Source organism: Podarcis tiliguerta (genome assembly GCF_965153285.1).
Source record: "Podarcis tiliguerta genome assembly, chromosome: 8".
Taxonomy (NCBI): Eukaryota; Metazoa; Chordata; class Lepidosauria; order Squamata; family Lacertidae; genus Podarcis; species Podarcis tiliguerta.
In genome coordinates this window covers 64436903-64497850 of record NC_139541.1, presented here as the reverse complement: position 1 = coordinate 64497850, position 60948 = coordinate 64436903, and the positions used below count along the sequence as shown (strand labels likewise).

Below are 60948 nucleotides of genomic sequence, written 5' to 3'. Positions count from 1 at the left end.
GCCCTGTTTAGGAAGGTGTTTATTATTATTATTAAAAATAAAGTGATAAAACATCAAACATTAATCTGTTGGGAACCGCTCAGAGTGGCTGGGGAAACCCAGCCAGATGGGCAGGATATAAATAATATATTATTATTATTATAAAATATTATTACCACATGTTCCACCCTAGCCCCTACCCAGTCTTCTCTTCTTCAGGCTAAATATACCCAGTTTCTTTCTGGAAGCAGAGATGAGTGTGCTCAGTTCTCCAACACTGTTTGCATGGGACTCTGAAATATGCATGCATTGCTAGCTATTCGACTGGTGACTTTTTTTTTTTTAAAAAAAGAAGGTTTATTATTATCATCTTTAGCTGCAGCGCTGTAGGAAAACAGAGTTGGACCATTGGGTCTGTGTAGTTTGGTATAGTCCACACTGACTGGCAACAGCTTTCCAAGGTTTCAGGCAAGGGTCTCACCCAGCCCTTCCTGGGAAGTGAACTGCACGCATTCCCATTTGCATTAATATGACTCCTCCAAGTCAGATAAACAAGAAGTTTTTAAAAAAAGAGAAGAGAAGAAAACACTAATGAAAGAAGTGAACAGCAGAAATGGAAAAAAGAAGACCCACAACAACAAAAAGTGCTAATCGTAACAATAGGCTTTAAAAATAATTCTCATGGTATTTACAGTTGAAATTGGGAGGGAAGGAGCATCTCTATAGGGGGAATCTGGATGCTTGGGGCAGGGGGGCAGGTTTATGGGGAGAAAAGGAGGAGGGTCTGTCTTGCAAATCGTCCAAAATGATTGACACCAGTCTTCCAAATGTAGGTGATGGCGAATCCTCTGCCAAAAGACAGAATGCTCAACTCAATGATCTCTCGCCAGCCAGGTTATACAGCAGATGCCTATCAAATGACTTTTGTTGTTAAAAGACTTCCATAGCCTTCCCTTTGACTCGTTTCTGCTTGTGTTTGGTAGTGCTGGCTTCGTACCTTTGCTGAGAGCAGCCTGTGTTGTATCGAGCTAATATTTCCCAGCTGGTTTTTGCGTTCCGATCAGCTAATCTAAAAAAGGTTTGTTAACTCTGAAGCCGGAGGTGAGCAGTTGGGTCTGTGCTTATGTCAAAGAGCAACAGCCACCTACCCGACTTGAGTTCCAGTTCTTGGAAAGTTTGCACCTGGAGAACAAGGGGGGGGGGATGTTTTACTGTGCTGGCCAAACAGCAGCGAGGAGGAGAAAGGGATCATGGGAACCAAGGGGCTGCATACGGTATGATGGAAACTGCCTAAAGCCAGCGCGTTATTGGCAGTTGTTTGTTTGTGGAGCTGGATCAGAACTCCTTAGATAAGGATGCTACCTTTGGAACCGAGGATCTGGTTAGTGCAAAACCAAGTGTGCGAGCTCCACCCCACAAAGTGCCAGGTTCGTGCTGATGCACAACAGAGCACTGTTTTCCAACTGGTGGGTCCCTCTACCAAGTTGCGGCCCGATCTAAGGCAAGTTTCTCAATAGCTGTACTGTAGCCATACAAATACATGGTGGTAATAATAAAAAAGGAACAAGAACTGGACCCCCAAATGCACACTTGGTTCTAAGGCGAGTCCTGGGTCTGAGAAAGCTGGAGCCTCCTGCCATAGAGGACTGTGTAGTGCCTGGACTCACATGCCTTCCAGTCTACTGAGGGCACCCTCCTCCATCCCCTGATTCTCCCAACAGCGGAAGCAGCATCCCAGGTAAGAGCCAGGGCCATCTCTACCAGCCTGCATCATGGAGGTGGCATGGGGATGGGCTCTACTGCCTCTCGAGCTTGACGTGGTCCCCAATCATGCGCCGGTGGTAGGTGGCCAGGAAGATGTCGTTGTCCGCGGGGCAGTCGTGGTGGCAGGAGCAGGAGCGGATCACCATCATCTTGCGCACAAAGGAGTCTCCCTCCGGGCACTGGAACTCCACCTTGGCGGTGCTGGTGACATGCGGAGTGCAGCAGCGCCCGTCCGTGCAGCTGCCGCAGAACTTGGGCCGGTAGGAGCGGGTGCTGGTGCAGCCCGTGAACTCAAAGCGGATCGCCCGGCGGGGCTTGGGGTTCCGCACACACTTCTTTCCCTTCTGGAGAGAGGAGGAGGGTGGGGAAGAGACCACAACAATAAGTATCCTGGCTCAGTTCTGGACGTAGGACTATAAAAACCGGACTGGCAGTGGCTCTCCAGAGTTTGGGGCAGGGATCCTTCCCAACCCTAGCTGGAGAAGGCTTGGATTGTGTTTAGGATCTTGCACATGTGGAGGAAGGGCTCTGAGACCGAGGTATGGCCCTGCTAAAGCTTTGTCTAGGTTTCGCTACTCCAGATTCCAGGTGAGGTGGGCTCACGATGTTCATCCAAACAATCAACAAATCCCTGCACAGGGAAGCAAATACAGTCGTACCTTGGATCCCGAACGCCCTGGAATTTGGACGTTTTGGCTCCTGAACACTGCAAACCCAGAAGTGATTGTTCTGGTTTGCAAACATTCTTTTGGAACCCAAGCATCCGACAGGGCTTCCGCAGCTTCTGATTGGCTGCAGGAGCTTCCTACAGCCAATCAGGAGCCACGATTTGGTTTTCAAACGTTTTGAAAGTCAAACAGACTTCCAGAACGGATTCCGTTCAACTTCCAAGGTACGACTGTACTCCAGGGCAGGAGACAGTGTAGTGTAGTGGTTAGAACAGGAAAGAAACCAAATTTCCTGCCCAAGGAAAATCCTCTGGAGGTACAGGGTATGTGTGTGTGCATGCGCACTAAGAATGTTGGGCCAGGGGAACCTATGTTCAAATCCCCTATGAAGATCACTGAATGACCTCAGAACGGCCATTACATCTTAGCCTAACCTACCTCACAAGGTTGTTGTGGGGTTAACCTGAGCAGAGTATGGCGGGGGGGGGGGACTATGTACACTACCTTGCTCTCTTTGACAAAAAGGATGGGTGCAAATGTAATAAATGAAAAAGAAGCTTTCTCCATCCCAGCTTCTTGAGAACAGCTTCCTGAATGAGCTCACTGAAACCAACAATTTTAAAGAAAGATTTTGTCTCTGTCTAGCTGTCTCTCCTCCTCCTCCCTCCCCGTATTTACAGGGGTAAATTTTTGTATTTTTGTTCACTCTTTCTCTCTCTCACACACACATGTATTTCTCAGCTTGGTTTCCTTGCTGTGTACTGAGAAAGAGGACCCCTTTCCTATGAACGGAGAGAGGAAACCCACTGAGAGTTGTTCATGCAGGGAGATCTTTTCCTGCATTGCCAGCTCAGGGTAACAAGACAAGTGAGCGGGCAGGGAGCCTAGAGGGAAGGAGGTGAGGTTCAGAGAGAGCCAAGTAGGGCAGGCAAGAGGCACAGAGGACCAGATTGGGAACGCAGGCTGGAAGCAGCTCGCCATGCCTGGCATGGTCCGATCTCATGCATTTACACCTGCTCCAGTTAGCAGCCAGTTAGTTACCTTGATGCTCTTCTCTAAGGGGACGTTGCAGTACCGGATAAGGCAGAGCCTGCTCTCCTTCTCCAGCCGGCACTGGGGGTTGTCGTTGGTGACCCGGGTGGAGATGCCCATCCCACAGGTTTTGGAGCAGGCGCTCCACTCTGTGGTCTGCACCAAGCAGTTCTCCTGGAGGTGGTTCGTCTTGGGCTTGCGAACTGGGTTTTTCCTGTAAACTGAAATTGGAGGAAAGGGCTTTGGTGAGCAAAGATCAAAGCTGCATCCTTTGGTTGTCAGGCTGGACCTCTGGACAGGAGAGGGCAAAGGGAGCCAGGAGAAAACGCCTTAGTAGCCTTCTGTTAGGGAGACTGCTTGAGTGCTCTCAACAGATGGCCTCCTAGATGGCCAGGAAATAGCTTGTGCTTAAGGCCCTTTGGCATATATAGTGCTTCCTTTCTGTCCCACCTTCAAAGTATAGAACAAAGTAATTCAGAATTCTCTCAGTTTTCCATTTATCTTGGGCTATGTCCAACTGAGGACACATTCACACCCCACATTCAAAGCACTATGGTACCACTTTAAATAGTCATGGCTTCCCCCAAAGAATTATGGGAACTGTACAGTCATACCTTGGGCTAAAGTCACTTCAGGTTGAGCATTTTCAGGTTGCACTCCACGGTGACCCGGAAGTAAAGGATTGGGTTACTTCCGGGTTTCGCCGCTCGCACATGCGCAGACGCTCAAAATGATGTTACGCGCATGTGCAGAAGCAGCGAATCTGTCATGGATGCTTTGGCTGAGATTCTTGCAGTGCAGGGGGTTGGACTAGATGACCCTTGAGATCCCTTCCAACTCTACAATTCTATGGCTCTTACCTCGTACTCGACTTGAACTAAAAAGCCCCAAACGCTGCTCCATCCCCTTGATCATCGTGGTTGCCCTTTTCTGAACCTTTTCCTTGAGGTGAGGTGACCACAGCCAGCATCTTTTAGTCTTTCTGCTCCAACAGTCCTACCTGTCTCCTTGGCCACACACACCCCCACTTTCCCAACGAGTCCCCTTACCTGCCATGCCCTTTCCGTAGTGGCTCTTTGGGCTGCTTCCCCCTTCGCAGACCCACTCTTCGCAGCACTTGTTCTGCACCTTCACCCGCCGGGGGAAGGGGCAGTCGGGGGAAGGGAGGCGCATGCCGTCCGTGCAGAGGGGGATGCAGCCAATGGCGCCGTCCATGCAGATGCACCGCAGTTTGCAACTGGGCTGGAAGCTCTCTCCGTTAAGGTAGATCTTGCCCAGCAGGTCACAGGTCGCCCCTTCATGAGCTGGTGGGGAAACAGAAGAGAAGCATGTGAACGAAGGGATCCTGTCAACACATGCATCTATGTTGTGGTGCAAAGGCAGGTGAACAGCTGTCATCAAGAGCTGCTGCTGCTGGGAAGACTGTGGGCAGGTGCTCTTTGTGGCCAGCCAGTTAACTGTGGGTGGCACCTTCTCCACTTTGCCCTGGGGACTGACTCTGCCCACCCATTGGCTCCTTCAAGGCAGGCAGGGCTAAGAGAGGGCTTCCTGCCCTGACTAAATCTTGCCTGAGCAAAAAGGTCTACCTGAGCTCTGGAGTTTCCCCATATAATTGTCCTTTGGGTTTTGACTTCAGGCTTGCTCCCCAACCCAATTTGGCGAGGGGAGGAAATACTAACTGATGGGAGAGGATGACAACAACACACAGAGTGAATGCATCCCCCATCCTAAACTGCTCCTGTGTGGATGGGAAACAGGGCTTTTGGACATTCAGGGCCGACCTAAATGTTCAAGGTTTGTTTGGCCCCCTCCAGGCAGCACAGCAAGGGCTGCAACCTCCAAGTGGGCAAGAGTGCCTTTTGAAAAGGTTTTTAGAAAACAATTAAGTAGACTGTGCTTGCAAGCTTCAATCCAGCAGGAGCCAGCTGCAAATTATTACATAGATGCTGGGGTGTGTGTCTTCCCTCTTCCTCTCTCCCAATTAACCTCCGTCTCCAGGGTTCAGTGGCAGGAGGGAGCACAGAGGAAAAATCACCCTATGACATCACCAGGGTCTGCCCACCGTGACATCACCAGGGGGCCAAGTTTGAGCCCTGAAATCTCTCTTTTTTTTTATTAAATTCTTTTTATTAAGTTTTTCCACACCATTCACAGCTGACAAAAAATCCAAAAGAAAAACATAACATACACACCACATTCAATGAGAACAAAAAACGACGAAAAACAAAGAACAAACAACCAACAAGATAGTAAACCATCAATAGATAACTCAAGAGAGTACTTCCCTTCATCTCGGTCTGGGTTGTATAGCCATCCTTCCTTTCTGCGGTCTCTATGTTCTCTCTGTATCTTCACTTCACGGATTTTATATTTCGCCTACTGTAATTTTGATATTACCTAAATTTGTTTCTGTATATGCTATAAATTTGTTCCAAACGTTAATAAACTTTTTACTTTTTTGATGCCTGATTCTTTGTGTCAACTTGTCTAATTCTATGTATTCAAATAATTTAATCTGCCATTCATTAATTGTTGGGATAGTAGTAGTTTTCCAATTCTGCGCCAACAATATTCTAGCTGCTGCCGTTGCATACTGAAACATTATCTTATCCTCTTTTTTAATATCCTCCCCGACCATCCCTAACAGGAAAGCCTCCGGTTTCTTGGTGAGATTGTATTTCAAAATCTTTTTTAATTCCTCATGAATGAGTCCCCAAAACCTTTTCACCTCTACACATGTCCACCACATATGGTAGAAATCCCCCTCTTTTATTTTACACTTCCAGCACTTCTTATCTCCGGTCTTATACATTTTCTGCAACTTTACTGGAGTAATGTACCAGCGATACATAATTTTTTCCATATTCTCCCGAAGTCCCACACAGGCTGTAAATTTCATGAAATCTCAGGGTGTGGGATGCTCCTGACCTAGACCCCTAACAGAAAACACGGTGCTATCACACAATTGGAAAAGCACGCAGAAAAACTGGATCTGTGCCACCCACTTTATCTGTTAGCACAGCCATCCTTACACCCACGTGACCTAGTCTTGCCATTCGGGGGGGGGGGCGGGGTAGCACCAAACAAGCCTCTTTCACGGCAGAGAATCTGTGGAAGCAGCTCACCTAAGCAGATGCCGCTGTCTCTGTGGATCTTGGAGAAGTCGCAATAGAGCCCTTTGTGGTGATCGCAAGGCTTCTGGAGGGAGCACAACTCGCCCAGCTGCCTGGCACACACTTTGCAGCATCCGCAGCCATCCAGCAAAAGACTGGTGCCAGCAGGGCACCAGAGTGTCTGCACGGGGCACTGGCAAGGGTACGAGCATGCCTCAGATGCTGCCTAGAAGGAGGGAAAAGTCCATGAGCATGGGCGAGAACCTGGAGCCTTGGCTGCAAGTTGCTCTGAGTTGCCTTTGGTGAGAGAAAGCAACCAATAAATTGGAATCATCATCACCATCACAGGGCAGCCCCACATGGATTGCAATAATCCAGCCCCAAGGTTACCACAGCAGCAAACAGTCTAGCCATACAAAATCCCGAAGTTTCTCAACACCCACATGTATCTCCATTCTCTCATCAGACAAGCAAGAAGCAAGGATGGATTCCAGCCAGACAAAATAATAATAATAATTACTATATATTTATTTACACCCCCATCTCTTGCCCTGACAGGACTCAAAGCAGTTTACAGATAAAAATAAGAACAGCTGAAAACATAAGGAAAACAATAATCAAGAACAATTAAACAGTGCTACAATTAAAAGCTGTGGAATATATTCTACAAAAGCACTTGCGGGAGGTGCAGAGCACAGTCAATGAGGGATGCAGCCTGTAGAGAGTCCTGAATGCTATGGAGAGAGGCCGGGGGGGGGGGCCTATGAGAGCGAGTGTGGTGTAGGGGTTAGAGTGTTGGATTAGGACCTGGGAGACCAGGGCTCAAATCCCCTCTAGGCCTGGAAACGATGCCTTATGAGGAACGGCTAAGGGAGCTGGGCATGTTTAGCCTGGAGAAGAGGAGGTTAAGGGGTGATATGATAGCCATGTTCAAATATATAAAAGGATGTCACATAGAGGAGGGAGAAAGGTTGTTTTCTGCTGCTCCAGAGAAGCGGACACGTAGCAATGGATCCAAACTACAAGAAAAAAGATTCCACCTAAACATTAGGAAGAACTTCCTGACAGTAAGAGCTGTTTGACAGTGGAATTTGCTGCCAAGGAGTGTGGTGGAGTCTCCTTCTTTGGAGGTCTTTAAGCAGAGGCTTGACAACCATATGTCAGGAGTGCTCTGATGGTGTTTGCTGCTTGGCAGGGGGTTGGACTCGATGGCCCTTGTGGTCTCTTCCAATTCTATGATTCTATGAAGCTCACTGGGTGAGCTTGGGCCAGTCACTGCCTCTCAGCCTAACCTACCTCACAAGGTTATGGTGGGATTAAATGAGGAGAAAAAGCTTGGAGCTTGGAGGAAAAGCTGGGACAGAAGTACAAGTAATGGTAATGATTAAAAAGTCCCATGCCTTAGATTCCCCGCCCCTCTTAAAGGTATGCCTCCACACTCACGCCTGGAAATAAGCAAAAAGCCCTGGCACAATATATCCCCAATATCTGTTTCCAGGCTGCTGGCCAAGCAGCTGTGTTTCGATGAGCTGCACCTTTCAGTCCGTCTTCAGCAGAAGCCCCGCAGTAGTCATTCTGCAAGGTTGGCGGGTCCCTGTGGCCAGGCCATCTCTGCCTAGAAGCAGTGGTCTCAGACAAAGGAAGGCACTCTGCCCCTCGGAGGCCATGCTTTTTGCAAAGCTGCCTCTGCCAATACTCTCCGAAGGCGTAGCCAAAGAAAGAAGGAACAGTTGTTCTCGGTAAGAAGAGCAGCCATTTCGGACTCTACGGATCTGTTCAGGGATGCCCTGGTCCCATCTGCTCAGCCTGCAAGTCGAAACACGATTGATGTTTCTTCAATGCCGGCACGTCAGGCTTGAGTCTGGGTACCTGGCAAATTACTCATGCTAATGTTCTTTCTGCTTCAGATCACCTTCCCCAGCATCAAAACCTTGCAGATTCACTTCTCACGTCTGCAGCTGTTCTGGCTGCAAGGAAGCCTTGAACTGGATCAGTGAACCACACAGATCTCACCTCAGGGAAGCAGCTAACATGGGCGGCAGCAACACCTTTGAATTGCTTTATGGTTCATGCTATCACATTCCGGGTTGGGGGGGGGATTAACTGAGTAGCTCTTACAAGGCCCAGGGCATTTGGGGACTCTGGGAAGGAGTCCCCATTCCCAGCTGGAAGCAAGTACAAAGAACTGAAATGAACACATTTTCCCCCACCTTTCCAATAACATAAATATTAAGGAGCATTGTAATATTCTGCCCCCACTTCTATCATGGTGTGGAAGAAGAGCCTTTGTCCTTCCAGAAGTTGCTGAACTACAAATCCCATCATTTCAGCAACACCTGGAAGGGGCAAAATCTTGTCCTGGTGCAGGGAGCCCTTGGCCCTCCAGGTGTTGTTGGACTACAATTCCCATCAGCCCCAGTCAGCATGATAAATGGTTAGGAATGATGGGACTTGCAGTCCAACAACATCTGTGTGTGTGTGTGTGTGTGTGTGTGTCCCAACTAGCTATCCCTGTTATGAGGCTTACTTTGCTCAACTGATAAAGAAACCTGTTTAAAATCCCAAACAAGGAGAAGTCACTGGTTATAAGACCATTTTGTCAGGAACTGCTCATCCAACTTACTCGGGGTGAGAAATCTGCGCTGCTCCAGATGTTGCTGGACTCCAACTCCCATCGTCCCTGCCCATTGGGCTGGCTGCCTGGGGCTAGTGGGACCTGGAGTCCAACCACATCTGGAGGGTCACAGACTTCTCATCCCTAGCCTAAGAAATTGGATGGATTTGAAAGATCATAAACACTGAGCTTCTTCTTAGAGCCACTAGTCACCTTGGGGTGCCCAAGCAGCTGTTAGATGGTACTAGAAGAAGAAGAGGAGGAGGAGTTTGGATTTGATATCCCACTTTATCACTACCCTAAGGAGTCTCAAAGCAGCTAACATTCTCCTTTCCCTTCCTCCCTCACAACAAACACTCTGTGAGGTGAGTGGGGCTGAGAGACTTCAGAGAAGTGTGACTAGCCCAAGGTCACCCAGCAGCTGCATGTGGAGGAGCGGAGACGCGAACCCAGTTCACCAGATTACGAGTCTACTGCTCTTAAACACTGCACCACACTGGCTCTCAGAACAGGAGCCTGAAGGGGTTCCTTCCCTCCTGCTAACCCCTATCTGCAGCCTTCCCTTCTGGATCACCTTCAAACAGCCCTTGGGTGAAGAAGCCTCTGCAGATAAAGATCCATACACGCTCCCCACTCCTCTGTTCTCCACCATACAGGAAATGACTTTCTCAGTAATGAGAAAATAGGGGAAATGGGAGCACCGTATAGTGGCGGCAAGAGAGACTTAAAACAGCAGCTGTGATAAGGAGGCAAAATGGGACTTGGTGGGTTGTGTAATTGCGTTTAAGAGCCAGCATGTGCAATGATTAGAGTGCTTGACCTAGGAACAGGGAGACCCGGGTTCAAATCTGCATTCAGCCATTAAGCTATGTGACTTTCCGCCAACCTGACCCACATCGCAGGGTTGTTGTGTAGCTAAAATATTATGGCAGGAGGAGGATGCATGCTGCCTTGAGTTCATTTAAGGTGGGGGAGAATTAAAGATGTTAAAAAATATATAGTAATAACCTGGAGGACACTGGACATCGGGTGTGGGGAACCTGTGGTTGCTGAACTACAACTCCCATCACCCCTCACCTTCAGCCATGTTGGCTGGGGCTGATGGGAGCTGGGAGCCCAACAGGAGGGCCAAAGCTACTCCACCCCTGCACACCAGCTTATTTGCAAATAGAGCCTGTGGCTTCCTTCTGCAGCACTTGCACTTCAATTCATTGTAAAACCATTAAAAAAAAATTAAAAAGGTACAGCACCAGTCATAGTAAACATTGTACCCAAACAGGAAGTTTCCCCCCTTAAGTCATACTCCATAATGTCATATTTATACTGGCTTCTCTGCAATGGAGTTTCACCCTCAACCAGTGGGGATACCTGCTGCAAGCAGTCCATCCAGGATCTATTAAAATCCATCACTGCCCTCTGTTTTCATCCGGTTCAGGGAGATATGGGGAAAAGCCAGGAGGTTGCACCATTTACCAGTTCCATGCACCCACGGCCATGCTTACAAACAAAGGAAGCTGTCTTATATCGAGCCAGATCCTTGGTCCATCTAGCTCAGTACTGTCTACACAGACTGGCAGCAGCTCTCTGGGAATTTAGACTGGGATAGTGTCTCTCTGAGTTCTACCTGGAGATATCGGGGATTGAACCTGGGACCTTCTGCCTGCAAAGCGGGTGCTCTGTTACTCAGCTGTGGGATGTACTCGCCTCATTAGGGTGGTCTTTTGCCCACTTTGAGAAATCTTGAATGCTGCAACAAGCACATGACAAGCAGATGAGAATCCCGGCCCAAATAACCAGCCCGGCCTTCTAATTCTCACTGGTGCTTTCTCAACAGCATTTCCCCCTTGGAACTGGATAACTGTGTTAGTGCGAACAATGGCACCAGACACACTCCAGGGCTAAGGATGGAGGGGAAATCTAATTTTAAAGGATTCATATGCAGAATTTAATGGTTCCAGGCCAGAGCTTCGATTGCCTTCAGCCCCCTCTTGTATCGAGCGCCCACTTACATCCGAGCCACTCATCCATTGGATGGTGTCCAATGCTAACCCTACTGAGTGTAGTCCCATCAAAACTCATGCTCATTATTAACTTAATTACATTAGTCTCAATGGCTCTGCTCTGACTATTATTTTTATTTGTTTTATTTATTATATTTGCATGCCTCCCTTCATCCATAGATCTCACGGCGGTTCACAGCATAAAAACACAAGATGAAAAGACGAAATACATAATATAAACAAGGACAGAAACAAAACAAAACAATATTTCCTGATATAACCTGTAGGGTGGAATTTAACAATGCACTAAAGTGGGGCATTCGCAGTGCAGGGAACAAGGTCCATTCATGCAGTGGGGCTTCTCCTCCCTTCTGCACATCCCAAAACCTGTTCTAGGTCCGTCCCCCCCACCTTCCAGAGAAAATTTAGAGGGGGGGTGGAGTCTTTTTTTGTGAGCATACCTTGTTCCCTGCATTCAACAATTCAGTTCAGTTCTGCCCATAGCTTGTTGTTGTTTTTTAAAAGCTTGTATTCATATGCAAAAATATGTATAAAAGAGTCAAGCCTCACGCTGTATGAAATCTTAAGCCTACTCATAGTAAACATATCAAAATCCAGGAACGCAACTAATTATTTTCAGTAGGTCTGCCCTGGGCAGAACTCAGCTGACAACAACTCTCTATTTCTGCAGCATAATTTTCTAAATATATACAAAGTGCCCTTTGCTTCCACTAAAGAAACTCAAACCATTCTAACACATCCTATGCATCATTATAGCTCAATTGGTCAAGCCCGAGACTCTTAATCCTAGGGTCTCATGCATGGACTCATGCATTGCAGGGGGTTGGACTAGATGAAACTCGTGGTCCCTTCCAACTCGACAATTCTGTGGCCCTTGTGTTATTATGCATTTAACACTAGACGCCTATTGTATGCATGTACCCTCCAGTTTTCCTAAAGTCACCAGTGTGTAAAATGGTAAAGGTAAAGGACCCCTGACAGTTAGGTCCAGTTGCAGATGACTCTGGGGTTGTGGCACTCATCTTGCTTTACAGGCCAAGGGAGCCGGCGTTTGTCCGCAGACAGTTTTTCTGGGTCATGTGGCCAGCATGACTAAGCCACTTCAGGCGCAACAGAACACTGAAACCAGAGCAGTGCACGGAAACACCATTTACCTTCCCATCACAGTGGTACCTATTTATCTACTTGCACTTTTTGGCGTGCTTTTGAACTGCTAGGTTGGCAGGAGCAGGGACCGAGCAATGGGAGCTCACGCCGTCGCGGGGATTCGAACCGCCAACCTTCTGATCGGCAAGTCCAAGAGGCTCAGTGGTTTAGACCACAGCGCCACCCGCATCCCTCACTAGTGTGTAAACATATGCATACAAGAGGTGGCCCCCCAAAACCTGCAGAGCTGCTGCTAGCCAACTAGAGCTGGACCTCTGAGCACTTGGTCCCACCCTGAACATATTAAGCTCTGCTGAAGTCAAGTAACTCATCTGGCATGCATCAAAGGCAGGCGCAAGTCTCATTCATTCATTCATCCGTTGCACACACCTCCTGTAAAATTGTGCATACATACCCAGCCAGGCCCCAGGACAAAGAGAATGAGGGTGAAGGTTGTTCTTGCCCCGGCGTGGTCAGACATCCTGAGCCCCTCTCTTTGTGCATCCCTGCCTCTCTGCCTTTGGGAGGGTGCTGTGCTCAAGCTCATCCTTAAATAGTCTTTTCAAAAAGGGGTGTGTCTGGATAGCAGCGACTGGCCTGGAAAACAGCCCAAAGTGGGTGCAACAGAAAATGCACTGAATTCCAAAAAACTTCCCCTTCTTCTTCAAAATTCCTGTGGCCCTGGTGGTGAGGTCTGGGATAGGCACGTAACATTCCACATGGGGTGGGGAGAGAGACCCAGCATCTCTGCCCAAGTCCTTTAAAAGGCCTTATTTAATCTCCAAAGCATGTAGGCTGCAACGATTTTCTCTCCCCCTCTGCTGTTAGTCTCTATTGGCCACAGGAGCTGAACTTGTTAAATAAACTCAAAGCACGCTGGGCTAATTTCACTTCCCCCTTCAAGGAGGGAGGAGGGGGAATGATGATGGAAAGTTCAGCTGTTGTCTTGAAAGCAATACGGTACCACAACTGTGCTTCAAGGCACAAGCCAGGGGTTTGAAAACTACCGAGAGATCAATGCCAACACGTCTGCAGGGTGTGATCACCTGTTCTGAGTCAGTGCCGCAGAGCCAAATTAATCACAGATGAAAAGCTTCCCGAGCTGTAAAAGAGTTGCGTGGGGTTAGAAAGATTCTTTGAAAAGTGGGGATACTCGTTTTCTGAAGCCTAATCCAGGCAGATCTTCCCAATCGCAGGGTTAACCTTGAGAAATGGATGCTTAGAACTGGACTTGCCCTCACTTCTTTTAACTCAGTGGCAGGACATCTGCTTTGCATGCAGAAGGTCCCAGGTTCAATCCCCGGCATCTCCAGGTAGGGTTGGGAATTCCCCCTCCCCGTCTAAAACCCTGGAGAGCCGCTGCCAGTTAGTGCAGACCAGGGTTTCCCAAACTTGGGTCTCCAGCTAACTACAATTCCTAACATCCCTGGCCACTGGTCCTGCTAGCTAGCGATGATGGGAGTTGTAGTCCAAAAACAGCTAGAGACCCAAGTTTGGGAAACCCCGGGCAGTATAGAGCTAGATGGACCCACGGGACTGGCATGTCAGCTCCATATGTCTCCATGTTCCTAATCATTTGCTCTCTTCTGGACATGCTCCAATTTTCCAATGCCCTACTTGAAAGGGTCTTCCTTAGAATAAGCTAGTTTGTTATATTCTCAGGCTGGAGCTCTTCAGATAATCTCACTTTTCTTTGAGCATGCATATGTGCTGCAGAGGCAAAAATTATTTATGCATCGCAGGGGGTTAGACTGGATGACCCTTGGTGTCCCTTCCAACCCTACAATTCTGTGATTTCACTTATATCCCACAAATGTGTGTTTGCAGTTCCATCAAAGCCTCAGATATCCCTCAGGGCAATAAAGGGGTGGGGAAGCCCCACTTCAAAGGGGCAGAGCCAGTAGCCTTTCACCTGCGGTCAGACTCTAGTTCCCATCAGCCTCAGCCAGCATGGCTAACAGCCAGGGATTATGGGAGTTGGAGTCCAAGATTTGGAAGGCCACAGATTCCTCACTGCTGCTCAACTTGGTGTGATCACTGACTCTAAACCCTCCTCCCATCCCTACAACAAGCCAAGAGATGCAGAAATTATGCTCGAATGACTCAGAATGATCAAAGAGAGGCAACACCCAAGTTTGGGGCTATTTATGCTTCTGTACTACTCCCCCCAACACACACTTTTTTTCTTTTTCTTTTTGCCTGAGCTGCTTTAGAAGAAGAAGAGATAAAGATGTCAAACCTGCTTAGAGTCTCCCTGGAGCAAGGAATGCTCCATGTTTAATTCACTTAAAAAATATATGTGCTTCCCCCACAACTGCATCCCTTGCGTCTTGCTACCCATTTCCCCCCAATTTGCTTTCTTCTTCATTTTTGGGAATAGCTCAAAAGTTATGTAATGCTGCCACGAGATGGGATAGGCACTAACGGAGATGGCTTTAAAACACAGGACTATAGAAAGCATGGACAACACAGAGGAGGCAGGTGGACCAATGGTCTAACTTCATATAAGGCAGAGCTAATGGGCAGCATCTCTCCAGAGCCCGTGTGGTGTAGTGGTTAAGAGCGGTGGACTCGTAATCTGGTGAACTGGGTTCGTGTCTCCACTCCTCCACATGCAGCTGCTGGGTGACCTTGGGCTAGTCACACTTCTCTGAAGTCTCTCAGCCTCACTCACCTCACAGGCTGTTTGTTGTGGGGCAGGAACGGAAAGGAGATTGTTAGCCGCTTTGAGACTCCTTCGGGTAGTGATAAAGCGGGATATCAAATCCAAACTACTACTACTACTACTACTACTACTCTTCTTCTTCTTCTTCTTCTTCTTCTTCTTCTTCTTCTTCTTCTTCTTCTTCTTCCAATGAGTCTTTCCTCCAAAATTCTCAGTGGCATACATGGTATTCCCCCACTTTCACCTGCACAACCCCTCTGTGACGTAGGGAGGCTGAGAGTTGGTGACTGACGGGTCACCCAGCAAGCATCATGGTCAAATGGGTATTGTAAACACAAATCTACCCAGTTCTAGCCCAGCACTCTAACAACTACACCTTACTGGTTCTCACTGAGCCTTGGAGCATAGTGCACACGGAATACTTGCTGTCAGGCTCTGAACACTTCACAATAACCTTGCAGTGTTGTCTTATGGACATGAGACACTCCTTGCTGGTGGACCTGAAGCTGAAAATGTTGGCTTTCTGTTACCTGCTGAGAATAGCAAGCAGGTTTGTGTCAGGAGTCTATGCAGCATCCAGGGTAGTGGTGCTTCAGTTATGGTCCATCATGTATTATTATTATTATTGACATTTATAGATCTCCCTTCCTCTGAGGATCACAGAGCGGTTTACAGTATAAAAGCACAAAAATACATAACAACAGACAAAACAATAACCCTGTCCTATTGCATAAGATGCTGCAGCTGCAATCTCTTGCATACAGGCGGGCGGGTATGGGGGACTCCCTGGTCCTGAATGGGGCAACTGTACCTCTTAAGGACCAGGTGCACAGCCTGGGAGTCATTTTGGACTCACAGCTGTCCATGGAGGTGCAGGTCAGTTCTGTGTCCAGGGCAGCTGTCTACCAGCTCCATCTGGTACGCAGGCTGAGACCCTACCTGCCAGCAGACTGTCTCACCAGAGTGGTACATGCTCTAGTTATCTCTCGCTTGGACTACTGCAATGTGCTCTATGTGGGGCTACCTTTGAAGGTGACCCAGAAACTACAACTAATCCAGAATGCGGCAGCTAGACCTGTAACTGGGAGTGGCCGCTGAGACCATATAACACTGGTCTTGAAAGACCTACACTGGCTCCCAGTACGTTTCAAAGTATTGGTGCTGACCTTTAAAGCCCTAAACGGCCTTGGTCCAGTATACCTGAAGGAGCGTCTCCACCCCCATTGTTCTGCCCGGACACTGAGGTCCAGCGCCGAGGGCCTTCTGGCGGTTCCCTCACCGTGAGAAGCAAAGTTACAGAGAACCAGGCAGAGGGCCTTCTCGGTAGTGGCGTCCGCCCTGTGGAATGCCCTCCCACCAGATGTCGAAGAAATAAACAACTATCAGACTTTTGGAAGACATCTGAAGGCAGCCCTATTTAGGGAAGCTTTTAATATTTGATGAATCATTGTATTTTAATATTCTGCTGGAAGCCGCCCAGAGTGGCTGGGAAACTCAGCCAGATGGGTGGGGGTATAAATAACAAATTATTATTATTATTATTATTATTATTAGTTTATCAAACAAATGGGTTCGCTCTGGACTTAATCATGCTTTGAACAGCCCTGCTGAAATCAGTGGGACAAGTTGGTCACGACTACTTAAGTCCCATTAATATCAGCACACCTACATGAAGCATGACAAGTAAGTCTGGATCCAACCTGCACTTTCTCTGCAATGCCACTTGAGGTCCCTGCTTTTGCTCCATGCTGCCACTAGGTGGTAAAATACAAAGGCCTGCCTGGTTTGCTGCTGCCACAGGTTGAGGTGGCATTGCTGTCCATTTCAGCTACAGAGAAAAGCTTCTCCTCTACATTTTTCAGTACGTCTGCCTTTGGTTAGCTCCTGTTCTACTGTTATTTCTTAATTTATTTACATATTGTTTTTATATCCCAGCTTTTTCTCCAAGCTCAAGGTGGTGTGCATGGTTCTTCCCCCTCCTCATTTAATCCTCACAACAATCCAATGAGACTGAGAGGCAGTATGGGTCCCAAGGTCTGAGGAGATTTCACCCCTCCCATATCCAAGAATCTCCTGAGGAGTCTGCTGATTCTGCAGAGAGGAGGAGGCGTGTTCTGCTCTCTACATATTCTGCTCCAGCACCACATCAAAGAGTCGGTCAGTGTGTGGGTCAGTCAGTCAGGGAGAGAGAGACTGAGTGTTAGAGATTGTGTGTTTAGATAAGGTTGCTGCTAAGAGCAGCTGCAGGCACTCAGTACGGTTCAGCATTCTTTATGCTTAGACCTATTTAGCTCTGTATATAGTTGTATAATAGTTGTAGTTATAGAATAAAGAGAATATTCTACAGAGCTGCTCTCCGAGTTGTTTATATACTCTGCTAGACTCTGCTGTGCTCTGCTGTACGACGACTGTCTTGTTGGAGTGAATCCGGTGCTCACAACTCTAAGATGTGAGTCCACAGCACTTTGACCTGTTCCTGTGCTGAAGGTGGTCTCTGGAAGTGCTACCCAGCTCGCCTAGCCCAGTCGGGGCTGAAGTGGATGAGTCCAGTTAGTCACACTGGCTCAAGGGTGATGCTGACAAGGTCACCCAGTGAGCTTCATGGCCAAGGGGGGACTTGAACCCTTGTCTCCCAGGTCCTCCTAGTCAGGCAACCTAACCACTGCACCACACTGGCTCTTTGAACATCTTCAAATCATCAATCTGTTTTCTATATTCTCTAACTGCTGGTTCCGTAACCCCTTTATTTTCAGGTTCGCTAAAGCTTAGGAGGCATTTAGCTTGGCTTTCGTGGTTCCCTTGGTTCTAACAAGGGAAGAACTTTGCCTCTGGGTTCTGTATCCTTAAATATTTCGCTTCAGCTCACAGGGGGCCTGCTGTGTTGGACGCAGGGCTGTCTGGGGCAGGAGAGGCAGCTGGAACAGGGGCAGCTGCAGACTCCGCCAGGGTGGAGCCCGCTTGGAGAGAAGACAGAGGCAGTCAGGGATGAGGAGAAATCAGCCCAACGTTTGTAGGCCTACAAGTTCCCCATTCCAGCGCTAGGCTTAGGAAAATGACACCTGCTAATTTTTTTGCTGCATGCAGGTGTTGAAAAGTGCAGAATCCCTGTCAGAAACTGGGTGGTAACCCAGCCACACCCAGATAGCTGAAATAACTGAAGGCCATCACCTGAACAGAATGTTCTGTAGATGTGTTAATTTTTTAAAACGTGAAGGTATTCTGCTTCTAGCCATTTGTGCACTTAAAATAAAAAATATTTGTCCAAACTTGAAAAAAAAAGTGATGAAATATATCTAAACGTTTCCTCACCATCCCCAAAATGTTCCTTCTCACCCAATACAGAACATTTCACGACTACAATTGCTGAACCTGGGGCGGGAATAGGTGGGTAGGATTCAGACTGAGTTTATTGCAATTAGTCTCATTGGAATTGACAGGATAAGTTAGGCATGGCTTATGTCTCACTGTTTGATTAGTTCAATAGGAACCAAGTACAACCAATTTAGTCTGGATTCAACTCAAGGGGTTTTATTTCTCATTTACTGCATTTCTAACCCACCTTCCCCCTGAATAACACAAGGTAGAGTATAGGGTCTCTCCCACTGTATCTTCTCAACAGCCTTACGAGGTAGGGTTTTGTTTTCTTTAGTTTTGTCTTATGCTGGTTTAAATGTATGTGTTTATTTATTGTGGCAAGTCGCTCTGAGCTGCTTTTGTAAGAAAAGCGACAAATGGGTTCAATAAACAGATAATAAATATGCAGACGTCAGCCGAGGAAGCTTTGCACAGCAGAGAGCTAAACACAGTCTCCTCTTATACCTGATACAGAATGGAAAAAAGGGGCAGTTCTCAGGGACCTGCTTAAACCTCAGCCATCCTAGCAACATGTCAGACTCAGCCCTTGGTCGGATATCTGCTAAAATCTGGAGCCACGCCACAAATTCCTGCAAAGTGACTCTAGAGTCACAGGAGAACTGCTGTGATTAAAATCATGTTCAAAGCTATGAATAGAAGAAGCGAAGGGACTCGTTTCCCAGAAACAAAAATGATTAATGATGGGAAATGACAGGAAAACAAAGAAGCCCCCTTCACCCCTCACTCAGAAGCACATTATCTCTAGAAGACAACGGGTTCTCCTAATGCAAAGGGAACGTTTTCTTTGAATCCAGTACAAGAAAAACATGGCCCTTTGCGCTCATTAAGTGTTCCAGCTTCTCTCACTTTGTTCACCAGGAACATGCTTGAACAAGTCCTGTTTACCATTTTGCCTCGGTAGAAAATGGCCATTTGGGATCAGACAGCGTGACTCAAGCACCACAGTGCTGGAAGGAGCACATCACAGTTGCAGTTTGCTCACTGACTATACGTTCCTCCAGGGTCTGAGCTACATGGTTGGCAAAATCACATGCTATGGTTCCAAGAAGCCTGTCCTATGCGGTTTCACTGTGCGTGTAAATGGGCCCCAAGTCACACAGACAATAGAGCTATCCCTGCTTGTAGCAGTGCTGGTGTCTCGAATCTGGAAGCACAATTTAGAAGTAGCAATATGCTAATACAGGGGTGGGGAATCTGACCCACCAAGCCTCTTAATCTGGCTCCAGGAGCTCTCCCTGGTACAGAAATGGCATAAACCGGTACAGAAGTTTGAACAGCAGCCAGAACAGAAGGGTGAACCCTTGTTGCATCGCCCTCACTGATGGGAGCAGACCAACCCGTCACAACAGAGATCATGCTTACAGTTTTGGCATTCCAGCAAGGTGAGAGAGTCTCACAAGTGAGCGTGCCACGCCTCATCTTCAAAAGCTTGGCGGGAGGGGCAGGGATACCTGTTGGGACATATTTGTTATTTCCATCCAGTTCTGAACTTCTCGCCCTGTTCCTGAACGCCTGAATTGTGACTCCTGAGCAGTATGTCTGCTGCCAAGCCTGCACAATTACTTGCCCAAATACTGATCTCTTGTATTTTGGGCATGAGCCAGAACAAAAGCAACTGACAAATGCAATAAGCGGTAATGACAACAACGTTTTGCTGTACATGTAATAGTATATTCCCCACTGAGTCCCAAGCAAACAGACAGAGGAGTCTTCCAGCAGCATTCCTCTTCGAGTTCCTGAATCCCAAGTGAAGATCTCTGAGCGCCTTGTGTGTGGGATGAAAGTCCCTTCCTTTGTGACATGGCTGTTGCCTTTAGAAAGGCTGCAGGGATATTTCAGTCTAGCAGCATGCTTAGTCCAAATAAACAGCAGCTAAAAATATCCCAGTCCCCAGTCCCCAGAGCAGATGTTGGGCCTCACTGGGAATCCCAAGCAAAACTGTCAACACAAGTGAGGAGAAGGAGTTAGTGGTATGTCTTTCCAACCCACCTGACCCAGACTCTGAAGGCAGACTTGGTTCGTGAAATCCACCGAAGAACCTCAGGAGGGACACTTGTGATTTCTGGAGTCCCCCCGCCACTCTTCCCTTCTTTTGGTTCTTCTGCCCTTCCCACCTATTTCAATTTTTTTCTTCAGCTGTGCGTGCTTAAGGCTAGGGATAGAGGAAGCTGCCTTGTCCATCTAGCTCAGTATTGTCTACACTGACTCTGATTGGCAACAGCTGTCCAGGGTTTCAGACAGGGAGTCTCTCTCAGCCCTATCTGGAGATTGAATATCAGGCCTTCTGCATGCAACGCTTTACCACTGAGCTGTATGGCCCTTGCCCAAAACAAAGCACATCTGTAAGAACATAAGGCTATAGGAAGCTGCCTTATACTGAGTCAGGCCAAAGGAGCTATCTAGCTCAGTACTGTCTGCACTGACTGACAGCAGCTCTCTAGGAATTCAGACAGGTCTTTCCCAGCCCAACAGAAACACTGGGGATCAAACCAGGGAACTTCTGAATGCAGCAAATTAACAACGAACTCCATAATAATTTTGGGTTTCGTAGTTAATGGGCCCTACATCTTCTTTTGCAGCTGCAGGCCTGTGAAGATTTCCTAAGCAACCCGACTTCTAAAAGACATTACTCAGGGCTGGGAGAATGTGGGAGGAAAGGAATCTTAAAGCTGGAAAGTAGCTACTAAAAAGACTGGAAGATATTTATCCTTGAAGCATACAACGCTTCAGACTGCCACAGCAAGACGGAGCCAGCATTTCCCAGTGACAAATTTTCCCTTGTGATTTCTGCAGTCCCTCTGCCACTCTTCCCTTCTTTTGGTTCTTCTAACCTCCCCACCTATTTCCACCTCAGTAACACATCACAAGTACAGGGAATGCTCCAAGGCAGGGCTCAGCAACCTTTTTCAGCCATGGGCCGGTCCACTGTCCCTCAGACCATGTGGTGGGCCGGACCATTTTTTTTGGGGGGGGGGGGAATGACCAAATTCCTATGCCCCACAAATAACCCAGAGATGCATTTTAAATAAAAGCACACATTCTACTCATGTAAAAACACACTGACTCCCGGACTGTCCACGGGCTGGACTGAGAAGGTGATTGGGCTGCATCCGGCCCCCGGGCCTTAGGTTGCCTACCTCAGCTCCAAGGCATGTCAAGAATGACATGATTAAGTCAAAGAAGTATCAAAGGGCTGAGATGTCAGCACAAAAAGGAAGTCCAGTCCTGGGTCACGTTTGGTCAGCAGGGAGGGTGTTGCTATACAGATCTCTCTCAGGCCACAGATAAAATATTGTTAGTATGGCTTTTTGTGTTTCAGAAAATGAAAACAGTTATAAAGAAGAAGATGAAAAGCATTTTCTTGCTGATCAGCTGGAAAGAATGTCTCCAATTTCCCATTATTTGCTTCCCATGCACTTTACTATTGTTTTCATCTGCAAGAGATTTGTTTTAGGCACTTTTGAGATTCTGTCCAAATTTTCAACAAAGCAATCCATAAGCACTCAGCTAACATCTCAGGAGAACCATCTACAGTGGTACCTCAAGTTACATACGCTTCAGGTTACATACACTTCAGGTTACAGACTCCGATAACCCAGAAATAGTGCTTCAGGTTAAGAACTTTGCTTCAGGATGAGAACAGAAATCGTGCTCTGGCAGCGCGGCAGCAGCAGGAGGCCCCATTAGCTAAAGTGGTGCTTCAGGTTAAGAACAGTTTCAGGTTAAGTACGGACATCTGGAACGAATTAAGTACTTAACCTGAGGTACCACTGTACTTAGCTACTGGCTCTTTACCTGATGACAAAGTGAGTATGCAATGTTTATAGCTTGAGCTATGACCTATGTCACATCCACACCAGACATTTAAAACACTATTATTCCACTTTTAAGGTCTTTAATTCCTGCCAAGAATCTTGGGAACTGTAGTTGGTTAAGGGTGCTGAGAGTTGTCAGGAGACCCCTCTAAGAGGTAATTAGCAGCACTCTTAGCAATCTAACATTCCCAAGATTCTTTTGGAGAAGCCACTACTGTAAAAGTGGTGTAAGGGTGCTTTAAATGTATGGTGTGGAGAGGGACTCATTTTGGGATCCTCTTGACCTAAGATAGGCTTCGCTGGACCTCAGATTAGCTGTCCTACACATTCCTAATGGAGGCTGCTCTTTCCAAGTTTGAGAAAGTTCATAGGAAGCCCCAGCACACATCTAGCTCTGAGAAACTTCAACTACAAGGCAGAATTCCTATTGGTTTTGCAGCTTGTTTGGAAAAGAAAGTGTTCTGTATCCAGAAACACAAGGTTGCTTTTAGAACCCTTTCTTTATAGGTCTGAACGGTGCAGTTAAAACCAAGGGGGAGAAATGATCATTCATTTCACTCCTTCCTTTAATAAATATTAAATTGCCCAGATGGAAACCTTTGCAGTGACTGCAGGCAGCCCAGCCGAGATCTAGTTTCTTGTGGTTCACAGGAATTTCCTGTCCTGTCAACACACATTTCCTCCATCCCAGGGAGGGATGTTGTTCAAAGCAAACAACATTCCTTGGTTAGTGGAGCAATGGCATTAGCTGGAGAAAACAAATAATGAATGAGATTTGGTTGTGTTGTTGTTGCTGTTGTTGTTGTTGTCATCACTGATGACTGTTGAAACTGGAGCTGCTTAAATAGCCGGAGCCATATTGGATGCTGAATCTTGTGAGCCAGTGTGGTGTAGTGGTTAAGAGTGGTAGTCTCGTAATCTGGGGAACCGGGTTCGCGCCTCCGCTCCTCCACATGCAGCTGCTGGGTGACCTTGGGCCAGTCACACTTCTCTGAAGTCTCTCAGCCCCACTCACCTCACAGAGTGTTTGTTGTGGGGGAGGAAGGGAAAGGAGAATGTTAGCCACTTTGAGACTCCTGAAGGGGAGTGAAAGGCAGGATATCAAATCCAAACTCTTCTTCTTCTTCTTCTTCTTGTAGACACTGATGGAATCCTATTGAAGATACACTGTGGACATATTTAGATAATGGCATGGCGTCCAAATTATTTATTTCACGTATTTCAAAACTGCTTATTGATCTAAAATAGGTCCAGAAAGTGACTTACAAGGAGGGTGGACCACTTGCTACTGGCCTGAAGGTTGCATGAAGAATGCATTTTAAAGCGTAATGCACTGGACCTATCTTAACAGCACAAGCCCATTTACTCAGAAGGAAGCCCCAATGCTTCAATGGTGCTTAAAAGGTAAAGGTAAAGGTAAAGGTAAAGGTAAAGGGACCCCTGACCATTAGGTCCAGTCACGGATGACTCTGGGGTTGAGGCACTCATCTCGCTTTATTGGCCTAGGGAGCCGGCATACAGCTTCTGAGTCATGTGGCCAGCATGACTAAGCCGCTTCTGGCAAATCAGAGCAGTGCATAGAAACACCGTTTACCTTCCCGCTGGAGCTGTACCTATTTATCTACTTGCTCTTTGTGCTTTCGAACTGCTGGATTCGAACTGCCAACCTTCTGATCGGCAAGCCCTAGGCTCTGTGGTTTAACCCAGAGCGCCACCCGCGTCCCTTCAATGGGGCTTACCCCCAGGTAAATATTACTAGGATTGCAGTCTATTTTGGTTGCACTTGAAGCCCACTGAAATCAACATGAAAGGCTTGTGATGGAGCTAAGCCACATTCATTTCTAACATAGTCCGGATCTAGCCCAGGATTATTATTTTTTCAGTTGGAGATGGAACTCTAGAGCAAGAAAATAATTGAAAACCACATTTAAAGTTAGCCACGAAACGAATTAAAATACCTGCTGCCTTCCGGATATATAACCTCTGCAGAATTAGCAAAGAGATCAACTTAGAATATAGCCTGGCAGATAATTGCCACAAGAGCCACAATGTAAACAGCACAAAAATACCCAACACCTTGGCAAAAGCCCCACCACCTGTTTTCAATCAAAGCTTTAAAAAGGCTGCGATTGATTCTCTTCCACGGGATGCTTGTAAAAAACATAAACAGACAAGATGTCATGCCAGCTGGGAAATTCTTCTTGTCGTGACCCCTAAAATTTTCTCTTCTATTATTTAATGGTATTTTCTCTCTCTTCGGCATAATATAGTTTCTTTCTCCATGCCATGCACAATTTTACAAATTTCTATCATGTCACCTCTTAACCATCTGTTCTCTAAACTAAAAAGCCTTGGCTGCTTTTCCCCAAATGTTTTCCAAGTCCACAATATCATCTGCTGCCTTGAGAGCACATTACGAGGAAAGATGGGATACACGTGTAATAATAAAACACATTTTGCAAATGATTCCCACTCCTATCAGTAACTTGTGTTTGGCTGGTCCAGCTGATGGACCCCTCAGTTCTAGTTTAAAATAAAACAAACAAGAGTAGATACCACAAGACTGAAGTCAGCCCTCCTCCCCGCAGCCTCCACTGGAAAGGACCATCAAAAGACACTGCTGTTTCAAATGGGGGATGAGTAATAAAACAGGCAGATGATGAAGTTTCACCACTGCTCTTCCAAGTGACCCTAAAAGTGGAGCTGCTTGTGTAACGAGTGAAAGGAACAAAAAACGTGCCAGGTCTCTGATCATTTATAAGCACTGTTAGGGAGGAGGGAATTTTTAAGATTATGTGGCCCATCAAATTATATGATCCTTGTCTTAAAGTGGGTGGTGCGGGGGAGAGAGTTGATAAACATTTAAGGCATTTCATCACTCACTATAATGGGTAACAGATTCTCACAGCATCCCTTATTCTTTCTTGGGTGTCAGTAGCTGTTCCAAGCTTCTGACTCCACCCTTGTAAAGCCTTGCAATATATAAATAGATACAGATGTAGCCAATTATTTCCTCTCATTTAATCTGGATGTAACACTTTCTGGAGGAAATGCAACAAATTAAGACGGAAACAAACAAACAGAAAAAAAATGGTGCCAACATCTCATTTCCAATATACAGTTGTGCCTTGGTTCTCGAACGCCTTGGTACTTGTATGTTTTGGCTCCCGAACGCTGCAAACCCAGAAAAATGTGTTCAGGTTTGCGAACATTTTTTGAAAGCCGAATGTCCAACATGGCTTCCGCTTAACTGCAGGAAGCTCCTGCAGCCAATCAGAAGCCGTGCCTTGACTTTCGAAAGGTTTCGGGAGTCGAACGGACTAAGTTTGAGAACCAAGGTACCACTGTACCATCAACCCATTTACAATATTACGCCCAGAGCTGACACAAGGTGGTGGGGTGACAAATCAATAAATGATTATCATTTTGCTATCACTTTTAATTGCAATAGTATCTTTGGCTGCATACATGCCATGGATTTAAAGCCCATGACTTCCTGCCCCTACCTAAAAAATAAATAAATCCTGGGAACTGTAGTTTAAGGGTGTTGGGAACCATAGGTATGTGAGTGGCAAATAACAGTTACCAGGATTCCATATGCTTTTAAATGTATGATGTGCAACAAAGCCTAAACCACCATCTTCTTTTAATCACATGTATCTTGGTGATCAGGCCATTGCTTTTCACCCTTTAAAGGAGAAATGGAGAGCCAGTGACCCTCCAAATGTTCTGGACTCCATCTCCCATAATTCCTAACTGCTGCCCGTGCCAGCTGGGGCTCCTGGGAGTCCAACAACACCTGTAGGTCCAGAGGCTTCATACCTGTACCATAACACGTAAGTCCAGCACTTACGATGATTCTTCAACATCAACTTTGTTGGACTGGTCATCTTGTTTGGATGCCTGATTATTGTCTTCCAAAGCAACTACTCTATTCCGAACTTAAAAATGGAAAGTGTAATGCTGGTGGTCAACAAAAGAGGTTTAAAACCTCTCTCAAGGCAAATCCTAAAAAAAAGTAGTATAAAAACTGACAATTGGGGAACATTGGCCTGCGAGCGTTCCAGTTGCAGAGCAGCCTTTACCAATGGTGTCGTGGGCTTTGAAGACACTCGAACTCAGGACGAAAGGAAGAAATGTGCTAAGAGGAAGCCACGTTTGGCAAAGCCTCACCATGATCAACTCCCGCCCAGGACCCTATGTCCCCACTGTGGAAGGACGTGTGGATCCAGAATTGGCCTCCACAGTCACTTATGGACTGTTAAGACTGTGAACTGTAGCAGTAAACCCCCCCCCCCCATCATTCAGTTTGTACAGACTTCACACACACTCACACTCATACGCTACACTTCTGTTATAAATTCATAGAAAATCAACCATACATCAGATTTGCACTGTTCCACTTTTATTTTACTCCATGAAGGAAGGACTACAAAATGGGGAAGGTTTAATACAGGCCACCATAATCCCTTGAGCATAGCAGCACATCCACAGGAGCCCTGCCCAGTTGCTATGCCAACCCTGATGGTCCCAGACAGAAGACAATCAAAAATCACAAAGAACTTGCATATGGGAGTGGATTCAGCATGATCAGATTTCCCTCAGGGGACAGGAAACTGCGACTACCTTTTGTCTTCAGGAAATGACGCATGCGGAGGGGGAGAAGGGAACCAGCCAGGTGACAGGACACTCAGGTTACCCCCACAACTCCTCCCTCAACCCCTCCTTTCTGTAATGTATGCATTCTGGGGGTGGGCTTGACCTAGAGGAGGGGAATTTCAAAAGTTTTTATAAGGTCTTGCACACCATTTTTCTGTGTCTTTCCTCTCTCCTGCGAGTGAGGGGAACACCCTGCTGCAACAGTACAATAAAGGCCAAGCCTACAGGCTGCTGATTTGCTCCAATTTACTCTGGTTGGTGTCTTTACTTTTTGTCCAAGAGAGCCCTCGGATTTTTCCGGTAACAATTCATGGAAGACAATCTTACTCAGCTACGAGTGATTGCCAAAGAAGAAGACGACGACCATCATCCCATTGCCACATACACCCAGATTCGGAGTCCTCAAACAACCTGGTGCTGAGTAGGGTTGCCGTATTTCAAAAAGTAAAATTCCTGACACCTGCAAAGTGGGTGTCAGGAATTTTACTTTTTGAAATATGGCTCTCTCTTTTCTTAGGAAGACCCCAGAATGGCTGAGGTAAACCCACCAGAATTGTAAAGGTTTTTGGGGGGACGAGCCCAAATTGTTGAGGAAACCTAAACCCCAAAACAGTGGTTTTAAGCTTTTCGGGGTGGTTTCCGCTGCTTTTCCTATCCCGTTGCCACACATCCGGGTTTCTCAAATCGGCAAAATCCCCCCACGCCACTTTTGCCAGGACAGACCAGGAATTTCTCCTAACGCAGCAGGGCAAACCTAGCTGAGCCCCGGCGCGAACCAACACATGTACCAATGACCCTCCTCCTCCTCCCTGACACGCAACCCTGACACGGCCTTGCCATAGCTCCTCCCCACGGACAGAGGCCGCTGTGGGCGACGCCGAGGCCTACCCGCGCCCCTTCTTCCGCCTCGCTCGGGCCGCTCTAGCAGGAGGCGGCGGGGGAAGCCCGTGGCGCTGGAGGAAGCGAGCGGGGGAGGGGGAGCCAGGCCGCGGCGTGAGGGGACCACCGCGAGGAAAAGGAGGAAGAAGCGGCGGCGGCGGGGCGGCTGAGCGGGGGCGGGGCGGGCCTCCCCGTCGCCCCGGCCCAGGCGCCCAGGGACGGCGGGGGCAGCATGGCCGCCAGCCTATGGATGGGAGACGTGAGTGAGCCAAGGGCCGCGGCGGCGGCGGGGCGAAGTTTGGTGGGCGGCGGAGGGAGGGGACGGGCGAGCGGGCGACGCCCACCGCTGTCTGTGCCGCAGGGCGCGCTTCCCTCCCTTTCCCGCACCCTCCGCTGCAGTTTCCTCAGCCTTGCCTTCCATTGGATGCTCTTCGCGGGCAGAGCCTTCTTTGCGCCGTGGCCGTTTCCCCCCGCGGCCTTTCCCCCCAGCGGACGTTTCCCCTGAATCTGCAGGCGCCTGCAGAGGAGGCTGCGTAGTAGCCCCGCCGAAGATTAGGCCGTAATAAATGGTTTCGAGGCTCCTTGATGGTATCTCAGCTCTGCTCAGAGTAGACCCCTGAAAGCCTGAGTTAACACCTCCTGCCCGCGAATTTCTGCGGGTCCACTTGGGAGGGTGCAATCCTTTCTGCTGCGGGGTGGAGGAATCGTTGTCACCTCAAGCTTTATAAGGTGCCTCAAGGACACTGGTGCTGCCAGTGATGGGTTTACATACAGTATAGGCTAAACAAGCTATAGATTAGGGCCCCAATCTCTTGGGGGCCCCCAAAAAATTTAAAGGGAAAAAACTGGATGTACATTTCCAAAATATAAGATAAAAAACAAATAAAACCTACATACAACAATTGTTGTGTAGGCTCCTATGATGTAAGTAATGGGTCCCGCCTGCTCCCTAAAATATCACTGGTTTGCTCATTTCTATATATAGGGTGCCTACATTCTGCATGGACTGGTTGCATGGCAGCACGTGCAAATGGCTTTAGATACCTATTAGGTCAATAAATTACCATATACCATACATTCAGCACAAAAAACAGCAACAATTTGTTGTTGACAAAGGACAGCTGGACATATAAAGGGCCCCGTTACCTTCAGTAGCTTAGGACCTCATCAAACCTAAATTCAGCTCTAGTGGTGCCTTAAGTTGATCTGCGGTCTTGCTCTGGCTTTGCAGTTCAGAAAGGAAAGGTGCTCTCTGGCCTCTGCTGTTGGCTAGGGGAAAAAAGGGCAGATGGTCGGGTTTGCGCTCTCTGTTGAACAGAAAGGACATAATGGTCAGCAAAAAGTCTGGCCGGGTCCCATCCATACACCAGAACCTTACCTTTCAAGGCACATGCCGATTTTTGAATAGCTGCCACTTCCTCTGCTCATTTTTCTCCTGCTCCTGTGGATCAACTCCATTTTTCCCCTGCCCAACCCTGCGGCGGCGGCACCCCCCCCCAAAGACAGAAAAGAGTGTGTGCGCAGATGTCACTTTTCAAAATGATGTGGGTTAAAGTCAGGATTCGGTGGAATTAATCTTGAAAAGCACATTGAATTGAATGGGAGAAAGAGCATCACTTTTTTCAACTTCCTCCTTCAGCTCTGTTAGCTTTTCAAGGGAGGAAAAAGTAACCATCCTAATCACCTTGTGACTGAAGGGGCTGTGTGTGCCCCTGTGTGTAGGGTTTTGTGAGTTCCAAGGGCAACACTGCCCGTGTTTGCCACCCCTGTGGTACAGTGAATTGTACAAGATTGTGTAAACTACTAGCCTAACATCCATAGGCTACAAAGAATTGCATGCAATGTCATTCTATGTGTGTGTGTGGCAAAAATCAATTGCCAGGCCTTGCACTTGCAGAATTTCAGCCATATGCCTCTGTATTCCAGTTGCTTGGAATCACGTCAGGAAAGTGCTGTTTCACTCAGGTACTGTTTGGGGGATATCTATGGCATTTGGTTGGCCACTGTGAGAACAAGATGCTGGATCAGATGGGTCTGATCATTTGTCTGACCCAGCAGAACATTTCTTTATTTTTTCAGTCAAAATGGATAAAAATGACTGGGTAAGAGTGGCAAACTAGGCTAGAAGACACAGATTCAAATCATCGACAAAACTTTTAAGGAATCTTGAGCCATTAAGTGCCTCACAGGATTGCTGTGAGAATTAGAAAGGCCCTTGAGTTTTGTGGAAGACATGGGGTAATAATTATGATGAGGTTGATTAGATTTTGGGACTACCTAAAGGGAGGATTTTACATGGAAGTAGTGTTGAGTTGAGAATAGTTTAGATCTACGTGCACATGGATTATCTGGATTTTACATGACGGTCATCATTGTGGTTAGAAACCTCTGCACACTCAACTTTGGAGTGATTCCCACTGAACTCAGTGCGACTTACTTGAGTAAACATGCATAGGATGGCACTGTAACTCACTGCCAGAAGATGTGATGGCCTAGGCTTCATTGGCTTTAAATGGGGATTGTTGCCTTCTTGGACTGCGTTTGACTCTTGGGCTGATCCAGCAGGGCTCTTCATTTGTCCTTACGAGTAAGTGGTTCTTGGAATGGGGAGTGTAGGGTCCTTGTAGGTTTAGTGACATTCCTTCCTCTCCCAAATACCTTGCAAATCTTGTAACATTATGAATTGTCAAGTATGCCAATAAAAGCCCTAATATGTTCATACTGTTTTTTGTCTGCAGTGACACTGCGGTACTCCTGATGTTGACGGACAAAAACTCGCATCATCCCTGACCACCAGCCATGCTGGCTGGGGCTGATGGGAGTTGGAGTCCAACATTGTATGAAAGGACATGCATTCCACATCCCTGTTGTACTATATGGACCAATTTGACCAGGAACCTTACAGATACCTTGTGCCTTCCATCAGTGTACCGCTTTACTTTATTTGCTTAGCTTGTAATCAAGTTTGCTGTGCTCCGAGAGCGCAAAGCTGCTGCAGGTTTACTAACCTCCCTGTTCCTAGCCATCTTGTGCCTCCCTGCATTGAGTTACTTCCTTCACACTTTAGCACACGTCATTCTGATAACTGGTGAACACATGCACACCTCTTTAGGCTCTGTTGCCTACAGGCCACAAGGTGCCACTCGCCTTTTTAAAATGCTTCTTAATTTTGTCCAGATCTTTCTGTATGGCAGCATTACCTTACTTTCTCTTTTTTTCTTTTCCCTCTGTAGCTGGAGCCGTACATGGACGAGAATTTCATTTCGAGAGCCTTTGCTACTATGGGAGAGCTAGTTCTGAGTGTAAAAATCATTCGGAATAGGTTGACAGGGTATTTATCTCTATTTTGTGTACTACACACCTGGTATGCATGTTGGGGGTGGGGTGGGGTGTTTCACAATACATATACAGACAAAACCAGTGTTCCTGGAGTTAAGATTGGGATACAGATTGTTTGAACAGATGTTTTGAGCTGCCTACCTCCTATTTGTCTATGGCTAAATGCTGCCACATAATTTGTGAAGCCAAGAATGCCTTATTTTGGGGGTGACCTACTGTTCAGGGCAGAGGTGGGGAACCTGTAGCCGTCCAGATGTTGTTGGATTCTAGCTCAGATCAGTCCCAGGCAGCATGGATCAGAACAGTTGTAGTCCAGCAGTCTATGTATGCCAACACGTTTCCCACCCATGTGTGTGTTGTGTGTTCATGCATGAGAAAGAGATGGGTCATGAGTAATCAATAACATTGATTAAAAAAACCTTAAATCAGAACAATAACCACAAAAACCTATTGAAACAGATATAAAATTTGACTGGTCATTAAATGCAAAGTTAGGATCATACAGATTCATAGTAAAAAAATGAAATGGCAGAATATACTAAAATAGCACATCCCAGGTTATGACTTTAAGAATTTTGGTAAATAAAATAGTTTTAATCTGGTGCTTAAATGAGTCTAGCACAAGTGCCTTCCTAACTTGTTCTGGAGAGGTTACTACACAAATAGCATGGTGATATGAAAACATTATGCTATTGGTCATCAATTGAAAGGTTCATAGAAATGAAGCATAGCATTTTTCACTAGTCAGTTCAAAACTAATGTCTTATTAAATGTTTCCTTTCTTGTTTCTTTTCTTCCAGGATTCCAGCAGGCTATTGCTTTGTAGAATTTGCAGACTTGGCCACTGCAGAAAAATGTTTACATAAAATCAATGGGAAACCTCTTCCTGGTGCCACACCAGTAAGTAAATCACTGTAATTCCCTGCTAGGCACATTAATGGATGGTCAATTTAACTGGACACCCTTGGAAAAAAGAGTGTTCCTTGTAATGAGAGCAGCCAGAAATCTCTCTCTGCCACTTTATGTCTTACTGCAGATATTATAATGGAGTAAGGAACGCTTTGATCCTCCCACTTTGAAAGCATTTACATAGTAGACCAATGGATGTTAAAATGCTGCATGAAGGGAGATGATGAATATATTCCTAGAAGCTTAGCCCTTAAATTTGGTATCCAAGATTAAGAGCTCATATAATCTCAGAGTGAGGTTTGGATGAATGTGTTTTATTTGTATTGTGCTTCTTGCTCTTTGTAACATTTCATGTTGTTCGGGGATTCTCAGTCTGCTGTAGGAAAGGCTGCCAAAATTTCCATATGATGATGCTCAGTTGCCTAATAACCTGTATGTTGAAGCTGTGTTGAATATTTCCACAGCAGTGTGTATGTGCCTTTTCCTAATGAGCTGTAAACTGAAATGTGGAGGGCATACATGTACTCAATTTCTTTCTCTCTCTTTTTTAACTGTTTCAGACAAAGCGATTTAAATTAAACTATGCCACATACGGAAAGCAGCCTGACAACAGGTAAGTCAAATACTATGAAAACTTATCAAATGTTTGCCAAAGCATCTGCACCGTCATTGTTGAAGGATGATAGTTTCCTGTTGTAAAGAGTTTCTAGAGTTTCTACTAGGCTCAATTCTATCTTGCAAAGAATTCCTTAACAAATAAGATTTGCTTGGAAAGTATACCTGCAAAAATGCATTAAATAATCATTAAATGTTTCATACAAACCTTAAAATAAGTAAAAACCGCTTTACTTATATGTATCTCTAAGAATTATAACCTGGACTTGTTTAATAATAATAACAACAACAATAATAATTTTATTATTTCTACCCTGCCCATCTGGCTGGGTTTCCCCAGCCACTCTGAGCGGCTTCCAACAGAAGGTTAAAAATACATTAAATGACTTGTTACTTAAGACAAGAAAATTTGAAAGTGAAGGCAAGTAGTTAAGTCAGTCACATCAAATGAATTTGCCAGCTTGCGCCCATCATTAGTTTTACAGAAAAATAAAAAGAGTGTCCCATGACTTCATTTTCCTAATGACCAATTCATCATTAATGTTGTTGTATTATTACTATTCTCAAGCTGCTTTTATTTTCCTCTTTAGCCCAGAATATTCACTATTTGTAGGAGATCTATCCCCTGATGTAGATGATGGGATGATATATGAGTTCTTTGTAAAAGTGTACCCGTCATGTAGGGGCGGCAAAGTTGTCGTGGACCAGACGGGAGTTTCCAAGTAAGCTTCTTCTTTCTGCATTTGGTACTGAATGGAGGTGGGATGGGGAAAGTATCTAATGCAAAGAGGTTTTTACTGCCCATAAATTAGTAAAGAGGAATGGGATTCTGATTATTTTGCATTAAGTGCTCACATACTAACAAAGGGGAAGGGAAGGGAAATAAACTTGTGTAAATATAAAAAATACTCATGTTTTATTTTACTTGGTTCATAAATGATGGTGTTAAGGCTTCTGTTTTGTGTGTGTTTTTAGTATATCACTACAAACTGTTCTGATTATGCCATGTTTATTGGAGTGGCCTGAGAGACAGTTAAAATAATGTGTTTGTATCACTTCTTATGCACAAGCTGTTTCAGTCAGAAGCATTTAAGGTTAGATGAAGTCACACTGATATTTTTCCTGGGCAGTCCCAGCTTATGCAAATACAAGAGCATTTAACAGCAATAACATGTAGATTGGGTGTGGTGAACCTTTGGCTCTCCAGATGTTGCTGACCTACAACTCCCCATGGCTCCAGCAAACATGACAAATGGCCCAGGATGATGGCAGCTGTAGTTCAGCAACATCTGGAGAGTCAAAGGTTCTCCACATCTGGTGTGGATGCAGCCCTAGCATCTGCAGGCTGACTTGAAAGTTGTACCCACTCAGTGAATTTCTTGCCCTCTGAACCCAGCAGGTTTCAATCACTGAACTGCCATGTCCATGAATCTTTCAAGATTGCTGTTTTAAAGAAGCTTTCTCCCTTCCTTTGCACACCCTGGGATCCCACTTCATGTTGAGGGAATTCCCAAACTACTGAGCTGCTTGTGATAGCTATCCATTTCTTCCCCCCACCTCCAGTTCTTTAGGACTGAGCCAGGCAGGTGAATTCTCTGCAAATCCTTCCTTTTTAAAGGTATTTTAAAGGGTGGTCCAGCTCCTTGATTCTGACCGAACCTTTGTCTTTTGCCAGAGGCTATGGTTTTGTGAAATTCTCAGATGAATTGGAACAGAAAAGAGCGCTGATAGAGTGCCAGGGGGCTGTTGGCCTTGGTTCTAAACCGATACGCTTGAGTGTTGCCATACCAAAAGCGTAAGTATGCTGCCTTAACTATATGGATAGACAAGTGGAGAGGCTGATGTAATGGAACAGATTAGGGGGTGGGCTGGGAAAAAGATAAGTTTGAGTAAAGGAGATATAGGCCTAATTAAAGAATGCAGAGCAAAGGGAGCAGAGGATAGGAGAGAACTGGCAGGGTGAGGGTGAGAATGAGGGACAGACAGGGCCTAAGGAGAGGATGGGTGCTGTTGGCAAGAGATGAAGAGGAAGCTGGGCTGCTGAGGAGGCTGGCTAAGAATGAGAAAGCCTGTAAGAGTTAGCAGTACAGAAGAGAGAATGGGCTGAACCATTACAAATGGCCGCTAGGTCAAGTGCAGTTTTTATAGCCCTAGAGAATATTGGGTTGGTTGGTTGGTTGGTTGGTTGGTTGGTTAGTTAAAAGTGTTCTGGCGTTGGAATCAAATCTGTTTCAATAGATATTCTTGTAGATTAAACTTCTTTTTACATACCCTGACATTTTTGTGATTCCCTTCCCCTTCTTCCCAAAGTAACCGTCTGAAGACAGTCGAGTACAACCAGATGTACAACTATAACTATAACCAGTACTACCAACAGTATCAGAACTACTATGCGCATTGGGGATATGATCAGAACACAGGCAGTTACAGCTACAGCTATCCACAGTACGGCTACACACAAAGCACCATGCAGGTAAGGGCTGAGCAGATTTGCAAGCTTGCTCATTTCTATGTCAACGTGATCCTTGAGGCTGCAGTTGCATACCCACTAGGGAGTGAGCCCTATTGCAACACAGTGGGGCATATTTCCAAGTGACATGCATAGAATTATGGAATAATTATAGAATTATTATTACGGAAGGTATGTGCAAAATAAATAACATGATTCCTTGTTTGAAGCAACTGTGGTTTATTAATACCCAAAGCAGGCCAAACTAAATCACAGTTTGACCTGTGTTTGGACATAACAAGCCACAATAACAATGAAGAAGCAGATGGCTCTGATTTCTTCCTAGCACATGCCAGGAGGGAGTTTTCAAGCCAGACCAAAAAGCATCAGAGCAAATTGAAAACAGAATTCAAAAACAGTAAAACAAACTGTTTCAGCAGGTGAAGACGTGTATAAACCAAGTGAGCTAAGCAAGTCTGCCAGGGAAATACGGTCAGTGATGTTAGATGTGCTTAAAAAAATATTCTGGTTCCCTAACCATTTGTCATTCTCCCTGTTGCAGAACTATGAAGAGGTTGGTGAAGATGCATTAGAAGGTAAGTTTGCCTATTGCAATTCTCTGTTAGAAATCAGCATCTGATTCTAAAGCACTTCAGTCAAGAGTTGTTCTGGAGCAGCAGAACGGCTGCAGGAATGCAAACAGGAGAGGCAACCTGTTGCCCTTGGCAGGAAGTGGGGGGAAAGGTGTGGCAGAAAGAGAAAAGGGGGTGGCCCTGTCCATCACCTGTATGTACCTTTTTGACAAATTACACCTGATAAATCACAGCCCTTGACAGAATAAAGGTTCCCCACCCCTGACATTGTGTTTTGTCTCACTTCCCTCTCTCAACCCATCACAGTAGGGTTTTGTACTCTCAGTACAGCATAGCTCCCTGTGTAAAATTTTCTGCAGGCTGCATCAGGAGAAAGATCTTTTGTTTCTACAGTGGTGCCCCGCAAGACGAATGCTTCGCAAGACGGAAAACCCGCAAGACGAAAGGGTTTTCCGTTTGCAGAGGCGCTTCGCAAGACGAATTTCCCTATGGGCTTGCTTTGCAAGACGAAAATTGACGAAAAATTTCAGGGGGGTTTTCCGCTCCAAAACCCCTTTTTCTGAAGCGCTAAGCTGCTAAAAGCCTTTTAGCAGCAAAACCGCTAATCCCTTAAGCCTTAAAAAGCCGTTTTTAGCCCTTAAACTGCCAATAGCGCTAATAGCGCTAATCCGCTAATGGGCTTGCTTCGCAAGACGAAAAAAACCGCAAGACGAAAAGACTCGCGGAACGGATTCTTTTCGTCTTGCGAGGCACCACTGTATTTTGGTGTAATTATGTACCACTTTACCTACAGTTCACCTAAAAGTTCTGCTGTGCAAAATAGAGTGTTAAAAGTGACTTGCTAGTTTTGAGAAGTTTGGGAAAGACAGTTTTTCGAATTCTGACAGGCCAATGGAACAAGGCCTTCCGTGTCATCCAGTCAAGGAAATTATTGTTACTGGCTGCAAAGCAAAACAGGATTATAAAACCACAGTTTGAAGTTAGTTTAGTATCTTGATCTGTTCCAGAGCTGGTAATCACAGATTTCTGTTCAGACAGAATTGGAAACTCATTAATTAGAGACTCCCTGACTTAATCATAGCTCATGTGGAGGGATGAGCAAAGGGGCTGTGTATACAGCAAAAATGCTCATTCATTCATATTTTGGGTTATGATCTTCTGAACCAACTTGGTTTCCAGATCTTAATTTAAGCAATTCACCTTGCTTTCACCTGAGACTCACTCATGTGACTTTTAGAAGCCATTTGAAGGCAGCCCTGTTTAGGGAAAGTTTTTAATGTTTGATGTTTTATCGTGTTTTTAATGTTCTGTTGGGAGCTGCCTGGAGTGGCTGGGGAAACCCAGCCAGATGGGCAGTGTACAAATAAATTATTATTATTATTATTATTATTATTATTATTATTATTATTATTATTATTTGGGCTTCCTTCCTTTTTCAGATCCAATGCCCCAGATGGATGTGGGAGAAGCGAACAAACAGTTCATGGAACAGAGCGAAGAACTCTACGATGCCTTGATAGAATGTCATTGGCAGCCTTTGGACAGTGTCTCTTCAGAGATTCAAGCCATGTAGTTGCCTTGCTAAACACGGCGTATCCAAGCAACATGCCAGCGTGCCCTGGACTCTAGCCAAGCACACGAGGCCTGCAGCTGGGTTGCCCCCTCTTTTCCTCCAGATCGCTGACTCAGAAGAGTACAGAGGAGGGCTTGCAGCAGTTTCTGTATGTGCTGAGCCGGCAGAGGAGCATTTGTGGTCAAATCTATTCATGATGAAAATAGAACTCAGACACTTAGGTTTTTTCCCTTTTCTTTCTTTCTTTCTTTCTTTTTTTTGGGGGGGGGGGGCGCGTCTTGAGACAGACTTGTTCATCCTTGTCAAGGAGTTGTAATTTATAAACTTTTAAAAACAAGATGGTATGGTGGGAAAAATTTTACTTCCATGTACAATAAAAAGTATCTTTTACACAAGAGGCAGGTTTTGGTGTTCTCCACTGTGGTGCAAACAGGACTAGGAGTCACCAGAGATGGTTATAGGTATGTCCCAAGATGGTCATTCTTCTCCTGTCCTGAGAGATTCCCCCTAGAAGCGACTGCAGTGAAACTTTGCTATCTGAGGACAAATTCTTCTTCTTTTAATTCAGGGGTGTTGGCGGATTTTAGCAAACCTGGTTATTTTCAGAGTCGGTTTCAACCTGTTTTAACCTACAACACCATCTTTTGTCAGACGTTCCAGCTTCAGGCTGCATTGGGAAGTGTCTGAGCTGATGAGTGAGACTTGAATGTACAGTCATTGTTGGCCAGTCTTGCACGTTATTACAGTACAGATTAGAGCAGTCTTTGCTAACCTGGTGCTCCAGACATTGTTGGACCAGGAACTCCAGTCCTGCAACATCTGGAGGGCCACAGCTTCCCCATCCTCAGTGTAGACAGTATTGAGCTAGGTGGGCCAGTCGCTTGCAGTTTCCTCTGTTTCCTGTGATAAGATATTAGAAACGCCAAGGGCAAATACAAATATATGTATTGATTGGTAATAGGTAACAGAACAGACAAAAAAGTTCCATGCTTCAGTGATATGGGACCCTGTGGCCCTCCAGATGTTGTTGGACTATTTGCTGGTGTTGATGGGAGTCCAGCAACTTCCAGAAGGCCATAAGTTCCACATCCCTGCTTTAATTTATGGAATTCAGTGACCCCAAGTGTGGTGAGGGCCATAGACTTAGGCCCCATCTGCACGTACATTTAAACCACTTTAAACAAGCTTCGTCCCCACCCCCCAAAAAATCCTTGGAACTGTAGTTTGTTAAAGGTCCAGAGAGTTGTTAGGAGACCTCTTTTTGCTCCACAGAACTACAATTGCCAAAGTTCAATGGGAAGAGGGATTGACTGTTAAACTACTTTGAAAATTGTAGCTCTGTGGCAGGGTCTCCTAACAACTCTTTGCTAGATAGAGTCTGCTGACTAGGAGCAACTCTCCAGCAGTTCAAGGGTCATGTGAGTTTGAGAGAATGCCTCTTCTGAAAAGAGCCCTTCTGGGACAGCCATCTACACACAATTCCCCCACCCCTGAATTGTTTGCTCTATTGACAGCAAATTTGTGCTGATTTATTAATCAACAAAAGTTCCTGTGATTAATTGGCGTAAGATGGCAACCCTAAACATGCACTGTCCTTACTGGAAATAAGGCCCATTAGGCACAATTGTAAGTCTTACCCTGAGTAGACTCACTGAAATGCACGGACATGACTAACTTAGGTCCATTAACTTCAAGAGGGTCTGCTCTGAACTTAGGTGGGGACAACCAAGTGGTACTTGCTTCTTTTGCATAAACATGCTTAGGATTGTGCCCTAAGATGACTTCCATTGAGTGACATTTCATGCTTTAAAAGTGGAGTAAATCTGACTACTGCTAACAGGTACCACTCAAGGGTTGGAGACGGGCTGTGGCCCATTGTTGGAGCACCTGCTTTGCTTGGAGCAAGTTTCCAAGTTCAGACTTTGGCAACTCCACTTAAAAGGCTGAATCCCTGGAGATCTGCTGCAGGTTCAGTAAGAGCAGATGTGGCGAAACCTTGGCCTGTTGGATGTTGCTGAACTACGACTCCCACCAACACCAGCAAGCATGGCCAATGGATAGGGATGATGGGAGTTGCAGTTCAGCAAGGTCTGGAGGGCCAAAGGTTTCTCACATCTGTGTTAAGAGAGTACTAGGGTTGACGGAACAGCCTTAATGTTCTAGCAAGCCATGTTTGAATTAGGCCATAAGGTGCTACCAGAGGGACTGCAGCTGAGTGTTAAACAGAGGAAGCTGCCTTATACGGATACAGACAAATGGTCCATCTAGCTCAGCATTGTTTACACTGGCAGGCAGCAGCTCTTTGTATCAGGTAGAGTCACTGCCAGCCCTGTGTGGAGATGCCAGTGATTAAACCTGGGATCTTCTGCATGCAGAACAGATATCCCAGTATCCTCTTCTAAAAACAGCCACAAAGAATGCTGGTAAGCCAAACCCGATGCAATTGTTCTGTGCTGGGCCTTGGGTTTCTGCCTCAATACACTGCTCTGCCACTTTGCTATGGTCCTTAAAGCACCAGTTTTGGCAGCAGAAGGTCCCAGCTTCAGTCTCTAACATTTCCAGGTAGGCTTGAGAGAAACTCCTTGCCTGAAACCTCGGAAAGCTGCTGGGGATCCTGGTGCCTTCCAGATGATGTTGGACCCCAACTCCCATCTGCCCCTGCCAGCCATAGCTAATAGAGCTGATGGGAGTTGTAGTCCCCACAAAAGGGATCTTAGCGACCCCTAGTCTAGAGAAACCATTGAGCGAATGGTTTGACTGGTTATCTAAGGCAGCTCTCTCTGTTCCTCTTCCTTCAGCAAATCTCGTGGGGGAAATAGAAAAAATGAATGCACCAAACTACTCAAGGCAGGGCTTTTGTTCGTGCTAATGTCTGTTACCACGCGGCAAGAGAACATTGGCCTGGTGCGTTTGTTGTGCCTGACTTGAGATTTTTGTGTCCACAGAGGCGGAAGACGAAAGAAGAACGGCCTTTAAAAAGGCAGCTGCTCAATAAAACTACATTTCCCAAGAGCCTTTGCGACACCGTTTTTCAAAGGAGCCAATCGGAGACAGCCTTGGTGGGCCGACGCTATAAAAGGCCGTGCCGGAGGGGTGTTCTTTCTTTCTCCCACCCCCTTCCGTTAGCATGTGGTTCCATGGACGGAGGTGAGTTATTTTCTGTTACCTAAAAGCGGGCGGGAGGGGGGGTGCTATGCAATCGGTCGCCATCCTCCTCCGTTTGGGGGGTGATTCCTACTTGGACTCTTGATAGCGCTACTGGAGGTTTTGTGCTGCCTACTTCGGAGTGGATTTTGATAGCCAGCCCAGGGACAAGATCGCCAGGCGTGGTTTTTGAGCAGCTGCAATATTGGCGGCTCCCTGGGCCGCCACCCGTGTAAGAATTCCTGCACCCGGTGCCTGGCGTGGGTTGGCGATCATGCGGGAAAGGGAGTCGCGTGTGTCTCGTCTGCTTCGTTGTAGCCTTAGGATCGGAAGCCCGAAAGGGCGCCGTTGTCGGAGCGCACCCCATCCAAGCTTAAAACGGTCCAGAGGTGCATTAAAAGCTCATCAACATTAAAAGCTCATCAACAGTATCATACTGGGTGAAATATGTATGTCACCTTGAGCTCCTTTGAGAAGAAGGTAGGAAACAAATGCAATAAATAAATAGAAATAATATACTATTTTAAGCCCCCGCTCCCTGATTGGTTTAACAAGCAATCCAGAATTCCCTGGGAGGTGGGGAGTTGTATCTCTGCAAGGGGAATAGGGTATTTTGACAACTCTCAAGCGTCCTCAACAAACTACAGTTACCAGAATTCTTTAGGGGAAGCTGTGGCAGTTTAATGTGGTCTATTGCCTCTTTAAATGTATGGAGCCTAAAATCTGGCATTTAAGGGGCTAGATTTCTGCATTGTGGGGGGGGTTGGACTAGATGACCCTCGTGGTCCCTACCAAATCTACAGTTTTATGATTCTTTTATTCTAGTCCACAAGCTTGTAGCAGTATTTATTTTGAATGCTTGTTACAATACACCCGGTGGAACTGGAGGTGGCGTACATTGTTTGGAGCCTAGTGTAGTCTGCTCTTGAGATGATCAGAGGCCTTTCCTAATATGCACCCGCTCCTTTTGGCAGGAGATGCTGAAGATTGAACTAGGCAAATGGCAGTAGCTGCTTGGGCAGCATGCATTCTACATGCAAAAGATGACAGGTTCAATCCTTGGCATCTCTGCGGGGGGGGGGGGGTGTATAAAGACTCCATTCTGAAACCTTGCAGAGAAACTATCTTGTCTGTAATAGACATTGCTGAGCTAGGTGAGCTAGAACTCTATTAATCACTGCACCTTTAATGAGCTACAATTCTCAGGATTCTTCAAGGGAAGCCATGTTTAAGGTCATGAGCCTGCTTTGAATGCATAGAGCAGATGAGGCCTTTGTTCCTTAAGGCTGCAGATCCTGGGTCTAAAGATTTGTATAGTACTGCAGCTTCTGGAAATTCCAATAGAGTAGCTTAGGATGTGCTGTGCTTCCATTCAAGCATTTTGCCCTCTCTCCTTTGCCCCCCCCCCAACCTCATTTTGCTTTTACTGTATTTTTATTTTGGCTCCTGTCGTTTTGAGTTGGGAAGGTGATCCATAAATGCAGTAGTCTTGTGGGCGGGGAATGAGAGACTATTTTTCACTGTCTCCCAATTTGCACTGCTTGAATTGTGTGTCAGAGAAACTATTCTGCAGACCACCTTGCTGCCAAGGCATAGTGACAGGGGGAAACCCAAGCTGTTGATGCTCTTTTACTTTATAGTAGCCTGTTTTTAGATTTGCCATGAGAGTGTCTTTAAACCTCTTTCGTTGTCCACCAGTATTTCGCTTTCCATTCCTAAGTTGGGAATAGAGCAGATGTTTTGGTCGGCAGTAATCAAGCACCCAAACAACATGGCCAGTCCAATGAAGTTGATGTTGAAGAACCATTGTTAGACTAGGGCCTGGCTGACCAGGGTTCAAATCCCTATTTGGCCCTGAAGCTCACTGGCTGACTGTGGGCTGGTCACTGCCTCTCTGCTTAACCTGCCTCGCAGGGTTGTTGTGGGGATTGAAAGGGGGGGGGAACCATTTATGCCACCTTGAAAAAGGTGGGGGATATAAATGCAATAAATGAATAAGTATTGGGTCCCCAAGGTGGTATTCCTGCAGTTTTTCCTTGTGACCTCATGCTGCTTGCTTTCTGTTTCAGACACGAATGCAGGGCACTGCAGAAAAGACCAGAAATGGTTTGCAGATTGGACTGGCCTTACTGCCTTGCTGCGCTGAGAATAAAGCAGGTATCACAACACTGAGCCATGCCACAGGCTACTGTTTGGGGCAACTGGAGAAGTGCATGCTTGGCTGGCTTTGCTTTAGCCCAGCTTTTCCACCCGGCTGCCTTCCAGATGTTAAATTACAGCTGCTATCATCCCTGATCATGACCCATGTTGTAGGGGGCTGTTGGGAGTTCTAGTCCCAAACAACTGGACGGCACCAGGTTGGGAGCACTGCTTCATTCAGAGATGTCTCCTGGAAAACTTGCATCAATAAAAAGTGCAGTGTATAAAACAATGCTGTTGACAAGATAACAGTAGCAATTTCCCCTTTTGTCTTTGCAGATGACCTGACCAGCAGGCTGACTGTTCTGATGGCGAGTCTAAACAGGAGCATGCCTTCATTTCCAGTAGGCTAAGTTGGCCCCCACCGTTCGCTGTTCTGTCAATACAGGAAGCCCACAACTTATTGGAGAGTTCAAACACATTGGGTTCCATGGTGCGTAGGATTGCCAAAATCTTTTCCCCCAGATTTTCGTCCCCCCCCCCTTTTTTTTTTTTTTTTTGCCAAGCGCTTAAGCCAATGGTGGCCAAACTTGGCCCTCCAGCTGTTTTTGGACTGCAACTCCCATCATCCCTAGCTAACAGGACCAGTGGTCAGAGATGATGGGAATTGTAGTCCCAAAGCAGCTGGAGGGCCAAGTTTGGCCACCACTGGCTTAAGCTAAATGGCATGCAAGTTGCAGGCTTACTGTATTATATCTTGCTTGTGGAGCTTCTTGAGTTGGCTTGGTTGATGGCTGGAGCAGGGTAGGAGTTTGGTGCAATTTCACCAAACTTCTCCTCTGGAACCAGATGGACGAGGAGCCAACACTTTGCTTTCAACACCCCCTCATGGCCCTATCGAAGCTGTGTCTGCCTCATGTGGCTGATGTAGTCAAAAAGGTGCCAAAAGTAACATTTTTTCCTTGACGGTCGCTGTTCAGTTTCTTCCCTTATAACTGCCCAGCAACACTTTCAGGAAAATACATATTTGTCATGGTGCTGGAGGGTGGCTGCATTGTGAAATTCGTTAGCTATGGATCCAAGAAGAGGGATTCCTTTTTAGATAATGTGACAAACATTCTGCAGTGCAGAGCCAAGGTGATGGTGTGGTTAGAGCAGCCTTCCCCAAGCTGGTGCCCTCCAGATGGACTAGGAACATAAGAAGCTGCTTTATATGGAGTCAGGCTTAGTATTATCTGTGTTGACCAGCATAGGCTGTGCCACTGATCTCTGCAAACTGAGAATTGAGATAACAGTTGCAGACCTAGAAAGAACATAATGGGTGTTTTTTACTTAAATTGCCCATGCCTTAATTTCAGACTAAAAAGATTGGTACGTGAACAAAGTTAAAGCACATGTGTATATCTAACTCAAGGAAGAAACGTGCAAATATTTTCTGCTGCAGTGGGACACTAATTTCTTTCAGCCTTTTAAGAATGAAAATTAAGAATGACATTGACCCTTCCAGAATTATTACTGTAATACTAATGATTTCCATAGCACTGCCAATATGCATGGTGCTCTGCAAAGTACAAGCTTACAGTAAGGCAGCCTTTGTGGCTTTTAGATGTTCTGGTTTACAACATTCGTCAGCCCCAGACACCATAGCCATAACTGGAGGGCACTGGTTTGGCAAGGTGGCTGTATAAAGAAGAGTATGTTTATATAAACAAAAGCATTGGGAATGCTTCTCCCATCTCATCTCTGCTCTCCTTATCCCTTTTAAAGCAATGAGAAGATGGAACGGCATTGGAAGTGTCTTCTCATGGAAGTCTGTGAACTTTGAAGCACCCAGGTAATAAATAAAATAAAGTGCTTGCTGGTCCAGTCTTTCTTGCCAGGGGTTTGAAGGTTGTGTTGTAATTCTGTAGTATCCTTATCCATTCAACTTTGTTCTTCTGCTGAGTAAGTGGGCTGCATGTTAAACCAAGAGCTATGGCTTAGCAAATAGCCACAGGATCTCCAACAACATGCAAGAACAAAATGGAAGAGACTTTTGGCTTCTCAGGCTTTGTTAGCTGCAGATGTCACTCGACTCTCCTACACAGCTGCTTTCTGGGTGGCATGAACATATATTTTGGTTTAAAAATAATAATTACTTTAACCTTTTATATGTTGTTTATTCAAATATTGAGTGTCTCATTATTCAGCAGAGATCATCTGGAACCATTCAGTTCCTAAAAGGGATGTCCTTGTTGTGGTGTGACTCAGCCAGGTTAGCAGCCAATCCTTCAAGGTATTGTATACTTTTTGCTTCTGATCGTTCGTTGATTTTTATATATTTATAGAATGTAAAGAAGGCCTGAGGTGAATTATTGCAGCTGCCTGTAGCCTCCCTATCCCTTTCCCATCAGATCTGAATACCGATCTTATGGTCAAAAAGGAGGGAAATTAAAATATAAGTTGGCCCTAGTATCTTTGCTGGGAAAAATCCTGCACTGAACTGGGCTGGCTTAAAACAATTTGTTTTGGAGTCCTCAACTGTGCTGGTCCCACAGAAGGATTCCCAGCAGCTGCCAGTTAGTTGTCTTTAATTTATTTCCTATTTTCCTACTTCAGTGGGTGGTGCATGTGGTCATCACTTTATCCTCAGAGCACCCCTGTGGAGTAGGCTAGTCTGAGGGCTAGTGACCGGCCTGGACATCTGCTTCACATTTTGAACTTGAGAGCTTTGTTTAGACCAGGCATGTCCAACTCCCAAGAGACTGCAATCTACTCCTAGTATAAAAAAACTGGCAGTGATCTACCCAAGGTGGCAACTGCCCAGAGGAGTTGAGCTTGAGGGGGGCAGAGTCATTGAACTTTTTTGGGGTGGAGAACAGAGTTTTTGAGCTTTTTTTGAGGGGGGGAGTAGAGCAGCTGCTTTATTGTGATCGCTTTCTGTCATCCTGTGATCTACCTGGGCCACCCCAGCAATCTACCAGTAGATTGCAATCTACCTGTTGGACAGCCCTGGTTTAGACAAGTGAGCAGAGGAAGAAATCATGTCCTATTTTGATTTGCTTCTTTTGGTGCAGCCATGCCTGTACCACAAAGTCGATAAAAGGATTGCAAGGGGGGTGCATGCCTTTGATAAATCATTTAATGCAGATGTATGTCATCCTAGGACTCCAGGTTGAACTACAATTCCCATCATTGGCTGTGCTGGCTGGGGCTGATGGGAAGTGTAGTCCCACTCAAGAGTAAGCCCCCTTGAACCTAATGGGACTTTGTTCTGATCACACATCATGATTCAGGATAGCATTGCAAGTTTTCCAGATATATGGCAGGAGTGATGGGAGTGTTGTTACATTTTTATTATAGGACTGGAGATGCAGTATGCTGAGCTTCCATTCTCCTCCTGAAGAGCATTCCCATGTGGAACAGGCAGGTGCAAAGGCGCCTCCAGCAATGTAAGTGCCTATTAACACAACAGTGGAAAATGAGCTTGGTCTTGTGTTAACAGTTCATTGATGGATCTGTTTTAGGCAGGGGTCGGCAAACCTTTTCAGCAGGGGGCCGGTCCACTATCCCTCAGACCTTGTGGTGGTCCGGACCATATTTTGAAGAAAAAAGAACGAATTCGTATACCCCACAAATAACCCAGAGATGCATTTTAAATAAAAGGACACATTCTACTCATGTAAAAACACTGATTTTGGGGCCGGATTTGGCCCCCGGGCCTTAGGTTGTCTACCCATGGTTTTAGGCAATGTGTGGTCAACAGCCACCTTGTAACAGCTTGGGAAGCACGTGTTTGGTCACAAGTGTGGAGTGCAGCAGCACCTCCTCTGCCTGGTCTGTGATGACTCATTTTTCTAATGGTGACGGCTGGATGAATCCTGCGGATATGGGGCTGAGACCAAGCATTGGCGGGGTTCTTTTCCAAAGGGCAAAGTCCTTTGGTCTGTTTACTTCCTAGCTGTTGCAAGTGGTGTATTGGGAGTGGCGCTCCCAATTCCTTCGTACTTGTTAAGTTTAGTTATTGGTTGGCTTTTTATTGTGGAGTGGAAGAATTGGCAGTTTTTTAGTTTTTAAATTAACGGAGGCTTTCCTTGTAATACGGCAACAGTAGCAGAGATGGGATGCCATCCTCCCAGCTATCCAGTAGCCACCGTGAACCCATATGCAACCTGGATTTGCAAGCAATAATATTTTAATTATTATCGCCTAGTTTGTACTGTAGAACTGATGATATGCTTGTTTCCACTTCCTAAGTGTTCTGTGATGTGGATTCTCATCTTTATAGAGGTGTAAATAATAGCAAACGTTTTAAAAAATACTCCACAAATTAATAAACTTTCCCTTCTTTTAGGTCTTCAAAGAGTGCTGAAGAAGTAGTGTCGTAAGCAGAGAAGTTTCTTGAGATTCTCCGTAATTGAAGTGGTTGTTTTTCTGTAATTGTGGAATTAAAGGAATTGTGTTTCATACAAGAAGAAAAGTGTTTGTTGTTGTTTTTTGCCATCTCCTTTGCGAAGTTTAAGCTGGCTTATTCCCAGTAGCCATAGTTAAGGTTTACCATACTTTTGGCTGGGTTTGTGTGACATGGGAAGCTGTGGTTAATCAAAAACACAAGCAAGTTTCTCGACTGTTTGCAGCAGCGCCAGGACTGGGAATGCTCAAGGGGGAGGCTAGATGTAACTTTCTCGTGGGGGGTGAGATTTGTGTAATGGACCTTGTATACCTTGGTTTTAATAATAATAATATAATAATAATAATTTTTATTTATACCCCGCCCTCCCCAGCCAAGGCCGGGCTCAGAGCGGCTTACAAGCAATAATAAAAATTATTTAACAAGGTCCTCATCTGCAGTATACACTTTGATATAGTCATGGCTTCCCCTAAGAATCCCAGAAGCTGTACTTTGTTAAACTCTCCCCTTGCAGAGCTTGCAATCCTTGGAGATGCCTGGGAAAGGAGCATTGACTTTAAAATCACTCTGCAGCTCTGTGTGGGGAATAGAGGTCCCTTGACAACACTAAGCACCCTTAAGAGTATATCACCTGTGGGACGAACAGCGTCCTTACAGTGGAGATGCCTTACATTCTCCAAAGGTAGCTCAATCCTACCCAGCAACTGCACACAAAACTGCGCTTTGGAACAGCTTACTTCTCAAATAAGACTAAAAAACCCCATAAAAACTCCAGTTAACGGGCAGAGTAAAATGAGAGCGTTTTTCTCTACGCCTTCTGACCCTGAAGCGTCTCAACATACAGAGTTGGGGAACAAGGAGTTTCTTAATCTATGTTGCTGAGTCTGCACATGCCTTAGATATGTTGATAGCTACAAGTTTCTTTGCATGCATAACTGACTTTTCTGGAAATCTGCCCTTTTTTTAAAAAAAAACAAAAAAACCCAAAGAAATGCAAGGACTGTGAGGCACTAGAATGGTAAATTTGTCCACTCTGATAGGGTTGGTGTACCCTATAATAAATACTCAAAAAGTTTAAAAACAACATGGGGGAGCAGGAATTGTGTGACAAATTTCTTGACTGTTGGGTCACCTATCAGTGGCATGAAGGTCCTGGAGAAAAGTGTTGCAAGACTATGATTGGGGATGTAGATAGCTACAGGGATCTGTTTGGGTTGGGTTTTGCCGTTTCCATGGAGAAATACAGAAGCTAGGGAACTAAAAAATGAAGGGCAGCTATGGTGGAGGGGGGGGAATCCACATTTCATTCACCTTTGGCTCTCCAGATGTTACGATTCTTCCATTTGAAACATTACTGTTTCCTGAACACAATTGCAACCCCAACAACCACTATAGTTTTATTATGCATTAATGTTTGGTTCTCTGGTCAATGGGGTCACGAAGAGTCGGAAACAACTAAACAGCAACGTTTGGTTAAGCTTACTGACAAAATCTTTCTGGATAGAAAGGGAGGGGGGTATATTTAAGTGAAATTTGCTCTCAGCAGATGAAATCAACCAGAGACCCCTGCAATCATACCCTTCTGTAGTGGAAATGCAGAAGGCTAGTTGCTTTTATAAATTGCAGCTCTGTATAAGTGAATTACTGTTGCTGTTGATCTGAAATGTACAGTCTGACTCTCAAAATGATAACATGAGCTTGGAAACAGTTAATATCTGGCTCCTGCTTAAAGAACTTGCCCCTTAGGAACCAAACAGGCCTTAGTAATAATTGATAAGCATTGCATAATAGTGAGAAAGGAAAATTCAATCCCCAGTGCAGAGAAGGTGATTCAATAAGGACTGGTGGCCATGGGGAGGGGGATAACCAAGCTACTCAACCAGAATTTATTCCCAGACCTTTATAATATGGGTATCAATGGTAGCTCTTGTCTCTTCCATGGTTAAAATTCCTGATCTTGATAATAATACTTTGGGCAAGTGGGCAAGACACACTGTACTCAGTGCAAAATCTATATTGTATTTGTCCTACAGGAAATATATATATCTTTGTCCTGCCTTGTTAATGCCCATGCACCACCACTCAGAGTGACTAACAACAATTTAAAATTGTAATGCAACAAACCATACATGCAACAATAAAAGTGTGCAAAATACATATTTTAAAAAAACAATTGCAGAGCTAAAAACGGCCTTCACAGATAAATGCAGTTTTGTTCCGCCATTCTTAAAACAGGGATCTGATTCAGCAGTTTATATTTCAGAGGGCTGATATTCTTATGACTGGAGTTCCTTTTTCTCTTGAGAAGCAGGGAAATTGCTTTGATAGGCTATTCCATCGCCTGCCCCCAACATATAAACACATACATACATTTTGCTCCTTGACAGAGATTTGATACAGAAGCTTGCTTGTTTTTGTGGGAGAGAGGCAATGGTATCTAAGGGAATGTTGTGGGTGGGGCAGAAAGAGGTGTGGAAAGAGGGTCTTGTTCTCAAACCAGACAGATGTTGGCTTCTCTTTGTTCTGAAGGCAGTGGGTGGGAGATGGCTAATCCTATCAGGCTGGAGTCCTCCTAATCAAACTGGAGTTCTGCTGCAGTTGGGATTGTCAGGACAAGATCCTCCGAGGTCCCAGTCTCTCCTGAGCACTGTCCTGGATGAAGGCTTCTGTTCCGCTGCTCCTCTGAGCCTCCTTCCACCATGGAAGCAGCTCCTGAGATGGAATTAGCGCAAACGCCTCCGGCCCGTAACCTAAATGGCAACTGGCACTACCAATTCCGCATCCTTCTGCTGGGCGACTCCATGGTGGGCAAAACGTCTCTGCTCAGATGCTACACGGAGGGGAGCTTTGTTCCATCCCCGTGCCCCACGGTGGGCGTGGAGTTCTACAGCAAGATGATGGAGCTGCCTCCAGGCATCAAGGTGAAGCTACAACTTTGGGACACGGCTGGCCAAGAGAGGTTCAGGTGAGGCGGGAAAGTCCTTGTAGGACCAAAGGATGAGTGGGGGAAGATGCACATGCTTCTTACCAGTCCAAAACCTTTCCCTTTTCTAAATTCCTTTCCCTACTGCCCTGGAAATAAGGTCTGGAAGCCAATCACATTACTGCTCAGTTAGCAACAATCCATTCTGGTGCATAGACCTTTCGTGTCCATATCATCCCTTGCTCCCTGCATTTAATTTCAGCCAGGTTGGCGATTCTGCTGGAATGCCAGCCAGTGGTGCCATGAAGGAAGGACTTGGAGGCAGGTATTCAGGGTCCCATGAGCGTGGTGGGTCAGGGGATAGCACCGGGTTGGCTTACTACATTTTGAAGTAACCTAAGTGTATCACCCTGTCTGTAAAGGAGGGATAGGAGGAGCTTTCAAGGCCATTATGTCCAGAGTCGAAAATGTCCTAGCTGCACCACAGATACCACCTGTCTTCATTCCCCACATATTTCATCCCCACTTATTCCCCCTACTGGATTTCTAATTTTTTTATTAAAAAAAATTAGTGTTATCCTTGGCAATTAAGTTGAGATTTTAAGAAATTAAATAGAAATGGAATAGGGAGGAGGAATAAGCATTTAGCACATTCCTGTCCCACCTTTCCTCCTATAGGAAGGAGAGCCCTATGTCCTCTTTTCCCCCCAGGACACCCTCTTTTTCATAGGTATGTAAAATGATAGTCGTCATAGCGATCCATAGTTAAAACTAGAAGCAAATGTGTCCTCTTTTTTTTGCTCTTCAAAATATGGCAACTCTCTCTTCACACTAACCCTGTAAGGCACGTTAGGCCAGGAGAAAAAGAATGACAACCCCGGAAACAGCTAGGGAACACATTAGTTCCAATCTATCTGTAGATCTTAGGAAATGGTTGGCATCAGGAAACACCCTACACTACAGGAACAAGGAAGGGATTAACTGGGGAGCTGCATCCCAGGGGGAGAAGGCTGGGCAGTGAGTTCAGCTCAGGCTTCATTGATGCATCAATACCAGGGGAGGGGAAACTGCCAGATGTTGGGCTCCAACTCCCATCAGCCCCAGGCAGTAGCAAGGGTTGATGGGAGTTGCAGACCAGCAACGTCTGGAGGACCAAACCTTCCCCCACCCCCACCCCAAGTAAGCCTGGTGTTCCTAAGCAAGAAAGTAGTGGATAATTGAGCTCATGTGGTACTGGAAAAAGTTCCAGCAGCAAAGGCACAGCTCCTCAAAGTTGCACAAAGGAATCTTTATATAATTACTTAGAATGTGTACAGTGCTTTGCTGATGGTTAGTGAGTTGTCATCCCGTGGTCATTGATTCAGGTGACACAGGGTTTTGCAGAGCAATCTGAGACAATTTCTCCAAGGAGCTCACAATGGTGTACGTGGTTCACCCCCCCCTCAGTTAATGACTATGGCAATCCCTACAGGTAGGTTAGGATGAGAGGCAATGACCGGCCCCTGGTCATTCAGTGAGCTTCCTGCTCAAGTGGGATTTGAACCCTGGTCTCCCGGGTCCTAGACCAACACACTAACCCAGAGCCTTCCAAACGTTTCGTATTGGTGACACACTTTTTAGACATGCATCATTTTGCGACACAGTTTTTACTAGCAAACCAAAGGTTAAACTAACCCCTTTCCAGCCCTGGGAGGAGCGCAGGGAGTGTTTGCACAGCAACAGCCGACACACTAACATGTCGCGACACACAGTTTGGAAAGCTCTGCACTAACCACTATGCCACACTGATCTCACCAGCTCGCTTTAAGCTGTCTCTGGGTTTGGTCAGAAACTAGATGTTTGTGCATATCTTTGAGAATCATGAGTATTTGCGAATCATTCTGGGCTGAATAATGAACTTTGCTTTCTGTACTCCCTCTAGCAATCTTGGTTAGATTTCTGTTGGCACTCTGCACAAAAGTTGCCTGTGTTTTTCACAGAATCACTGAGAAAAACAGCTGAAGGGAGGGTAATGCATAGCTGAGTGTTGTGCTGTGGGGTGGGGTGGGGGATACTTCAAGGTTGTCTGTTGTTACTGTTCTTTTGCAGAGTTGAGAAATTGATCCCATTCAGTGACTAGAAGCTTGAGGGCATTGATCTTAAGTAATCCCAAAGGCCATCATATCTCCTTGGAATGTCTGACCTTGCTTACTGATCCACTCAGTTATTGACACAACCTTACCAACTCCCTTTTTCTTGCTAATTTTACTGCAAACAATGGCACTCTCCTATCAGCTCCTCTTCAGAGATAAGATTTGTATGTAGAATCTCTGCTTGTTTATGTGGTAGTAAATCGTATAGGAGTCTCCTCACTTGCTTACCCTGCCCCTAGCCATGAGCTGGACTGGGAGATAAAGGCATGGCGGGCAGGTAAGGAAGGAAAGGAGATGTTTAAGGAAATTAGAAACTGAAATAAAATGTCAATATTTATCAATAAACAAATTGGGAAAAAGAAAGGAAGGAATAAGAGAGGAAACTGTTACAGTATGAAGAAGTGAATGTAAAAGGACCAGAGAGAAGGGATGGAAGAAAGTGGCAGGGTTTTTTTTTCTTTTTGAGCTGAGTGTGGAAGGAGAAAGGGAAATGAAATTATAAGAGATGGGTAAAAATATTTTGAGAAACATGTGGCAGTGGGAAGGAAAAAATATTAAAGAAAAAGCCTTCTCCACTTCAAGCCTCTCTAATCAAATTCTGCGTAAAATGGAGAGGTTGAGTTGTTCCATATCACATGTCTGTGCTTAGCTAAATGCTGTGGCTAAGAATTTAGCAATGACCCAAAGGTGATTTAGATATCATAGAAAAATTATGTGAGTATATGTTATTTATTTTACTCAATACATTTATATCAGGTCTTTTCTCCAAGTTGCTCAAGGCAGAATTCTTCCTCCCGCACTAAGACTACATTGTACTATAAAATTGACATTCCTCAGCATCAATAGATTTCTGTAGACTTTGTGGATATGTTTTGCTAATGTAGTTTAGCAATATCTGTAAAGGCAAATGGGAGTTCTGTGCTTACATCTCAGAAGATACTTTGTCACTATCATTGCTCCAGAACAAAGTCCTGGAGATGGTTACGAAGAGTTGGCATTTGGTAACTAGACAAGTGACTTAAAGAAAGTCTCCATGATATATTGGAAGAAGGTTAAATTAATTAATCTGCTGCTTCTGTTCTTAGGTGCATCACCAGATCCTTCTACCGGAATGCAGTGGGTGTGCTCTTGGTCTTCGATATGACCAACCGGAGGTCCTTTGAGAGCATCTTTGATTGGTACCATGAAGTGACCAGTGTTATGGAGAAGGTCGTCTTCCTCTTGGTTGGCCACAAAAGTGACCTTCAGTCGATGAACAGAGTCACAGTCGAAGAAGCAGAGGGACTGGCCATTTCTTTGGGCACGCAATTTATTGAAACGTCCGCCAAGGACAACCTCAATATAGATTTGGCTTTTGCGACCATCACCAATGCTATCTACGATGCTCTGAGAAACAAGGAGATTGACCTGCAGGAAGGGTGGGATGGTGTGAAGGTGATCCATAAGAAGAGAACTAGCGGTCTTCAGAGAAGGAAGAAGGCCCCACAAGAAAAATGCAATTGCTAACCAAAGTCAAGGAGTGATACATGGTTGGAAGGGGGCAGGGGGTGGGCTCTAAAGAGGAGAAATGAGTGGAACTCTTTCATAGCCAAGGTTCTGAGATGCAATGCAGAGGACCTCAATGACTGGTTGACCCTCAGAGTGACATTCACTCATCAGCATTCAAGACTGTTGTGGGACGCATGCTTATGAAGGGCTCTGCTGAAGTCAAGAGTAGGCAAAGTCTGGATAGCTCAGGTGGCTAGAGCGTGGTGCTGATAATGCTAAGGTCACAAGTTCGATCCCTGTATGGGACACCTGCATATTCCTGCATTGCAGGGGGTTGAACTAGATGATCCTCAGGGTCCCTTTCTAACTCTACAATTCTGTGATTCTAAGGGCAGAGCCCAAGTGATGAACCCCTCCCCGCCTTGATTTCCCCCTCTTGCCACCTACTGCAAATGAGGCTGCATTTGGCACTGTGGCCACTGGCAGCTCACCTCTGCTGTATAGAAACCAGAGATACCCAAACAGACATGGGAGTCAAAGATGGTTTGGATAGCACCAGAGCAGATAGGAGGGAATCTGGAAAACAGTTATTTGCAACTGAAAAGCTTGCTACACTGACCTTTCAATGCAAGTGGTCTTCTAAAATGCATCTGAATTGCTTTGAAATGTTCAGATTATGAGAGCGTATTCTTCAGTTGTTCTGCAGAAAAGTTACGCATAATTTGCTGTGTAAAGAGCTGGGAAATTGTAAGGGGAATTGTATAGTTGGGGTGGGGAAAGGATAATGGGTGCAAGGATATTCAGAGTTCAGTCGTTTAGATAGAGTCAACATTCCACTATATTTGAGAAAGAAAGAAAGAAAGAAAGAAAGAAAGAAAGAAAGAAAGATTTTCATCTTGAGTAGATGACCTGGGGATGCTGGGAATGCTAGAGGCCCATTTTAATGTGAAACAAGAGTGCTGATTTCAAAACAATAAAATAAAGTCATACTGCTGGTTGATGTTTAGTTTCTCTATATGCCACTTTTCTATAGTAAGTTTAATGTAAACTAAAGCTATCATTTAATTCTTAAAATACTGTAAATTAAACTCACAGGGTTGTATCCGATACTGGCCCTGCTCAAAGTAGAAATTTATTGAAATTAATGTACCTGTTAGGCTTAGGGTCATAATGAGACATACACACCCTACCGAGGTGTATATTCAAGGGATTATTTAGGCAAAAGATCTGAAAACCATGGTAAAAAGAGTGACATATTAATGGTTGAAGTCTCATGAGACTTAAAAGGTAAAGGTAATGGACCTCTGACCATTGGGTCCAGTCGCAGACGCCTCTGGGGTTGTGGCGCTTATCTTGCTTTATTGGCTGAGGGAGCTGGCGTACAGCTTCCGGGTCATGTGGCCAGCATGACTAAGCCGCTTCTGGCGAACCAGAGCAGCGCATGGAAACGCCGTTTACCTTCCCACCATCGTGGTACCTATTTATCTACTTGCACTTTGATGTGCTTTCGAACTGCTAGGTTGGCAGGAGCTGGGACCAAACAACAGGAGCTCACCCCATCACGGGGATTTGAACCACCAACCTCATGAGACTTATATAGGATAAACTCATATTTTAGTTTTATTTATTTATTTTATGAATCACATCACCAGGAACCAAGGCAGCTATAGTGCCATCTGCTGGGGGAATCCTTCCACACCTCATAGATTCATGAGGCAATTCTCCCCTCACCATAAAAATATTACAGTGGTACCTCAGGTTAAGTACTTAATTCGTTCCGGAGGTCCGTTCTGAACCTGAAACTGTTCTTAACCTGAAGCACCACTTTAGCTAATGGGGCCTCCTGCTGCCACCGCGCCGTCGAAGCACAATTTCTGTTCTCATCCTGAAGCAAAGTACTATTTCTGGGTTAGCAGAGTCTGTAAACTGAAGTGTATGTAACCTGAAGTGTATGTAACCTGAGGTATCACTGTATTAGTTTTTCATATATCCAAAGCAATACAAACAAGCATATTCATCCCCTAACTTGTGTCCTCACCCCACTCAGGACAAAGAGTGTTTAGATTTTTGTGAACGGCAGGTGGCAGAGGATGATGATGATGATAACAATAACAATAACATACTTATACCCCACCCATCTGACTGGGTTGCCCCAGCCACTCCTTAGACATTGCATACAAAGTAAAGTCTGTTCAAACCTTGTAAGAGTCATTGTGGCATTTTTCCTTCTTGCTCTTAAATCGATTTCCCCCCCCCATCAGCATGAGATGCCAAATTTGAGGCGTCCGTTCCCTCAGCATCTACCCAGAGAGGGTTCTGTCTGCCCATCTTGCAGCAATGATCAGTTGTGCAGTTAGTTCTTTAGAAGCTGCAGGAGGAAGTTCCAGTTCAAAGATAAGAAGAGCAGCAAGGGCATGGAATCGGGTCAAATTTGTCATGAGGCAATTCTTATTTATTTAAACGGCAAGCTTCTTAGAGTCTCCTTGCTGTTGCCCTTGAAAACACCTCTGAATATAAATATAACAAAGTCATCCTTGATGGGAAAACCCTTTTTGAATCCTTGTGAATTCATGAGGCAATTCTTATTTATTTATCAAACAGGTTCTTCAGCTGTTGCCATTTGAAAAACTCTGCTCTGACTCCCTCGGGGCTTTGGAGACAGGAGAATTGAGACAAAGAGGTGACTCCTGAAACAAAAACATTCTGCTCCTTCTCTTCCAGTGGCTTCAAAAGAGAGAGAGATTTGGAAAATATTTGACTGTGGTCTCTGCCCCAACAGTTCACTGCCCCTGCTTGTTTCTGAGGGAAAAAGGTGTCTAAAGAGATAGGCAGTGTGGAGTAGGGGTTAGAGTGCTGACCTAGGAGCTGGGAGACTAGAGTTCAAATCCCTGCTGAGCCATGAAGCCCACTGAGTGGATTTGGGCCTGTCACTGTCTCTCAGCCTAACCTACCTCACAGGGTTGTTGTGAGGATAACATGGAGAGCATACAATCTTGAGCTCTTTGGAGAAAAGGTAAATGTAATAATAGACATAATAACTAAAGTTCTCCACAGAATAAGTTGTGGAACTCCTTTAATTCCTGCTCAGGCAGCTCTCAGCCCTTTTTGAAGGGAATGGTGTCTGATACTGTATAGTTAACCTCCTGACTAACAAGGTTTTGCGGGGAATCTCCTTACAATACCCACAACTTCATTCTAACACTTTTGGACATATGAGTCAGACTCCCCACGGTTTCTGCCTAGTCTGCAGCGTTTACATACTGGCCAGCGCAAAATGTTTGATAGCCCCGCTCCTTTATCTTAATGCTTGAGACTTCAGGGCGGGATGACAAGGAGGAAGGAGATTCATGTCACCTGTGCTTTAAATTAATTCCTGGGTGGTTACTTCTGTTTCCAAATCCCTGATCTGCACTGACTTAATCCAGCAATGAGGGCAGGGGGAAAGCCTCCACAAAACTAGGGCAGTTTGGATAAATATACTCCCCACTTCACTTGCTATTTTGCACCTCGGGGACAGAACTGGTGCTGCACCAAAATGGTCACCATACTAAGCTGAACCTTTCCTGTAGTAGAACTTCTACAGGAGAGTCAGCCTGATGACAGCCCAAAAGAAGAAACACCCATGCCAGGAATGTCTCCCTTGACACATCTCCCCTGGAAACCAGAGCTGTCTTTTTCTATTACACTGGAGAACTGGCCTCACAGAAAGGAACCTTGGAATATGCAGTACCTCTAAGGGCCAGAGCTGATGGGAAAGAGGGAGGGTAAGAAATCTCCTGTAGATGGTGGCTAGTTAAAGCCCAATCTCTATGGTCTTCCTGCCTTTACCTGGGATGTGCTTCCTGCAAACCAGACAGCTGCTGTTGGTCCTGCATGAGGATATTGGCCATGACCTGATGTACCTAGCACAGAGGTCCTGATGCTGCAGACCACCCGTCACCAGTGGTCCACGAGCATCATTAAGGTGGTCTGCAATACTGTAGGCTTATGCCCTTTACTTTGCCAGAGAATTGCTTACCCGCGTCCCCAGGACCGAGAAGAGAATAAAAAAATTCCAGGAAAGTTTCTTCTTTGGAGAAAAGAGTTTTATTGCAAATCTGTGCACAGAGACAGTCAGCAGAATATAGTTTCTGAAATCTGACTGTCCCGCAATACGCATCTGCAAGCCTTCTTATACTTTAGAGTATTTACCCACCTCCCAGACCTCCCCCCAAAACTTCCCCAATCAGCTGGCAAGTTTCCAACTTATTCCTTATATGGCACATCTATATTTGCTGGCTAAGGTTGCTAGCTAAGCACTTCTTCTGCTGGTTAAGCATTTTCTCTGCTCAGTAAGCACCCCCTCCCACCTCCTTGTACACGTGTATTCTTTTGCTAGCTAAGCATTCCCTTCGTATCTCTTCTTATCTTGCATTACTTAAAGCAGAAGCAAAGCAGGAAACATCTTGCTAGTGGTTTTTAGTTGACAGCAGTTTTTGGCTAGGCAGGAAACGACCTTCTGACCTGTAACTAACATCAGCAGTTTCAGATAGCTGGTTAGACAGGAAACGGCCTCCTGACCTGTCTGATTTAGACTTTGCAAATAACTGCATTTTTGGGTTTGAGCTTGTGTAACCATCCTAGCAGAGTGCCGGAATTTACTATGTGTAGATAATATTAATGATTAACCGTTCCCCTCTCCCTTCACTCCCTCCTCTTCTTCTGAACAACCTAATACTTAGGTTCGTTCTGGGGTATGGGCCTATACTCCCTCATCACAGCGATGACTGTGGGTCCTAGCTTCCGTGACAGGAGTCTTTGCATCATTTGCTGCAAGCATTGCAATAAGCAGGGGATACAGAGGCAAAGAAGCAAAAGGATTAATAGCGGTCCTGCTAATAATACTATAACATTCCTGAGCCAACTGCCATCAGGGAGCCAGGAATACATCCAACCCCATGCATCACTCCCTGTGGCTTTCAGCGGGTTTTCAGCTATCATTGTTTCCATGTGGTTGATGGTGGCTGAAATATTTGCTGACTGGTCTGAAATGTACATGCAGCAATGGGAATGAATTAAGGCACAAACTCCGCCCTTAGAGGCAAGGACTACATCCAAAGCGTAACGATTTTGAAGGACTACCTCCCTTATCTCTGACATTTCCTTATTAATTGCTTTTAAGGCCGAGATGGTGGAGTTAAACAAAGCCTCGGTCCAGTTTGCCAATCTATGCAGATCTCGGTAATTCATGGCTACACCCAAAGGGGGTAGAAGGGACCTAGAGATGGCTGTGCCGGTATACTGGTTAATAGGTGATTTCGCGTCCCTTTTGTTACGCAGACGGACTGTTGGGAGCTTATCCATCTTATACACCAGGGGTACGACTACTCCTAAAGTACAGGTTCCAGAAAAGGCAGAGGGGATTTCTTTGTAGGCTCTTGTGCCGCAGAGCAACCACAAATCAGACTGGAGCAGGCAGTTAGATCTGCTGCGCGCCGTCATCCAGGTAAACCAAGTATAAAAATCGACACACATAGCATCATAAATGGAAGTACCTTTTTGGAAGCAGGAGGATCCGTTAATATACTCATAAGTCCAATTGCAATATGGATAGTGACCTAAAAAATTGCTGCTGTTATGATTGAAACGGAGACAACGAGGTGCCTGTTCCATGAGTGACAGAAACACTGGGGGTGAATAGGTGCGACCATCTGACATAAGATTACTAATTCTAAATGACTCATTTATTGGAATACTATGCAGTAGTATGCCAGGCTTCTTAAATTGTGGAGGGATATGCATACAAACCCAGCATTCAGAAAGATTAAGCATAGAAGAGAAACGATCTATATCTCTAACATAGGTATTATTACTCCAAATCTGATGATAGGGCTCTGACCGGCCGGTTTTCCGTATATGTGAGTCATCTCCCAGACCCAACCCAAGTAGGGCTAGTACCAGAAGGGTCAAGGGGATGGGGGCTGGTTGTTCCCTCCCACAAAATCGGTGACGCTCATGCCAGCAAAAGAAAACACACATCCATATGACAAGAGCGGTTGAGATAACCCCTATCCACCAACCCCAATCCTTCCATGGTTCCTCCCACCAATATTCAGGGGGTGTGCTCATTGTTGAAGAGCTCACTGATATTTGTGCCCGACTATCTGTTGAGCCTCAAGGATGAGAGTCCACTGGTGAGCTGATGCTCCCACTACGTGGGTCAACTTTTCTGCTAACCCTGATGGGTGGATTGAACCACTTGTTTAGCAATTTCAATGCACACCTGGTTAAGGCTCCCACCCCTGCAATACTTGCATTAAGATAGGTTCCGTCCCATCTATCGCCTGCATTAAGAGTAGGACCTGGTCTATCAAATGAGGTTGGTACAGTGCTCTACCTCCCATATAACAGTTGACTACCCTCCCACAACAGCAAAAGCGGTCCAGAACTCGATAGAGTTCGAGCGTCTCTGCAACTTCCCGTATGAGCACTATCCACGCATGCCGGACAGTGGTGTGGGAGAGGAGCCACAACGGGGCAGTGGGGTGTTTTAAGACGGCAATCTCATCAAATCCCAGTTTCCAATAGCCATAGAGCACACCATCTCTTACCACCGGTAAGACGAACCAGTCGTAGCAGAGTCCATCAGGCCAATAAATGCGGTATGGCTCAGTGGGGTCAGGGCTGTGGGACATAAAGCAGATAACAAAAAGAAAAGAGAAAGTCCCTATGGAAATATTAAATGTCCTGGTGAGCTTCCTGGGTTAGTCCTGGCACGGAGTTGGGGACGCTGCCCGCGGGCGCCCCTCCCATCCAATTCTTCAGCTGTGCGTTGAGATATCAGCTTCCGGTGTGATATCAGCAGAGCGGTCGTCTGCCAGGCGTCTGGAGATGGTCAGCCGAAGGGAGTTCTCTGGATCTGGTGTTACTGTCCAATCCGAGATGGCTTTCTTCACTCGAGTATGGTGGACCCACGGGGTGATGCCGGCAACCTTCACAGCAGTAGGAGTAGAGAGTAGCACGGTGTATGGTCCCCTCCAGCAGGGCTGTAGGGGGGCTCGCTGCCAGTCTTTCACCCACACTTCATCACCTGGCTCGAACTGATGGAACGGTTCAGTCAACACACATGGGGTGCGAGCCTGGGTCCACCTGTTGAGATAAGAAAGAACTCGGGAGAGTGACTGTACATAATTATTCAGTTGCACATCTTGGCTAACATACGGATTTAACATTCTAACATATGGGACTGGTCTCCCAAACAGAACTTCAAAAGGTGACAAGTGGGTCCGTTTTGACGGAAGACTGCGGACCCTGAGTAATGCCAAGGGCAACATGGCCACCCAATTAGACCCGGTTTCCTGTGTCAGCTTGGACAGCTGATTCTTTAGAGTTCTGTTCATTCTCTCTACTTTTCCAGAACTCTGGGGTCTATAAGCAGTATGCAGCTTCCAGTTGATCTGGAGCGCTTTTGCCAGCCCCTGTAGGATTGCATGAACAAATGCTGGTCCATTATCAGATCCTATGGACCTTGGCAATCCATAGCGA

The 60948-nt window shown here is 45.7% G+C and overlaps 3 protein-coding genes and 1 long non-coding RNA gene across 8 annotated transcripts; 3 read left to right on the top strand and 1 right to left on the bottom strand.

Annotated features, from left to right (window-relative positions):
• Nucleotides 1-311: 311 nt before the first annotated feature.
• On the bottom strand, nucleotides 312-26380 carry LOC310684478 (CCN family member 2-like). 4 transcript variants are annotated; one of them, XM_083455695.1, is made up of 6 exons: nucleotides 26366-26380; nucleotides 12753-12934; nucleotides 6569-6782; nucleotides 4493-4747; nucleotides 3453-3664; nucleotides 312-2087 (listed from the first exon to the last, which is right to left on the bottom strand). In XM_083455695.1, the coding sequence occupies exons 2-6, from the start codon at nucleotides 12882-12884 to the stop codon at nucleotides 1776-1778; spliced, it is 1125 nt and encodes a 374-aa protein (XP_083311821.1). In that variant the 5' UTR covers nucleotides 12885-12934; nucleotides 26366-26380; the 3' UTR covers nucleotides 312-1775. The 4 variants fall into 4 exon arrangements, with proteins under 4 accessions (XP_083311821.1, XP_083311818.1, XP_083311819.1 ...); XM_083455692.1 differs by lacking the exons at nucleotides 12753-12934; nucleotides 26366-26380 and adding exons at nucleotides 19740-19828; nucleotides 20038-20376; XM_083455693.1 differs by lacking the exon at nucleotides 26366-26380 and adding an exon at nucleotides 19740-20151.
• A 1389-nt stretch (nucleotides 26381-27769) lies between these two features.
• Nucleotides 27770-37603, top strand: TRNAU1AP (tRNA selenocysteine 1 associated protein 1). Its single transcript, XM_083455944.1, has 9 exons — nucleotides 27770-27989; nucleotides 30964-31061; nucleotides 31870-31969; nucleotides 32539-32591; nucleotides 33184-33315; nucleotides 34269-34388; nucleotides 34904-35066; nucleotides 35605-35638; nucleotides 37075-37603. Exons 1-9 carry the CDS (start codon nucleotides 27963-27965, stop codon nucleotides 37206-37208), a joined length of 861 nt encoding a protein of 286 aa, XP_083312070.1. The 5' UTR covers nucleotides 27770-27962; the 3' UTR covers nucleotides 37209-37603.
• Nucleotides 37604-39031: 1428 nt separating this feature from the next.
• On the top strand, nucleotides 39032-46950 carry LOC310684813. Of its 2 annotated transcripts, none has more exons than XR_014514814.1 (7): nucleotides 39032-40355; nucleotides 42422-42509; nucleotides 42831-42984; nucleotides 44259-44325; nucleotides 44684-44766; nucleotides 45834-45922; nucleotides 46825-46950. It is a non-coding gene; the product is annotated as an uncharacterized lncRNA (long non-coding RNA). The 2 variants fall into 2 exon arrangements; XR_014514815.1 differs by having other exon boundaries at nucleotides 40123-40355; nucleotides 44681-44766.
• Nucleotides 46951-48955: 2005 nt separating this feature from the next.
• RAB42 (RAB42, member RAS oncogene family) lies at nucleotides 48956-53645 on the top strand. The gene is made up of 2 exons (XM_083454569.1): nucleotides 48956-49846; nucleotides 53022-53645. The coding sequence occupies exons 1-2, from the start codon at nucleotides 49581-49583 to the stop codon at nucleotides 53440-53442; spliced, it is 687 nt and encodes a 228-aa protein (XP_083310695.1). The 5' UTR covers nucleotides 48956-49580; the 3' UTR covers nucleotides 53443-53645.
• The last annotated feature ends 7303 nt before the right edge of the window (nucleotides 53646-60948 follow it).

Bases quoted from the DNA above. Each gene is read 5' to 3' on its own strand.
- LOC310684478 (XM_083455692.1), bottom strand. From the start codon at position 20,179: ATGTCACAAAGGAAGGGACTTTCATCCCACACACAAGGCGCTCAGAGA. The intron at 19,829-20,037 runs GTACAGCAAAAC...ATGTCCCAACAG, and splicing joins TGGGGAATATACTATTACAT to GTATCCCTGCCCCTCCCGCC. The intron at 4,748-6,568 runs GTGAGCTGCTTC...TTTCCCCACCAG, and splicing joins AGACAGCGGCATCTGCTTAG to CTCATGAAGGGGCGACCTGT.
- TRNAU1AP (XM_083455944.1), top strand. From the start codon at position 27,963: ATGGCCGCCAGCCTATGGATGGGAGAC. The intron at 31,062-31,869 runs GTATTTATCTCT...CTTTTCTTCCAG, and splicing joins ATTCGGAATAGGTTGACAGG to GATTCCAGCAGGCTATTGCT. The intron at 34,389-34,903 runs GTAAGTATGCTG...TTCTTCCCAAAG, and splicing joins AGTGTTGCCATACCAAAAGC to TAACCGTCTGAAGACAGTCG.
- RAB42 (XM_083454569.1), top strand. From the start codon at position 49,581: ATGGAAGCAGCTCCTGAGATGGAATTAGCGCAAACGCCTCCGGCCCGT. The intron at 49,847-53,021 runs GTGAGGCGGGAA...TTCTGTTCTTAG, and splicing joins GCTGGCCAAGAGAGGTTCAG to GTGCATCACCAGATCCTTCT.